Genomic DNA, 70,207 nt, shown 5'->3' with positions numbered 1-70,207 from the left:
TAACCAGAGGCTCACTCTGATAACAGCGACTGGCGCCCCACCTTGGCCTGGCACCCCTGCTCACCTGCTCCACCATCCCATCGCAGCTGATGCCCGCATATTCTGCGCTCTGCCGCCTGCTGCCAACGCCTGCCATGTTCTGCGCACGCCCCCTGGTGGTCAGCACACGTCATAGAGATCGGTTGTTTGGTTGTTCTGCCCTTAGGTCTATTTGCATATTAGCCTTTTATTATATAGGTCAAGCAGTTCTTTCTATGGAGCACACCCTGGCTTTTCTCCCCCCCGGTCCCCCCGCACTCCCTTCCCTCATCTCCTTTTCCTAGTCCCTTCCCCCAGGTATGTTTTTCTTGCTTCTCTCTTTCTCCTAAGCTCCAATGGCCTTTCTTTTGCCTCTGTAACTTGTTTTCTGAGCCAAATTTCTTCTACCTCTGTGACTTTCTAAATAAACTTTATCTTTTTTAAAAAAATAGATTTTATTGATTTTTTACAGAGAGGAAGGAAGAGGGATAGATAATCAGAAACATCGATGAGAGAGAAACATCGATCAGCTGCCTCTTGCACACCTCCTACTGGGGATGTGCCCGCAACCAAGTTACATGCCCTTGACCGGAATCGAACCTGGGACCTTTCAGTCCGCAGGCTGACGCTCTATCCACTGAGCCAAACCGGTTTTGGCTAAACTTTATCTTATAGTTTGAAAAAAAAACACACACATAGCCCTAACCGGTTTGGCTCAGTGGATAGAGCGTCGGCCTGCGGACTGAAAGGTCCCAAGTTCGATTCCGGTCAAGGGCATGTACCTTGGTTGCGGGCACATTCCCAGTAGGAGGTGTGCAGGAGGCAGCTGATCGATGTCTCTCTCTCATCGATGTTTCTAACTCTCTATCCCTCTCTCTTCCTCTCTGTAAAAAATCAATAAAATATATTTAAAAGAAAAAAAAAAAAAAACACACACACATACACAACATATACTATTTGCACTCCCATTAACAGTGTATAATATAGATCCTTTTTTTCATACTGTCCCAAACACTGGCATTTGATATTTTAATTTTATCAATCTAATGAAAAAAAGTGATTTGTAATGATTCTTTCATCATTAGTGTGTTTCAAGAATCTTTTTATAGCCATTTTTCTTCTCTTGAGAAGTACCTATTAAAAACTATTTTTTACCAAAATATTTGTCTTTTTCTTCTTGACTTTATATCAGTTCTTTTTTATTTTATTTTTATTGATTTCAGATAGGAAGGGAGAGATAGAAACATCAATGATGAGAATCTTTGATTGGCTGCCTCCTGAACACCCCCTACTGGGGATCGAGCCTGCAACCCGAGCATGTGCCCTTTACCTGAATTGAACCTGGGACCCTTCAGTGCTCTATCCATGGAGCCAAACTAGCTAGGGCTATCTCAGTTCTTTACAAAGTAATAACTGAACCCTTCAACCATTAAATATTGCAGTCTTTTCCTATTTTGTCATTTGTCTTTTAATCTTGCTTATGCTGACTTTTGCTGACCAACTTTCACTTTTAGGTAGTGAAAACTGTCAATATTTTCCTTTATAATTTCTAACTTCGGTTGTAAAGTTAAGGAAGGCTTTCTCGCCCTGACCAGGTAGCTCAATTGGTTAGAGTCTCATCACGATATACCAAGGTTGCAGATTCGATCCTCAGACAGGACAATACAAGAATCAATTAATGAATGCATAAATAAGTGGAACAACGAATTGATCTCTCTCTCTCCCTCAAATCAATAGGGCCAAGTGATACACTGTCGTGCTGTTGGATATGTTACTGCCCCATGCGTGCTTCCCCAGCTGATCTGCAGCCTTGTCCTCAGTGCTCCAGTGAAGATGGCGCTGGTTCAGAGAAGACAGGAACTGAACACCTCTGCAGGGAGAACTTAACTGTTTCTAGTCTAGGCCTCATGGCTCTGGGGTCCCTGCCTAGAGAATGGCTACCTCAAGACTCCCAAGTGCCACGTATGTGTGTTCATGACCACCCAGGCAGGGAACAGTAGTGAGCAGGCTGTGCCACAGGCAATGCACCAGGCCTGCCTCAGCTTCAGGCTGGACAAGCAAAAGCATGAGCAGTTTATGGAACAACACTCGGTGCAGCTGCAGAGCCTGATGTCCAGGGGCTGGGTTGCGAGCACCACCTGCCAAGCCCTGGGGTGTGTGTGACCACGTTCAGTCCTCTCCAGTGTGTCCAGGATCCCTACTTCTGATGAGAAGTCAAAGCTGAGCCAGGTGAGTCCAGGCCCCCAACTGGGGGGAGGTAGAGAAGCGAGTCCTGCATCCATCAGGAGGGGGGCTCTTTGCTCCTCAAGCAGGAAGAAACAGCCACTGCTGCTGGCTGCTCCATCCTCCTCCTCACAGGCCACAGCTCAAGGTTCCTGAGGGCCTCCAGGGTGTTATCCTGCATCTACTAGGGTTCAGGAATCTGGAGAAGGGGTTGCTAGTAAATTAAACTAGACTAGACAAAAAATATAAATTTGGAAGGCATTTTGGAGGGAGCCAGATGGAGCTTAGCTTTAGTAACTAAGTTCCTCAAATGTCCGCAGCGAGGGCTTTTTATTCAATTTTGCCCTATAGCAAAGCAGATATACATATCAAAAATAAAGTTTGGTAAACAGCAAGATTATCAGGCTGGGGAACTGCCCTCAGCTGTCTGAGAGCAGGCAATCATATATGCAGATCTTCAGGTTTGCTTTCAGCTATTCCAGAAGCAGGTAATATGATTCAGCCCTGCTGAAGCTTCAAGTTCCATCAACCTTTTGATGAACTTCTTGCATTTATTATGACATGCTGAAATTAGCCTCCATCAGGGCCCCTCATAGCTCATCCTCTGGACTCTCTTACCTTTAGTATTTGATGCATTCAGACCAAGGCCACCCTTTCCTAAAACTCAGGAGAAATCAGACTTCTTTGCTACCCAAAAATATTGACAGGAACTTCACCATCATCTGACCCTCCCTCCTGAGATACCTTTTACTTTCTCTGAGTGTCATAGTCTAAGTCAGGGGTAGTACCTTAGGATGGTGGGGTGGGTCACATGCAGCCACTGTGACCAGGTGCTGCAGGAAAGGAAAGTGACCCTGGGAGGGACAGACACAACAACATTGGACTTGAAGTCCCCTCAGAGCAAACTTGGTCCACTTTACAGTTTTGCTCAGAGCCAGCCCCTAATGCGACAGTCATTTACTCATTTCTTCACTCACTTTTTGAAAGTGTAGTGAGTGTTCTGTTCTGGCTGGAGTGGCTCAGTTGGTTGGGTGTTCATTGTCCCCTTCACTGAAGGGTTGCTAGTGTGATTCCTGGTTGGGGCACAAGCCCCAGTTTCAAGTGTAATCCCTAGTAGGGGGGCATGTAGGAGGCAACTAATAGATGTGAGAGGGAAACATCCATGTTTTTCTCTCTCTCCCTCCTTTCCTCTCTCTATAAATCAATAAAAATATTTTTCAAATGTAGTGAGTGTCCTGTAGCCAGGCCACATTCTAGGGACAAGAGCTAGAACTGTGAATAAAACAATGAGACCTTGCCCTTCTGGAGCTCACACCCCAGGGTCTACCTCTTCCATCTGAGGGGGAAGCCCAACTCTGCACCTGAAACCTTCAAGAATCACAAACCCTTGTGGGAGAGGATGAGAAGAAAATGGGGAGGAAATGTCTGCCCACAAGAACCAGTTTAGTGATGACAGCTAGTGCAAACTAGGGGTCAGAGAGATGCCCAGAAGACAGGGTCAGCCATGTATCCCCAGATCCCAGGTCTCCCAGCACCAGAAGAACTGGGTCAACTATCCCCGTTGAAACAGGAAAAGCAGTGTATTGGAACAGGAGGCCTGGCCTCTGGTCCCAACTCTACCATTAATTGGCCATAAGTCCCCAGCAAAGATAGGCTGTCCTCTTGCTGGCCTTCATTATCCTCAGGAGCAAAGAGGGAGCAGAGTGAGGACTGAGAGGCCATCTCCAGGACTCCAGAGCTCTCCCACGTGGCACACTCCCACTCCCACACTCACCACCTTTCCTTGAAAGGATCTCAAGCTGGTAGGCCATCATGAGTCTGCAACTTGGGAGGTGCCCTCAGTCCTATGTCAGCCTTGTCTTGTCCATTCTATCTGTAACCACAGCCAAAACAGAGCCACTGCCATCCTCTCTGGGTGGGAGGAACAGCCAGGGAGTGCCTTCTATAGGATGTCTGTGAGAAGGGGCTCCGGGATGGACCAGAATTCCCGCCTCACCAGAGCCAGCCCAATTCATAAAGACCCCACAGGGCTGGGCCAAGGTGAATGCTGCAGCCACACGGTCCTACCCCAGCTCCAAGAGGATAGTGGGATAGAAGCTGGACCCTGCCTCACTCGATCTGTGTGTGCAAGGCACTAGCTTTTACAATTATTTTGCTAACACTTCACAAAATTCAAGAGAATAAAAAATGATAACATAAAGCACCACAAAAGATAGACACAAATTGTGCCGTGTTCAACACAGCCAGGTCCGGTGAGCTGAGGGGCGGTGAAGGATTAAAGAAGACAAAGAGAATACAGCTGGGGCTAGGTGGATCTCTGACAAAGAGAGACCCAGCTTGCAAGCTGAAGCTTTATTTTAGTCAGAGCACACAAAGCAAAACAAGTGAAGTGGTCAACATGTTTACAATGTTCTTGTGAGTTTCACCTTGTTTTGGCAGCACTTGCTGCACCTCCCACAGCCTGTTAGCTACCTAGGAGAGTGGGAATTTTTGAGCATGCTTCCTCCTACTCAGAAGGCTAACCCCTATTTTGTAAAACTACTGTTCGGAATTCTCTGCTGTTTTTTTAGACAAACTCTTATTCGAAAAAAAAAAAACAACTTTGCTTTCTAGTCTGCTTGAATAATGAGGAAGATAAACTTAGCTGTCTGACCTTGTAGGCCAGAGACTAGATATGCCCATACTCACAATGCCATGCCAGGTGCATTTTTTAATTGGATAGAACTGTGTTGTTTTCAAGGCCAGCAGCAAGATAACCACTAAGCGCAAATAGTGCTGGCTCTTTAATTAGGAAAAACTGCTTTGTTTTAAATTGTTTTAGACTGTTTGCTCTGCAAAAAACAGGATGTAGTGAAATATGGGTTTAAATATGGTCAGACACAAAGGGTCAGGGCTGCTCTCTGATCTCCCTGAGTGGAGGGAGAGCAGTCGCAGCTGGCAATAAAGGCTCCCTAAATTTTAATTTGGTCTGGACTCCAGTGGTCTTTACTTGCGTTCTCGCCACAACAGAAGGAACTAGGGAGAACTATAAGGTCAAGCTTAATCATGCTAGGAGGGCTCTACTCTCCAAGCTGGGACTTGTTTGTGGCCCTGCCACAGGTCAGTCTGAGGCTTGACCCTATAGCCGCTCCCTACACAAATCTTCAAGCTTAAAAAAAAAAAATCAAGTAATCTCTAGTGTACTCAAGGATTCAAGCATGATGGGAAGGTAATTGGGCAAACTTTCATATTTGAAATGTTCTGCTTAAGATATAAAAAGGGGTTTTCTTTTTGTCTTGTAAGGTGAACTTCCAACTTTTATTTGAAATTCCATGTTGATTTTATTTCTCCTATGATTTATCTCCTCAAAGCTCGTTGGTGTTGTACATGCTAAGGATCAGTTCCTATGTAATGCAACACCTCTAACAATGCTAATAAAGTCCTATTTCCTTGTACTAAAAAATAAAAGTAAATCAATAAATTTTTAAAAAGGCCTTCTCCACCCCAAGATTATACACATAGTCTCTTATTTCTTCTTTTCATATTTTGTTTAATATTCAAATCTTTAAACTTTCTGAAATTTACTTTTGTGTTTAGTATGAAATAGGAGTTTAATCCCCCACACCCACACACCCACCCCCGAAATGGTTAGTCAATTAGCTAGACATTTAATGTGCCTCTCAGGCTCTTTATGAGGTAGGCCTCATCCTACCTCTCCAGTTTCATCTCCTACTTTTCTCCCAGGAATCCTATGCTCCCTTCTTATCAAGCTACATATCGTTCCTGGAAGGTAACATCCTGCCGGCTTCATTCCACCACCACTTGGGACATGTTAGTTCCTCTGCCCACACCACCCCTCCCAGCTACCTTTAAATCCAACTGTTTATCCTTCCAGAAAGTTCCTGGCACATGGTAGGTAGGATTAAATGTTTGTTGATTAAATGAGTAAATCAATCACTCCTACCCACTTTTAGCACAGAGTGGCCTCTGTGGGTGATGTGCAATGGAAGGATGTAAAATTGGGAAGTAAAGTACACAGGAGAAATCCACACTGCCATACCATACGACTTAATCTGTCAGCTTCCTGCTGTGGTTCTGCCTTGTCTTGCCAGCCCCGCCCAGCCCATACCACTCCATCCTCTTCTTTCCCCTTTCCAGCCCCAGACTAATGGTTTCATTTGGCTGCAGCCTCCTTTACTCCACTTCACTGCAGCATTGTTCTGTGTGACTGTGATTCCTGCCATAATTATAATTAGTTTCTATACCAACATCTGGAGTGCTACATAAATGTGTGTGCACACACATATGGGAGTGTGAGAGAGAGGGAGAGAGAGGGCAATTCTGCAGAATCCTCCTCCATTCAGAAGTCCGGCTATCTCTCCTGAATCTGGGGAAGAGTTTCAGCAGCCTCACTGGGTGAGGAGGGGATAGTTCTCCCTCCCCCAGCGGAGGTTGCAACAGTTTATTCTGAATACGGATAATAATCACTACCATTCACCAAGTCCTACTATGTACTGCCAGGCACTTTACATCCATTGTTTCATTTAATCTGTTGACCTTAAAAAAGACAAAGAGCCAGTTATTTTACCAGCAAAATGTATTTTTTCTGAAATAGCAGAGGAATTTCAACCGAGGACAGGCAAACTATGGCGGAATCATAGGCAAGTCCCAGCTGGGTTTGCTTTTATAGAGGAAAAGAGGAAGTTGGGAGGGGCTGTTTTGCACTTACGTTTAGCTGAGTGTGGCAACTTTCCTTTTTTTTTTTTTTTTTAAATATATTTTATTGATTTTTTACAGAGAGGAAAGGAGAGGGATAGAGTTAGAAACATCGATGAGAGAGAAACATCGATCAGCTGCCTCCTGCACACCTCCTACTGGGGATGTGCCCGCAACCAAGTTACGTGCCCTTGACCGGAATCAAACCTGGGACCTTTCAGTCCGCAGGCCGACGCTCTATCCACTGAGCCAAACCGGTTTTGGCGCAACTTTCCTTTTTTAAATATATGTTTTTATTGATTTCAGAGAGGAAGACAGAGATAGAAACATCGATGAGAGAGAATCACCAATAGGCTGCCTCCTGTATGCTCCCCACTGGACATCGAGCCCGTACTGGACATCGAGCCCAGGCATGTGCCCTTGAAGGAATCGAACCTGGGACCCTTCAGTCCACAGGCCGGCACTCTATCCGCTGAGCTAACTATCTAGGGTTACCACTATGTCATCTTAAGGAAGTCACTAAACCTCTTTGATATTCAATTTACCCCACTTTAAAATAAGGATGAAAATACCAATGTGCTGGGTTACTGTGGGGATTAAATGAGATACTTGAGATGAGGACTCATCAATGACTTTAAAAAGTATTTATTAGTCTGCTCTCCTATCTAAGGTCTGGAATGCACGAACTCTCAAGGATACTGCTCCTGTAACTATTTTCTCTTTCTACTGAATTTTCCATTTTTCTCACTATGCTGGATCAGCACATGACCCACTGTAATAGTGTATCTTCCAATTCACAGGGGAGAAAATCCCACCGTTGACTTAATTATTCCTCCAACTACCATCCATTTTGCTATAGCAGAATTCCTAAAAAGATTGTCTATATGCACTTTGTCTACTTCCTTACATCCAATTCTTTTCTCAATTCACTCTAATCATTTTTTGTGCATACCATTTTACCGATGTCTCTATTGATCATTAATGGCTGCCATTATGCCAAATCCATAGCAAGCCTCAGTCATCATCTTTTTTTTTTTTTTAATATGTGTTTTGATTGATTTCAGAGAGAGGAAGGGAGAGGGAGAGAGAGAGAATCATTGATCCGCTTCCTCCTGCACACCCCACACTGAGGATCAAACCTGCAACCCAGGCATGTGCCCTGACCGGGAATTGAACCATGACCTCCTGGTTCAAAGGTCGATGCCCAACCACTGAACCACACTGGCCTTTTTTTTTTTTTTTAATAAAATATGGAACCCTTCACAAATTTGCCTGTCATCCTTGCACAGGGGCCATGCTAATCTCTGTATTGTTCCAATTTTAGCAAATGTGCTGCCAAAGTGAGCACTTCAATCATCATCTTAAATGACCTCTCAGCAGCATTTATCTTGGTTGCTCATTCTCTCCTTAAAATGCTTCCTAAATTTAGCCCTAGCTCAATCCCCAGTAGGAGGCCTACAGAAGGAAGCCAATCAAAGATTCCCTCTCATCATTGATGTTACTATCTCTCTCTCCCTATCCCTTCCTCTCTGAAATCAATAAAAATATATATATTTTTAAAAATGCTTCCTTTACCTGGCTTCTGGATTTAACACTCTACTGAATTTTCTTTCATTTTATTGGATGTTCCTTCTGTGGATCCTCTTCCTGAATTCTAAACGTTGCAGGGTGCTCCAGAGCAGAATCCTTGGTCCTCATTTCTCTAATGTCTCACTCCCTAGGTAAGCTCTTCCAGTTTCAGGACCTTAAACATTTATACAGCCCTGACTTCACACCACTGTGCTCCAGACTCATATATCTAACAGCCTACTTGGCTCTTTTCTTTTGTGTCTTGTAGGCATTAAAAAAAATATTTTTTATTGATTTCAGAGAGGGAGAGGGAGAGAGAGACAGAGAGAGAGAAATATCAATTATGAGAATCATTGATTGGCTGCCTCCTGCACACCCTACACTGGGGATCCAGCCCACAACCTGGGCATGTGCCCTGATCAGGAATTGAACCGTGACCTCCTGGTTCACAGGTGTAGGCTCAACCACTGAGTCTGAAGCATGGTGGTCCCTCCTTTGGAAAACTGCTGTTTAAAACTGCTGTTTGAACTACTCTGTTATTTTTAGATAGTCTCTTATTCTATAAAATATAATTTTGTTTTTAGCTTGAATAATCTACACTAATAAAAGAGAAACATGCAAATTGCTGCACCTCCACTATACCCACCAGACAATCAGGAGTGAGTATGCAAATTAATCCAACAAAGATGGTGGTGGCCACAGAGCTTGAGTGAGCAGGAGGCTTGGGTTGCCCCGGCAATGGAGGAAGCCAAGCTTCCCACCTGCCATGGCCGGCGCTGGGCGCTGGCCTCTGCTCAAGGAGGGGCTGGGGCCTGGGTTTCCAGGGGCAACCCAAGCTACCAGCCAGCCCTGACCTCCGCTCAAGGCTACAAAGTTTCAATTATAGAAGATAAATAAATCCCAGATACCTACTTCCAGCAGGCCCTGGCCTCCACTCAAGGAGGCACTGAAAAAAAAAAAAAAAAAAGAAAAGGAAAAAAGGAGGGGCTGGGAGCCATCAGACCCTCACCCAGGTTGGCCAGGCACCCCAGCAAGGACCTTCCACCCTGAAGGGGCTTGGCCAGCCTACAAACAGCCCTCAGTCCTTCACCCAGGCTGGCCACACCACCATGGCGTGAGGGTCCCCGCTGGGGGGCTTGGCCAGCCTGCAAACAGCCATCAGCCCCAGAGGGGACCCCCACCCTGAAGGAGGTATGACCAGCTTAGCCCCTCACCAAGGCTGGCCACGCCCCCGAGCAGGGACCCTCACCCCATGGGGGTGTGGCCAGCCTGCAAACCACCACAGGCCCCTCACCCAGGCCACCCCACCCCCCAAGGGAACCCCCACCCTGATCCAGGACACCCTTCAGGGCAAACCAGCCAGACCCCACCTGTGCACCAGGCATCTATCTATACTAATAAAAGGGTAGTATGCTAATTAGACTGGGAGATCTTCCAGGGGACCTTCCGGACATTCTTCTGGACAAAGCCATGGTGGCGGGGCCGAGGTAGAGGCAGTTAGAGGCCAAGAGGGGAGGGCAGTTGTGGGTGATCAGGCCAGAATGGGATGGCAATTGTGAGTGATTAGGCTGGTGGGGGCAGTACCATTGGGGGTAAGCAGACCAGCAGGGGGGCCAGTTGGGGGCGAGCAGGACATCAGTGGGAGTTAGTTGGAGGTGATCAGGACAGCAGTTGGGGGTGAGCAGGCCAGTGGGGAGGGAAGGTAGGGGCGAGCAGGCCAGCAGGGGGGGCAGCTGGGGGCGAGCACACTGGCACTGAGGGCAGTTAGGGGAGATCAGGCTGGCGGGGGGTGCATTTGGGGGCAAGCAGGCCGGCGGCGGGGGGCAGTTGGGGGCGAACAGGCCGGCAGGGAGAGTGGTTAGGGGCAATCAGGCAGGCAGGTAAGCGGTTAGGAACCAGCAGTCCCGGATTGTGAGAGGGATGTCCAACTGCTGGTTTAGGCCCGATCCCTGTAAACTGTTAGTAGGCCATCCTTCAAGGGGTCCCAGATTGGAGAGGGTGCAGGCCAGGCTGAGGGACCCCCTCCCCGTGCACGAATTTCGTGCACCGGGCCACTAGTAGAAAAGATAAACTTAACTGTCTGACCTTGCAAGCTAGCCATCTAAAGTGGCTGATACACTGATAATGATAATAATTCCCATATTCTGCTAAGTGTTTGTTCATCCAAGGTTACAGGTGTCTATATATATATGATATGTACTCAAAGTTACAAGTTGTCTGTATAGATATGACAGGTGTTTGTTAGATATGACATATACTCAAGGTTACAAGATGTTTTACACAAAGAACTGGAAGGATATAAAAAGGAAATACAGCCCTGACGGGTTTGGCTCAGTGGATAGAGCGTTGGCCTGTGGATTCCAAGGGTCCCGGGTTCGATTCCCGTCAAGGGCATGTACCTTGGTTGCTGGCATATCCCCAATAGAGGGCATGCAGGAGGCAGCTGATTGATGTTTCTCTCTCATTGATGTTTCTAACTCTCTCTCCCTTTCCCTTCCTCTCTGTAAAAAAATCAGTAAAATATATTAAAAAAAAAAAAAAGAAAATACTTCCTCCTGTGTTTGTTCAGAATTTGACAGAGGTAATCTGCTCTGAACCTGCGCACGATAATGATGACTCCTAACTAATTGGCTGATTAAGGTGTCTTGTCCAGCTCGCTGATTTGTGATACAACAAGCCATGCCAGCTGGGTTATGTCTTCTCTTTTGATTGTAATGTATAAAACAAGGTGCAAAACTGCTATTCTCTTGAGTTTTATCTCAATGTGATGTTTCCCACAGGTTGGCTCATATAACTCACAAAAAAATCTTTACAGGTTTGAAAATTTCTTACATTGACACATATAAATGCAAGACACCTCTCAGCCTAAAAAGCAGGCTCTATTTCAAATTTCAAATCTGTAACTTAACAGCTGTGTGACTTCGGGCAAGCTATTTTACCTTGCTGAATCTGTCCAATCTGTAAAATAGACAGCGAATACTTCTCACAGGCTTTAAGTATTCTGGTAATATCAGTTATCCTCACCTGGATGATAATTACATTCCCCAAAATATTAGAGCTGCGAATTTAAGATTTGTATTTTTTGCCCTAACTGGTTTGGCTCAGTGGAAAGAGTGTCGGCCTGCGGATTGAAGGGTCCCGGGTTCGATTCCGGTCGGGGGCATGTGCCTTGGTTGCAGGCACATCCCCAGTGGGAGCTGTGCAGGAGGCAGCTGATGGATGTATCGATGTTTCTAACTCTCTACCCCTCTCTATTCCTCTCTGTAAAAAATCAATAAAATGTATTTTTTTTAAAGATTTGTACTTTTTTTTTTCCTTTGGTACGTATGCTATACTATATACTTCAATAAAGACTTACAAGAAGTAAAATTAAGAACATCAGCCATCCAGGGTTGTTATAAAGATTCGATAAAATCACGCTTATAGCCGAAACCGGTTTGGCTCAGTGGATAGAGCGTCGGCCTGCGGACTGAAGGGTCCCGGGTTCGATTCCGGTCAAGGGCACGTACCTTGGTTGCGGGCACATCCCCAGTGGGAGGTGTGCAGGAGGCAGCTGATCGATGTTTCTCTCTCATCGATGTTTCTAGCTCTCTATCCCTCTCCCTTCCTCTCTGTAAAAATATCAATAAAATATATTTAAAAAAAAAATCACGCTTATAAAGTCTAGCACAGTGCCTGGTACATAAATGCGTGGTTAGGGTCCACAGGCCAGCAGGAACCACGGACTCTCCAGCTCTTGGAGTCTGTTTGCCTGACCAAATACCGGGCTCCGCTTAGTACATTCTGGGAACCCGGCCAACCTGACTGTAAGGGAGAATGGAGCGAGAGTTAGATTAATGAATCAGGAAGGGACCTGACACCAGAAGAAAGCGGCACTTGGAACCCTCCTTCCTCTGGCAGGAGTTCGAGCGGCAGAGAGCGGAGTCGCCGCGGCGCGCGGTGCAACGTGGGCCAGAAGAGGCGCGGCCTGGTCCCGCCCCAGACCTCCCACGTGACCACAGAGCAGGTTTCCCTCCGCCGGCGCCTTCTCCAAACCCGCGTGGCCAATTGTATCTAAGCTTCGGCCAGTCCGACCATCCGCACCCAGAGGAGGAGATGGTGCGGCCTCCCAGCTCTCCACCCCCAAGTCCCTCCGCGGGGGGCTGGGGCGGGGTCCACCACGGTTAGAGAGGCCGAGTGCCCAGCCCTCGCCCCTCTTCTGGGAGGAGTTCGGTCAGACCAGGACCGGGTTCCTGCCTTCACCGTCAGGCGGACTTCCCTTGCAGCCCTCCAATCCCGGAAGCCGAGGCTCATTGGATCACTAGCTGGGCCCAGGACTGAGCCGGGATTATACCACCTTCTTCACGCTCAGCGCTGGCGGGAGGGTGAGTTTCTCCTGCTGAGGCCCCATCTTTCTTTCAGAGGAGTTGGCCTTGATCCTTCACTACGGAGGTGTCCGCCCCGGGGCAGAGTGGAGAGCGCAGGTTCTGGAGGGGGCCAGCCTTGGTTTCAGATGTGAACTCTTCCTCTTACTCGCTGTGATCTTGAGTAAGTTCTGTTTCTCTGGACCTCAATTTCCACAGCGGTAAAATGAGTTCCTACATTAGGAACTTAGGGAGAATTAAATGAGATAAAGCTTTTAAAGAGTTCGGCACACACACACAAAAAAGAGTTCGGCACATATTAGATGCTCAGTAAGTTTTAGTTGCCATCTTCCATTTTGTTTGTTTACTAACGCGATTTTTTTCCAGGAGATCTGGCCTTTCTATGAAATTGTAGACATGCTTCTCAAAAGTAGCAGGAGGGGTTACAGTTTGCTTGCTCCGGCACCTGCCTTGAGTTTGAGAAAGCCAGGGTGTGCTTTTTGGTTGCTTTGGAGCTCTGTTACAGTGAGACTCGAATCTGAACCTTCACCAGATGGGGCTGTTATTAACTCTTCCCTTCAGTTTGACCATACGCAGGGCTGCAGGACCTACCTTAGCAGAGTCTTTATGGTTCTGATCAGGCCTGTTATTTTCCCCAAGGTCTCAGGGTTTTTTGTACAGGAGTAATCTCAATAGCATTCTCTCTGGAGCCATTGGGATTTTATTGGGGGGTGAGGGGCAGAGATAGTAAAGTTCCTTGATATTTTCCAGAGGTGATTCTTTCCAGGTTACCCAAGAAGGGAAAGGAAGAAGGCAGTGACTTTCTCAGATACCCAGCTGTCAAGATCTCTCCCCTTTGCCTCTGTGTGTATATTTGTGTGTGTGTGTATATATGTATGTATAGGGCAGGCAGTCTAGGAGTGAGGGGTTCAGACAGATGACATGCTCTGACCTCAAGGAGTACCCAGGTTTGTGAGAAGAAACTTATATAAACATACAACTGCAGCTGTGTGCACTAACTGTCAGTACATGGAAGGAGCCAGAAGTTTAAAGTGCTAGCTGAAGGATGAGCAGCTATTAGACAGGTAAGATTGGGACTTGGGGAAGGAAAGTGTGCAGAGGCCTGGAATCAAGTAACTAGTGGCTCACTCTGTAAACTCAGAAACATGGAGTCTGAAATGAGGAGGAAAAATGAGGACTGTGGGAGCCAGGTTATGAAGGGTATACTAAGGAGTCTGGACTTTGTCCTGGGTAGGAGAGAGCTGCTGGAAGAATTTGAACCTGGGAGTCACATGGTCAGTTGAAGTGAGTGGATTGTGGGGAGAGGGGCCACACTGGAAGCAGAGAGATCCCTGGTTCAGGTAGGGGTGGTCAGAACTAGAGCAGTGGCAGCAGAGGTAACTATGGATAGACTGGAGAAAGATTTAGGAAATGTGTTTTTTAAAGGTTTTTTTTTTTTTTCACATCAAGAAGTATGTGAAGTGTTATTGTAGTTTTAGGTTTTACATTACAGTTGAGAGCAAATAATATCTTTCTTTATATAGACAAGTACTAACAGGTTTGTTTTTTTTAACCCAGACAAATAGACCAAATCTTGGTCACCGTTACATAGATAGTATATGCTGGCTTTTTAGAAGTACAGAAGAAGATATACTCTCTTCCCCGTCACCTATCAAAATCATAATCTGATCATACTAAAAAAATACTTCAAATGAACTGAAATACTTTATTTAGATGGCTTTTTAAAGATCCAGTGAATTAAATGAGATAAAGCTTTTAAAGAGTTTGGCATACATATTAGATGCTTAATAAGTTTTAGTTGCCATCTTCCATTTTGTTTGCTCACTAATGATTTTTGCAGGAGATCTGGCCTTTCTATGAAATTGTAGACATGCTTCTCAAAAGTAGCATGTTGTCTGGTTTGTTTTCTCACTAGGGCCCTGAGTCCCTGTTGAGAAAAAAATGTACAGAAAGATCATGGGTAAGGCTCTGTGTAAAGTGCTTTAGATATAGTATCTCTTCACAAGATGGGGCTGAGATTCAAACCCAGGTCTGTGGAACCCCAGACCTTGAATTGTTTCCTCTGTGCTCTGCTGCTGGATTTGACAAGTACAGTTTGGACATGTTGAGTCTCACATAGCTGTAGGACACACCTGTGGAGATGAACAGAGGGAGCTGAATATACAGAACTGGGGTGGGAAGAATGAGTACTTAAATTGATAGCTGAAGACATGAGCTCTACTAGGGAGTGAGAAGAGGATTGGGGACAGAATCTCGAGGGACACCAACATTTATGGGAGGCTGAGGAAAGGTCCCTAAATGGAACAGTCATCCAAATACTGCTTCCTCTTTTTCCTGTGTTTTCTAGTTCCCCACATCCAGCCAGCAACTGTAGAGCCCTCTTTTGAGAAGGGAAGACTGAACCCCAGTGTGAAAGAACGTAAGTTCCGATAAAACCTGATTCCCGATGCTACCCTCTTCCACATCTCCTCATGCATACACAGCTTCTCTCTCTCTTACATTTAGAACAGCTCCCAGTATAACATGAGGGTTTCTGAGTGCTGCCGGGGTCCGGTGAGGCAATTCCTAACAAGTTCAGAGCCTATTAATGCAGGGCTAGGCTGGAAAGCTGTTGCCTCAGGCGGAAGATGAGGAAGTCAAGAACTGGAAGAGGATGACTTCCTGTCCTAGAGAAAAACATCTGTCTTCTGCTGGGGCCCCTCCATTTACTTCTTTGTAGCTCTTGTTCTTTGCAGATCTTTGTTAGGTCTTCCTACCTCCATGATCTCCCCCCACTGCACTCCCAAGCCTCAGACCTTTTGGTTTTCAGTTTCACCAACAAAAGAAAGGGAGAAACAAGCATCAAGTTTCTTCTTCCTTTTACCCTTAAGCATGGTTTTTGTTCAAGCTCTCAGCCCAGTTGTAATTTCCTAGCCCTCCTAGGAAATCTTAGAGAGGCCAATAGGTCACTTGTTTGGGGATCAAGCCCAGGAAATCAGCCACAGACTCTGATGTTAAATGGAAAGCTAGTTCCTCCTGTGAACTCCAGACATACTTGCCTGACCCCTGGAAAGTTTGGTAACAGAGAATTGCTCTCAGCAGTCTTTGGTTTGCTTCCCAGATGGACCATTTTTGTTTTAGCAGAAAGAAGTGTTCTCCATAACTGGTTGTGCTAGACGGACTGTAAAATTCTTCCTGAGTCAGAAGTATTAGGAAAGACAATTTTGGTGTGTAGGTTGTACACACAACTTCCCTTATTACCTGCTTTATCATAATCTTTTTTTTAAAAAATGTTTTTATTGCCCTTGCTGGTTTAGCTCAGTGGATAGAGCATCAGCCTGTGGACTGAAGGGTCCCACGTTTGATTCCGTCAAGGGCACATGCCGAGGTTGTGGGCTCAATCCCCAGTAGGGGATGTGCAGGAGGCAGCCAATCAATGATTCTCATCATTGATGTTTCTATCTCTCCCTCTCCCTTCCTCTCTGAAATCAATAAAAATATAGTTTAAAATGACCACTTAAATTGACACATTTCAATTTAAAATATTGTAAACAAGAATCTTAAAAGTTAACTGATATAAGCTTATACAAAGAAGAAATTTTACACTCATAGAGAAGTGCCTATATTTTAATTTTTTTGCTTGCTTTTTTAAAATTTTATTTTTATTGATTTCAGAGAGGAAGGGAGAAAGAGAGATAGAAACATCAATGATGAGAGAGAATCATTTATTGGCTGCTTCCTGCACGCCCCATACTGGGGATTGAGCCCGCATCCTAGGCATGTGCCCCTTGACCAGAATCGAACCTGGGACCCTTCAGTCCGCAGGCCGACGCTCTTCCCAATGAGTCAAACTGGCTAGGGCAGAAGTGCCTATATATATATTTTTTTTTAATATATTTTATTGATATTTTCACAGAGAGGAAGGGAGAGGGATAGAGAGCCAGAAACATCGACGAGAGAGAAACATCGATCAGCCGCCTCCCGCACACCTCCCACTGGGGATGTGCCCGCAACCAAGGCACATGCCCTTGACCGGAACCGAACCTGGGACCTTTCAGTCCGCAGGCCGACGCTCTATCCACCGAGCCAAACCAGTTAGGGCTATATTTTAAAAAAATGTTTTTATTAATTTCAGAGAGAGGAAAGGAGAGGGAAACAGAGATAGAAACATCAATGATGAGAGAGAATCATTGATTTGCTGCCTCCTGCATGCCCCCTACAAGCCTGCAACCTGGGCATGTGCCCTGACCAAGAACTGAACTGGTGACCTCTTGGTTCATGGGTCGACACTCAACCTCCAAGCCACACCAACTGGGCAACGATAATATTCTTGATGTCCTAAAAGGTATTGCTGACAATGAAATCAATCCTGAGAGAGTGATACTTACAGTACTGATGAGATCAAATGAAAAGCTTTCTACCTTACTTACTTTGGGGGTGAGCATTCTTTCTCCTTTCCCTTTCACTTGGATAACTCCTGTTCATTAAGACTTGACTCAGCCAAAACCGGTTTGGCTCGTTGGATAGAGCCTCAGCCTGCGGACTGAAAGGTCCCAGGTTCGATTCCGGTCAAGGGCATGTAACTTGGTTGCGGGCACATCCCCAGTGGGAGGTGTGCAGGAGGCAGCTGGTCGATGTTTCTCTCTCATCGATGTTTCTGACTATCACTCTTCCTTCCTCTCTGTAAAAAATCAATAAAAATATATTTAAAGAAAAAAAAAAAAAAAAAAAGACTTGACTCAGCACCTCCAAGAAGCCATCCTAGCCAGCGTACTCTTTTTTTTTTTTTTTTTTATAGCACTTGTGCAGATTTTGGTCATATTTCTTATATATTGCACCCATATTGTGTGCCCTCCCCCCCTCCTCCACCAGACCATAAGCTCCAAGAGGGCAGGGACTCTATTTGAATATCTGAGTCTAGCACAAGGCCTAGAATATCCATCATTTGCTGACTGAATGAGTATTCATTCTAGAGCCATTTGGAAACTTCTGATTTTCATAGCTCTTCAAAGGGGTTGCTCCAATCACCCACCTGCTTTTGTTCAGTTGGAAATTTTTTTAAAAATATATTTTATTGACTTTTTAGAGAAGAAGGGAGAGGGATAGAGAGGTAGAAACATCGATCAGCTGCCCTCTGCACACCTCTCACTGGGGATGTGCCCGCAACCAAGGCACATGCCCTTGACCGGAATCGAACCCGGGACCCTTCAATCCACAGGCTGATGCTCTATCCACTGAGCCAAATGGGTTAGGGCTGGAAATTTTCTTGCATCTGAAATTTTTTGCTGTCTGCTGCACTGAAATCCTGTGTCTAATTCACCTTACTGGAAAGACTCTTCCCCTTGACTCCAGGGAAAATCCAACTCATTCTTAAAAGCCAATGTAAATATTCCCTGGTTTTTGCTCTACAGAAGTCACTTGCTTTCTGTAGCACATTGTACATACATTGTCTACTGTCAACACATATATTTTATAGCTCTGTGTTTACCTGCCTTTTTCCATTAGTTCTTGAATCCTTGGCTCTGCCAAATTAGCTGTTAATATGGGGCAAATAACTTGATCTCTCTATGCCTGTTTTTTCATCTACAAAATATACTTCCCTTGTAAGAGCCACTGAGGCCTAGCAGCATGGTGTATCAGACCTCTGTGAGAGGAACTCAGAGAGTCTCTGTAGTTCTGACAAACTCCTGGGGAATGTTCATTTCATCTTCAGAGAAGTAACCCTTTCGTGAGCCTATTCTGTCACTCTGTCTCACATTGACTCATAATGGCCTTTGCCTGTCTTACTGGCTTGAGACCTTATGTAGTCAAGGCTAGGCACTTCTGGGGAGCCACCCTGCCTTTGTTTTTAGGTATTAGAGCTCTTTAACACAGACCTTTAGCCGGTGAAAGGAAGGGCAGCCAGTCTGGTGGTCTGGTTAATGTTTGTCCAGGAGCTACTGACTTTGGTTGCTTCTGGGCATATACACAACCACAAGTTTGTTCTCATCACCTCTGGGCCTCCTTTGTCACCCATGATTGACAGGAGTCTTGAAGCCCAAGCAGCACTGATCCCCACATCATTCTCTTCCCATTTCTGTTTCAGGAGGCAATGGCAGCTTCCTGTCTCCTCCTGCACACTGGGCAGAAGATGCCCCTGATTGGACTGGGCACCTGGAAGAGCAATCCTGGCCAGGTGAGGGATGGGGGATAGGGCTTCTTGTACCACTGCTAGGGAAAAGGCAGTATTTGGGAGAGAGTCCCTGCATTTTCCCTAGCAGCCCCATCCCTGTACTCCACTTAAAGTGGGATGAGCCTGGAGGGAAGTGGGAAAAACAAGGGAAGAAGGGCCTGGTGACATGTCCTTAGCCTACCCAGCTGACTCAGAGGAGGGGCTGAGAGGGTCAGCAGGGCAAAGGTCATAGGAAAGAACCCTTTCCCTAACTGGATCGACACTGAATCCTTTGGCAGATGTGGGACCCCTCTGATCTGGCCCATTGCTGACCCCTAATATGTCATCACCCTGTGCTGTGGTCTGATCATCACTGGGCTCATTGAGGGCTGGGCCTCTCTCATTCCAGAGGTAGTCACACAGAAGGTATTAGTCAGGGTTTGAAGAATAACTAGGTCAAGACCAAGGGTTAACCAACTTTTTTTGTTAATCCTCACTCAAGGACATATATATTTTTTAAATATATTTTATTGATTTCAGAGAGGGAGAGAGAGCTAGAAACATCAATGATGAGAGAGAATCACCAATCGGCTGCCTCCTGCATGCCCATACACTGGGGATTGAGCCCACAACCCGGGCATGGCTCTTGGCCGGAATCGAACGTGGGACTTTTCAGTCTGCAGGCTGACGCTCTATCCACTGAAACAAACCTGCTAGGGCCCGAGGATATTTTTCCATTGATTTTCAGAGAGAAGGTGGAAGGGAGGGGAAGAGATAGAGAAAAACATCAATGTGAGAGAGACACATCAATTGGTTTCCTCCTACATGCAACCCAACCAAGGCTGGGGAGCCAAACTGGCTAGGGTGCAAACTTTTTCATTATATATATATATTGATTTCAGAGAGTCAGGGAGAGGGAGAGAAGGAGAGAGAGATACAAACTTCAATGTATCACAAATCAGCTGCCTCCTGCATGCCCCACACTAGGGACTGAGCCTTCAACCTGGGCATGTGCCCTGACCGGGAATTGAACCGTCACCTCCTGGTTCATAGGTTGATGCTCAAACACTGATTCTCGCTGGCCAGGGCAAACTTTTTCTTTTCTTTTTTTTTTTTTTTAAATATATTTTATTGATATTTCACAGAGAGGAAGGGAGAGGGATAGAGAGCTAGAAACATCGATGAGAGAGAAACATCGATCAGCTGCCTCCTGCACATCTCCCACTGGGGATGTGCCCGCAACCAAGGTACATGCCCTTGACCGGAATCGAACCCGGGACCTTTCAGTCTGCAGGCCGACGCTCTATCCACTGAGCCAAACCGGTTTCGGCGCAAACTTGATGAACCAGATGGTTAATAATTTAGATTTTACTGGACAGATTGCAAGATGGAGGTGATTATGTACTTATGTAACCATTTAAAAATATAAAAATAGTTCATAGCTCAGGGCTAACAAAAAACAAAAGGCAGCTATGAGCTGGAGTTTATTGATCCCTGATGTAAACCCTTCCAGCCTGGGGGGCCTGGGAATGGAGACCCACTTTCCTAGGATAGATAGCTAGAAATTCAGCATCCACCTAGTGTTGGGCATCTCCCCAGCACTATGCCATTGTTCCTTGGGCATCTGAGTCCAAGTTTGGAGAGGTTTGGGGATTAAGCTTGCGGGGGGGGGGGGGGGGGTTTAGGCAGCGAGAACAGCCTCTTCTCTCTGGGATTTTGGCTAGTGTTTGTGGTGTGGTTGGATGACTCTGCCTTTTTCCCCTTTGATTTCCTTCCTACAGCTGCCTAGGACTGTGGAGCTGGGGTCTTTGTGCTCCAGGCAAGCACTGACATGGCAGGACAAGTCCAGCAGCTAGATGAAGGCAAGGGGTGGAGGTCAGAGACAGTGCCAACAAGGAGGCGGGCAGAATGAAGCAGCAGGGGTTGGGACAGAGGTTGGGGAATACGTCTGGGTAGTAAGAGCTGCACCTAGATGGGGATCTTGAATGCCATCTGGTTCTGCTTCTTATGCCATGTTTCTAGTCAAGTTTTTAGCAAATTAACTGGACCTGGCCTCCTACTTGATACCTGCTTTTTTCTCTTCTGGCAGAAGGCTCTGGGCCTAGCTTCCATCTCTATTTCCTTAATTTTCTCCCCCCTCACCTCTTTTGCTTGCCTGATCCCCCAGAGCATGCTTGGTTATATGGCTCCCTGAGGGTCTCTCACAATGGCCTTGGCCTAGGCATATTTATCTGTGTATCATGTTTCCCTAACCAGCTCCTCAGGGTAGGGAACCTGGCTCCATGACCTATACTTCTGCCCTCAGTCAATGTATTCGTCTTCTGAGCATGTAGCTGGGAACACGTTGTTAGTTTTTTTGCTGGGCACTGCTGAGATTGTTGGGTAGAAAGGAGCCTTGGAGGTTAGTGGGATGGGGACAAAGGGTTTGAGGTTTCTGGTCCCTTCCCCTAGACTAGAACCATCTTCCATCGTCTCTCCCCCACTGCATGGATGACTGCAGTGGTATGTTCCTGCCCGCTCCCGCCACCAGTGACCCTCCGAAGGGCAGCTTCTGGCCCAAACCAGCAGAGCTGAATCCCTCTGCTTCTCTCACCTGGCAGGTAAAAGCAGCTGTTAAGCATGCCCTGAGTGTAGGCTACCGCCACATTGATTGTGCTGCTATCTACGGCAATGAGACTGAAATTGGGGAGGCCTTGAAGGAGACTGTGGGGCCCGGCAAGGTGAGGACTGGGTCTATCAAGGGATGGGATGAGAGATCTAAGAGGTGGGGGTTAGGGGGTGGATTGGGGCCTGGCTGGAGGGGTCTGGCATCAGCTCCCTTCTAATTCCTCTCCCAGAGGTGAGGGTGGGTAAGACTGGGTGCCCATTGGCTCTTCTCATTATGGGCCCTGCCCACTGCACCAGGCGATGTCTCGGGAGGAGCTATTTGTGACTTCCAAGCTGTGGAACACTAAGCACCACCCTGAGGATGTGGAACCTGCCCTCCGGAAGACACTGGCTGACCTCCAGCTGGAGTATTTGGACCTGTACCTGATACACTGGCCTTATGCCTTTGAGTAAGCTTTGCCAGTGTCTTTATCCAGGGAATTAGAGGTTGGGGGAGTCAGTCATGTTAGTAACTTACCGTAAGTCACAGTAGCAGAGCAGGATAGGAACACTATCTGTGTGGCAAGCTGAGGAACTTGGCATGGGAACTCAGCCCTTTCTGCTACAGCAGCCAGGAATTTAGCTACAGAAAAAGGAGTGCAGCTTCACGTGGGTTCTATCTTAGGGTTTGCATGAGTGGTTCTGCTCCTGTATTCGTTCAGGTAAGCTACTAACTCCTGCTGAACTAGGCCCAGGTTGAAGTAAATAATAAGTTCTAGCCGAGGGTGTGAGAGGAGCCTACCATCTGCTCTGTGCCCTGTGCCAGAAGAAGGCTCCAAGAGCATGTAACTCTTTGAGGAGGAAGGCAATAAGGAAGCCTTCCCAGAGAAGAGGAGATACAATCTGCCCCTGGGAAGAAGAAGAGGGGAAATGGCCATTCCATATAGAGTAAACACCTGGGTCATGATCTGGAAGAGCGTAAAGCCATGCTTGTTTCTCAGTCTTGGACCTTTCCCCTTTCTGGGCTTGGAGTATGGGACATAGAGTGGCTGGGTGGGCAGGTAAGGCAGAAGCCTGGCATTTGTGCCCACTCTTGAGAGGCTGTCTTTCACTCAGGCGGGGAGATGACCCTTTCCCTAAGAATGCTGATGGGACTGTCCGCTATGACTTCATTGACTACAAGGAGACCTGGAAGGCTCTGGAGGCACTAGTGGCTAAGGGGCTGGTGCGGGCGCTGGGCCTGTCCAACTTCAGCAGTCGGCAGATTGATGATGTTCTCAGTGTGGCCTCTGTGCGCCCAGCTGTCCTGCAGGTGAGCACAGCATAGTAGGTCAGTTGTTTGGGGGTGAGGTGTATGTGCAAGAGCATGAGTGAGCAGATGATGGCTCTACTTCATGAAGATGGCTAGCAAGTTGTCAGAAATGTTGGTGTAGAATTCCTCTACATAGAGAAGGACATTGAAGTGTGGGACAAGAATGAAATAGACAGTGGAGAACAGTGATAAAAGAGGACTGAAGGGCCCGGTGGTTGAGCGTCGACCTATGAACCAGGAGGTCACGGTTCAATTCCCGGCCAGGGCAAATGCCCGGGTTGTGGGCTCCATCCTCAGTGTGGGACGTGCAGGAGGCAGCCGGTCCATGACTCTCTCTCATTATGGATGTTTCTCTCTCTCTCTCCCTCTCTCCCTTCCTCTCTCTGAAATCAATAAAAACATATGTATTAAAAAAAATAAAAGTACTGAAGGGAAGTAGGGGGGTCAGCAGTGCAGGTTGGTCTGGATGGCACAGCTAGGCAAGCTGGATGTCGCCACCCCATGGTGATGGGTTATTTCTTGGCTCAGGTGGAATGCCACCCATATCTGGCTCAGCATGACCTGATTGCTCACTGCCAAGCACGCGGCCTGGAGGTGACTGCTTACAGCCCTCTGGGCTCCTCTGATCGTGCTTGGCGTGATCCTAATGAGCCCATCCTGCTTGAGGAGCCAGTGGTCCTGGCACTGGCTGAAAAGTATGGCCGGTCTCCAGCCCAGATCTTGCTCAGGTGAGGGCAATCTTGGGGAAAGAAGGTCGGGTCAGAAAAAGGGCTCTTGGGTTGGGAGGTAAGGATTTAGGGGTTCCTTATCCAAGTGCCTGAGTGAGGCTAAGACTCTTGCCATGTGATCTGGGAGAGGCCACTCTGAATCATGTTCCCCATTCCAGGGGGCGCTCAGGAGCTTAAAGAAAAGGCTGCATGGAAGACAAAACAATGCTTATGAGTACTGACTCCTCTTTCTCATCTACCTTAATCCCCCACCGTAGGTGGCAGGTCCAACGAAAAGTGATCTCCATCCCTAAGAGTATCACGCCTTCCCGTATCCTTGAAAACATCCAGGTACTTGGTGATGGGTCCTGTCTTTAGGCCATTGGGACACAATCTGGCTCCAACTCTGCCAGGCTAAGAAGGCAGTGTTCTGGAACCCCGACTTTCACTTACAAAGCTGGCTTTCCTGACCTCTACTACCCATCCCCAGGTTTTTGACTTCACCTTTAGTCCAGAAGAGATGAAGCAGCTGGATTCCCTGAATAAAAATTGGCGATACATCGTGCCCATGCTTACAGTGAGTATGTTTCACACCCCCAGAGTCGGTGAATGTTAGATCTGGAGCAGGATTCTGACCCAAGCCTGGCCTCAATATTGCTGATCAGAGAGAGGAAGAATGGTGTTGGTAGGATTACTGCCCTGGACACAATAGGCTCTTTTTATTCAGCTTGGGAGGAAATAGTGGCTCAGGGATAAGAAGTATAACAAGTGAGTCCCAGTCTTGCTTTTCTATATCTTGTAAGCTAGATGTTATTTAACTTCTCCAAGCCTAAGCTTCCTATTTTTAAAATGATTCTAGTTCCTGACACATAGAACAATCTTAGTAAATGATATAAATGAGGGGAGCCTAGAAGGCATTCTCGGCCTTCTTAGATGGGTTGAAGTTGGGTTGCAGCCTATTGCACATAAGTAAATAAATAGTTCCTTCCCAGCTGAGACTGCAAACTTTATGTACCAGGCTATGGGTTTAGTGGGAATGCTGTTGACACTGTGGCATTCTATGAGGCTGGGGTCTTGTTATTGCCATTTGACATCATGCTGTACACAAGTGAGGTTCAGGAAGTTTTGGGAAAAGATGCCCTGCGTCTTTGAAATATTAACTCCTAATAGGGTCATATGTCTGTCTCTTTTCCAGGTGGATGGGAAGAGGGTCCCAAGAGACGCAGGACACCCTCTGTACCCCTTTAATGACCCGTACTGAAATCATAGCTTCCTTTCCATCTCTCCAGCTGTGAGGTACTGCCACCCCCAGAAAGATTTAATAAAGCCATTGAAACATCTACACTGCTTATTGTGTTGTTTGGCTGGTAGGACCTGGGATGGAACCGTTTCCCTTGGGGATACTGGGTACTACCTGCCCAGAGCCCAAACTCCCTTATTCTTCATTCTGGAGGAATCAAAATGGAGCTGAATTCAATTTGTGCTTTTCTGAACTGGTCCGCCATCTACAGGCAGCTCTGAGCACTGCATGCTGCCACCCCATGGCCCCCAGCTTTCTTACTGAGAATCCATAAAATTGGTCACCTCAGTATTGGTAACAAGGCAGTGAGAGTTCTGTGCATTGTTGAGCCTGAGTCTTGAGTTCCCACCCCATTCCCTACCTTGGTCAGTGCCCAGGCTTAGGAATATAAAGAGCCAACTTAATAGCTTGCAAAATCATGGAAAGGGGACACGGGCTTTTTCTGTCACACAGGACAATCTGTGTGCATAGGCTATCAAAGAGGGCAGAGTCAGCCCCAAAGCTTGTCACTCTGCACCTAAGGTCCTATTTTACATACTTAATAGTCCCATTAAAGGGCACTGAAATTTTTTGGAGGGTTTTGTGAAAATCCCTGTAGCCCTAGCTGGTTTGGCTCAGTGCATAGAGCCTTGGCCTGTGGATGAAGGGTCCCGGGTTCGATTCCAGTCAAGGGCATGTATCTTAGTTGCAGACTTGATTCCCAGTTGGGGGCATGCAGGAGGCAGCTGATTGATGTTTCTCTCTTATCAATGTTTCTATCTCTCTCCCCCTCTTTCTAAAATAAGTAAAAATATATTTAAAGTCCTAGCTGGTGCCCTAACTGGTTTGGCTCAGTGGATAGGGCATCGGCCTGCGGACTGAAAGGTCCCAGGTTCCATTCCGGTCAAGGGCATGTACCTTGGTGGCAGGCACATCCCCAGTAGGAGGGGTGCAAGAGGCAGCTGATTGATGTTTCTCTCCCATCAATGTTTCTAACTCTCTATCCCTCTCCCTTCCTCTCTGTAAAAAATCAATAAAATGTATATAAAAATAAATAAATAAATAAAAATAAAGTCCTAGCTGGTTTTGCTCAGTGGATAGAGCATCGGCCTGTGGACTGAAAGGTCCCAGATTCCATTCCGGTCAAGGGCACATGCCTGCTTTGTGCACTTGATCCCCAGTAGGGGGTGTGCAGGAGAATCATTGATGTTTCTCTCTCTCCCTTCCTCTCTGAAATCAATAAAAATATAATTAAAATATATATATTAAAAAGAAAAGAAAATCTCTATAAACTCCAGTCACAAAACTCATTTTGGTTTTCCAGTCAAAACACTGCTCTTCACTGAATAAATAATTATTGGGTACTTATGTGGGTTAGGCACAATGCTAGACCCTGGGGGTATAGATATAACCAAGACACATAGGTCCCTGTAGTCTACTTCAGAAAAGACTTTAAAGTAATTGCATAATTAGTTTAATTACAGTTGGAAGAAGTGCTGCACAAAAATACAGTGAGAAGCCTGTTTTTATCAACTGAGATCTGAAGGATGATAGGGATTAATTAGTTAAATGAGGTGAGAGTAGGAATAGTGTTCTGTGCAAATTGGGTAGCTTGAGGGAAAGGCCTTGAAACTGGAAGAAGTGGGAAAACCTAAAGAAGGCTTGTGTGAAAGAAACTGAAGGTGAGCAAAGGTAGAATGACACAAAGTAATGCTGGAATTAGGCAGAGGCTGGTGACTGAGGGCCTAGGAGAGTGGGTTAAGATGTGTTTGGGTTTTTTTAATCCTGAATGCTGCGGGAAGCCATGGAAGAGTTTTGAGGGAATAACATGGCGTGATTTATGTCTTAGAAACAACCCTGGTGCAGTGGATAAGTAAATGGAGGGAGGCGTGTTGGAAGTTAGTCTTTTGTCTCTGGCCCTTTCTACCTAGAATATTGTACTCCTTGGCCCATTCTACGGGCTAACGCCTATTACTTAAATGTTCAGTTTAGCTGTCACTTCTCTAGGACATCTTTCCTGACCTCACCCTACCCAGATGGCTTACTGTGTGATACCATGGCTCCCTCACACTTTCATGATCTACGTTTCCATGGTTATGAGGTAAACTATGATGTGTGTTAGTTTGTTGGGCTGCTGGAACAGTGCCACACAATGGGTGGCTTAAACAACAGAAATTTATTTTCATACAGTTCTGGAAGCTAGAAGTGGAAGATAAGTTATTAGCTGACTTGGTTCCTTCTGAGGGACATGAGGGAAGGAAATGTTCTAGGCCTCTCTCTATTTCACTTGTAGATGGCCATCTTCTCCCTGTCTTTACATTGTCTTCTCTGTGTATGCATATGGTAAGAACACCAGTCATTGGAATAGGGCCCACTCCAAAATACAGTCACATTCTGAGGACTAGCATATAAATTGAGGGCGGAGGACAATTCAGCTCTTATAAGGAAGCAAGAAGTTATAACGTGATGCCAGACTGGTATGGGTCAGTGGTTGAGGGTCGACCCAGGAACCAAGAGGTCGCCAGTTTGATTCCTGGTCAGGGCACATGCCTGGGTTGCAGGCTTGATCACCAGTATGGGGCGTGCAGGAGGCAGTCGATCAATGATTCTCTCAGTGATGTTTCTATCTCTACCCCTCTCCCTTCCTGTCTCTAAAAATCAATTAAAAAATATTTTTAATGAAGTTACAGGAAATTATTCATTCGTCCTGGCTGGTGCTGCTCTGTGGTTAGATTGTTCGCCCATGCACTGAAGCAGGGGTCCTCAAACTTTTTAAACGGGGGGCCAGTTCACTGTCCCTCAGACCGTTGGAGGGCCGGACTATAGTTTAAAAAAAAAAACTGTGAACAAATTCCTATGCGCACTGCGGGCCTGGGACGAGTTGGCTGCTAAGCAGGACAGGCAGTGGCACCCTGTGGGCCAGATAAATGTCCTCGGCGGGCCGCATGTGGCCCGTGGGCCGTAGTTTGAGGATGCCTGTGAAGGGCCTCAGCTTTCCATTCCGGTCAAGGGCATGCACCTGAGTTGCAGGTTCAATTGCAGTCCTGGTCAGGGCACGTGCAGCATGCGACCAATGTGTCTCCCTCATATTGATGTTTTTCTCTCTCTCTTTCTTCCCCTTCCTCCCTCCCTTCCACTCTTTCTAAAAAGAAATGAAAAAATATCCTCAGATGAGGATTTTTAAAAATTCACTAATAAACTGACTACTTAAAAATGGTTCTTGATTCAGATATCTCATCCTGATTAACAGCATTGTTCTATAGACATCTTTGACTAATCATTGGACTGTGCAGTGCACATTCACTACAAAGTGAAATTGCAGATCTTAAAAAAAGATGCAGTACTTTATGAAGCAATTAAAATGTGATGTTGGGGAACTTACTCACTTCACCAAAGCCATTGCAAAGTGAGGATCTGAAAGTTAAACTTAAGAAAATGGAAGAGAACAATGCTAGACTTCAAAGGAAGGTGTTTGGAATATCCAAGTATTAAGGAAGGTCTTTGGGAAAACTAAGAGTATTTTTGCAAAAAGGATTTTTATATGATTATTGTTTTTGAATAAAAGACCACAGGCTCAGAATTTTAAAATGAGACCTGTCTTTATAAGACCACATTCCAGAATGAAGAGAGTGCTCACCAGCCAGAGGCTAGCACCACCACATTCCAGTTCATAACATCAAAATTCTTTATACACAAGTGCAATCTAAGACCGCTTTCAGAAACTGTTTTGTAGTCTGGAAAGGAGGAGGGGGTGTCTCACACTCAAGTAGGAAAAGGGAAACCTGACATTCTTCAAGAGAGAGACTGTGAAGCTGTAGTCAAAGACTGACAAATTTTAAAAAGGGTACTTGAAAATGAGGACTGATAACATATAGTACATTTGAAAGAAGTCACAGTATTTGTTCGGGAAAAGATGATCTATGAAGGACTCCTGTTTCCCTCTGAAACAATGACAAGCAATGCTCTATATTTTTAAAATCAAAATATAGTTAACATACAATATTATAGTAGTTACAGGTGTACAACAGTGATTTGACATTTATGTACCTTATGAAGTGATCACTGCAATAAATCTAATAACCATTTGTTACCAAAGTTATTACAATACTAGAGGCCCAGTGCACTCGGGGGGTCCCTCAGCCCGACCTGCACCCTCTCACAATCCGGGACCCCTTGGGTAGGGTCCCTAGGCCTGGCCTGAGATCAGGGCCTATCAGGGCTTACCTTCCCCCGGCTACAGGCAGCTGGCCCCACCCCTGCTGCTGCCACTTCTTGCCATCTGTGCAGTACTTCCCACCCCACCCCCACTCCCCGCCACAGGTGGCCTCCCTCAGCAGGCAACAGGCTGGGTTTCGATGGCTTGGCTGGCCTGGGCCTCCCTCTTTCTTTGCTGGGGGGCCTGCAAGGGGCCATCTGCCTACCTGATCACCCCTAACCACTTGCCTGCCTACCTGATCATCCCTAACTGCTGGTCTACCTGATCACCCCTAACCACTCTGCCTGCCTGCCTGCCTGATTGCCCCTAACCACTTGCTTGGGGGCAGGGCCAGCCCAGTGAAGGGCCATGATGATCTGGTCTCTGGTTTTTTACTTTTATGTAGACAGGTTTCAAAAGGGAATGGGTATAGCCCTAGCCAGTTTGGCTCAGTGGATAGAGCATCAGCCTGCAGACTGAAGGTTCCCAGGTTCAATTCCAGCCAAGGGCACATGCGGGGGTTGTGGGCTCGATCCCTAGTGGGTGGGGGGGGGTGTGCAGGAGGCAGCCCATCAATGATTCTCTCTCATCATTGATGTTTCTATCTCTCCCTCTACCTTCCTCTCTGAAATCAATAAAAAATATTTTTTTTTAAAAAAAAGGGAATGGGGGTTGGATAGAGCGTCGGCCTGCGGACTGAAGGGTCCCGGGTTCGATTCCGGTCAAGGGCATGTACCTTGGTTGCGGGCACATCCCCAGTGGGAGATGTGCGGGAGGCAGCTGATCGATGTTTCTAGCTATCTATCTATCCCTCTCCCTTCCTCTCTGTAAAATATCAATAAAATATGTTTAAAAAATAAAAAAATAAAAAAAGGGAATGGGTGTAAATGTATTTGTTCAACCCATACATTTAACTGGAAATCCTCTCTAAATCTTGCTAAATATAATTTTAATTTTCCTCCCAAGATAAAGTCCCATTTATCCTCATTACTTACAATGAAATATTGGTTTCTATTTTATCTTTAAAATTGATCTTAGAGAGAGGAAGGGAAGGAGAGAGAGAGACATCGATCAGTTGCCTCCCACATACATGTGCCCTGATGGGGGATGGAACCTGGTATGTTCCCTGACCAGGAATTGAATCCACCACCTTTGGTATTTGGGACAATGCTCCAATCAACTGAGCCACGTTAGCCAGGGCTATGGCTTTTATTTTAAATAGATAATCTTTGAAAATTTTCCAGTTCTAATTATGATTACACTATTATTGCTTTAATCATTCATTCAATAAGTTCACTTTGAACAAGTAGTATGCGTCAACCACTATTGTATGCATTGTGGATTTAGCTGTAAACAAAACAGAAAAGGTTGCATGGAGCCTACATACTTAGAAGGGTGAGAGATTTTTAAAAAAACCCACAAGTGCCGAAACCGGTTTGGCTCAGTGGATAGAGCGTTGGCCTGCGGACTGAAGGGTCCCGGGTTCGATTCCGGTCAAGGGCATGTACACTGGTTGCGGGCACATCCCCAGTGCGGGGTGTGCAGGAGGCAGCTGATCGATGTTTCTCTCTCATCGATGTTTCTGGCTCTCTATCCCTCTCCCTTCCTCTCTGTGAAATATCAATAAAATATGTTTAAAAAAAAACAAACAAAAAAAAACCCCCCACAAGTAAGTTAACTTTAGATTTTGATAAGTATAATGGGAGAAATAAACAAAGGGAAGCTAATATTGATTAGGTGGGTAGGGAGGCCTGATTTCAATCAAAATTAGCTTCCCTTTGTTTGAAATGAGGCCTAACAGATGAATTCGAGGCTATCACTCAAAATATTGGGAGAAGACCTTTCTAGGTAGTGAGGCAGCAAGTGCAAAGACCCCTGGAAATGACCCTTGGGCATTCTGAGCAACAGAAAGGAGACCAGCATGGTAAGAATATTGTGGACAAAAAGGAGCCACATGCTAACCTGATGAGGTAAGGCCTGCATGGTGGCCTTGCAAACTCAGAGACCTAAAGTAACCATAAAGGATGGTCTGAAATTAAACTTTTTAACTAAGAGCAGAAGGTAGTCATGTCCTAGGCTAGAATCTTCCCTGAAAAAAATGTCAATCTTTTCCTTAACCTGTCCGTTGTCCTGTGTAATGTCAGTGTAACTCCCCTTTTTCTAGACCCCTCAGGGCACAATCAGTGCACCCAGGGCAGAGACCATAAATCCTTTTCATTGTTATTGTTACCATGTTAATTGTTGACTGTTAGCTATCCTGTACCCACCTATGTAAAAGATGTGTCTATCATTTTACTTTTTTTTTTTTTTTTCAAATATATTTTATTGATATTTTACAGAGAGGAAGGGAGAGGGATAGAGAGCTAGAAACATCGATGAGAGAGAAACATCGATCAGCTGCCTCCCGCACACCTCCCACTGGGGATGTGCCCGCAACCAAGGTACGTGCCCTTGACCAGAACCGAACCCGGGACCCCTCAGTCCGCAGGCCGACGCTCTATCCACTGAGCCAAACCGGTTTTGGCCATTTTACTTTTTATCCAATCCCAGGTTTCCCTGCTTTGCTTTCCCCTACCTCCCAAATCTACCACCAATGCATTTGATGTAATCCAATTATGTATTCTCTTTTATTTTATTTTATTTTTAAAATATATTTTATTAATTTTTTACTGAGAGGAAGGGAGAGGGCCAGAGAGTTAGAAACATCAATCAGCTGCCTCCTGATTGCCCCTAACCACTTGCTTGGGGGCAGGGCCAGCCCAGCGAAGGGCCATGATGATCTGGTCTCTGGTTGTTTTTTATTTTTATGTAGACAGGTTTCAAAAGGGAATGGGTATAGCCCTAGCCAGTTTGGAGATGTGCCCGCAACCAAGGTACATGCCCTTGACTGGAATCAAACCTGGGACCCTTCAGTCCGCAGGCTGACGCTCTATCCACTGAGCCAAACGGGTCAGGGCCAATTATGTATTCTCTTTTAATTGTAATGTCTAAAATAAGGTGCAAACCTATGATTCTCTGGAGTGTTATCTCAATGCCTTGAGATTTTGCTTCCTGGCAATTTTTAACAGTTTGGTCAAATAAACTCACAAGAATTCTCTATAGCCGAAACCGGTTTGGATCAGTGGATACAGCGTCGGCTTGTGGACTGAAGGGTCCCAGGTTCGATTCCGGTCAAGGGCATGTACCTTGGTTGCGGGCACATCCCTGGTCGGGGATGTGCAGGAGGCAGCTGATGGATGTTTCTCTCTCATCGATGTTTCTGACTCTCTATCCCTCTCCCTTCCTCTCTGTAAAAAATCAATAAAATATATTTAAAAAAATTATTCAAAAAAGAATTCTCTATAGGTTTGAATGACTCGGTTAAGGAAGAGAGTAGTGTGAGATGAATTTGGAGAGGTGAATGGAGCCAGATCATGTAGGACCTGTAGGCAATGATAAGGAAAGTGACATTCAGTAATTTGATCTACATTTAAAAAACACTTTTCTGGAGAGGGTTAAGCAAAGACCAAAGGCTATAGTAGTACAGGCAAGATAATGGTGGCTAACCTTGGATCAGAGTGGTGGTAGTAAAGACTTAGAGAAGTGAATAGATTTAAAATCAATATTAAAATATTTTTCATTAAAAAAATATTTTTCATAAGACTGAGTTCCTCAAAGGCAGAGACCATGTCTTTTGTCCTTAGGACCAAGTACAAAGCTTTGCACATTATAATTGCTGTGAATATTAGTTTAATGGTCACACAAGTTACTGGACTTTGTTTTTTAGGCCCTGGCCCTGGCTTCCAAGGACTCTGGAGAGATTTCTCTCCCCCTTTCCCCAACCCTACCCCCTCCAGTCACCATGTTATCAGACTGTGGTAGCATGATCCAGGCACATATTTTTTTATTTATTTTTTATTTATTTTTTATTTTTTGACGTTGTAGTTTTTTTTTTTTTTCAAATTTTTATTAAGGTATTATATGTGTACATATCTTACCATTGCCCCCTCCACCCCACTCCCATACATGCCCTCACCCCCCAATGTTTTGCATCCGTTGGTTACTCTTATATGCATGCATACAAGTCCTTCAGTTGATCTCTTATTTCCCCCATCTCTCCCTAACCTTACTGCTGTAATTAGACAGTCTGTTTGATGCTTTACTGCCTCTGTAACTATCTTTTTGTTCATCAGTTTATAATGTTTTTCATTATCCCCAAATGAGTGAGAACATGTGATATTTTTCTTTCATTGACTGGCTTATTTCACTTAACATAATGTTCTCTAATTCCATCCAGGTGCCTACAAATGGTAGTAATTCCTTCTTTTTTATGGCAGCATAGTATTCCATTGTGTAGATGTACCATAGTTTTCTGATCCAGTCATCTGCTGACGGGCATCTAGGCTGTTTCCAAATCTTAGCTATTGTAAATTGTGCAGCTATGAACATAGGGGTGCATATATCCTTTCTGATCGGTGTTTCTGGCTTTTTAGGATATATTCCTAGGAGTGGGATTACTGGGTCAAATGGGAGTTCCATTTTCAGTTTTTTGAGGAAACTCCATACTGTTCTCCACAGTGGCTGCACCAGTCTGCATTCCCACCAGCAGTGCACGAGGGTTCCTTTTTCTCCGCATCCTCGCCAACACTTGTCGTTTGTCGATTTGTTGATGATAGCCATTCTGATAGGTGTGAGATGGTATCGCATTGTCGTTTTGATTTGCATCTCTTGGATAATTAGTGACTTTGAGCATGTTTTCATGTGTCTCTTAGCCTTCCTTCTGTCTTCTTTCGAAAAGATTCTATTTAGGTCCGTTGCCCATTTTTATTGGATCATTTATCTTCCTTTTATTAAGTTGTATAAGCTGCCTGTAGATGTTGGAAATTAAACCTTTATCAGTGATACCATTTGCAAATATGTTCTCCCATACAGCGGGGTTTCTTGTTGTTTTGTTGATGGTTTCTTTTGCTGTGCAAAAGCTTTTTATTTTGATGTAGTCCCATTTGTTTATTTTCTCTTTGGCTTCCATTGCCCTAGGGGCAGTATCACTGAAAAAGTTCTTTTGGCATATGTCTGAGATTTTGCTGCCTGTGGATTCCTCTAGTATTTTTATGGTTTCCCGTCTTATATTTAAGTCCTGTATCCATTTTGAGTTTATTTTTGTGTATGGTGTAAGTTGGTGAACTAGTTTCATTTTTTTGCATGTATCTGTCCAATTTTCCCAACACCATTTATTGAAGAGACTGTCTTGACTCCATTGTATGCTCATGCCTCCTTTGTCAAATATTAATTGCGCATATTGGTTTGGGTCGATATCTGGATTCTCTATTCTATTCCATTGATCTATATGTCTGTTCAAATTTGTTAATTTTTTTAGAGATGAAGGGAGAAGGATAGAGAGAGATAGAAACATCAATGATGAGATAGAATCATCAATTGGCTGCCTCCTGCACATCCCCTAATGGGGATTGAACCTGAAACCCAGGCATGTGCCCTGACTAGGAATCCAACAGTGACCTCCTGGTTCATGGTTCCATGCTCAAGCACTGAGTCACATCTGCCAGGCCAGGCACATAATTCTTCCAATATCCTTAAGGGGTGGATACTAATGTGTCCTCATTTTACATTTAATCTTTAAAAAATTTTTTAAATTGATTTCAGAGAGGAAGAGAGAGAGAGAGAGAGAGAGAGAGAGAGAGAGAGAGAGAGAAACATCAATGATGAGAGAGAATCATTGATCAGCTGCCTCCTGCACACCCTGCACTGAGGATCGAGCCCACAATCCAGGCATGTGCCCTGACGAGAATCGAACCTTGACCTCCTGCTTCAAAGGCCCACACTCAACCACTGAGCCACACCAGCCAGCCAGGCACATTTAATCTTTTAAAAATTTTTTTAAAAATATATTTTATTGATTTTTTACAGAGAGGAAGGGAGAGGGATAGAAAGTTAGAAACATCGATGAGAGAGAAACATCGATCAGCTGCCTCCTGCACACTCCCTACTGGGTATGTGCCTGCAACCAAGGTACATGCCCTTGACTGGAATCGAACCTGGGACCCTTGAGTCCACAGGCCGACGCTAGCCACTGAGCCAAACCAGTTAGGGCTAAAAAAATTTTTTTATTGTATTTTAGAGAGAGAGGAAGGGAGAGGAAAAGAGCATTCATGTGAAAGCAGAATATCCATGGGTTGCTTCCTACATGCCTCCAACCTTGTGATCCAGCCTGCAACCTGGGCATGTGCCTTGATCTGGAATAGAACCGGTAAACCAGTAATCTTTTGGTGCAAGGAAGGAAGCCCAACTCCAACCAACCACAACGGCCAAGGCTAATTTTGTAAAATTTTTCTTCTTTTTTTTTGTGTGTGTGTGTGTTTTTTTTTCTTTTTATTATTTGGGGGGCTATTTTTTTTTTGTTTTGTTTTTCTTTTTAAATGGCTTTTAGAGAGAGAGAGAGAGAGAGAGGCCATCGGCTGGCTGCCCCCTGCACACGCCCTGACCAGGGACTGGACCCTCAACCCAGGTATGTACCCTGACAGGGAATGGATCCCACCACCTTCTGGTGTACCTGACGGTGTTCCAACCAACTGACTCACACCGGCCTGGGCTACATTTAATCTTAAAAGGTTACATAACTTGGCTCAGTCCACCCAACTAATAACGGAAGAGCCCATGTCTCGTTGCCACAGGAACAGACATTTTCAATCCAGCTCTATACCCCCAAAGATTTCAATCTGCCTGAGCCATGGCAGACTGAAATAAGAATACCCACCAGGAATCTTTACCAGTGTGCCTGAACCTGGACGTAAATAAAATCCTATTCTGTAGGCAAGGCTAAGGTGGATGATGCGCCAGGTGTGGGTAAGTGCAGCCATTTCAGTTTGCCAGTTATCTTTCCACTCAGTTGCAGAAAATGAAGCGCACTGCTTTCCAGAACCGACTTGGCTTGCAACTTTCTGAGCAAGTCCCACCTTTCCTGAACTGTGTTTTCGATTTCTACCAAATGGAGTTGTTAACACCGATCTGACTAGTAGTGTTAAGATTACGTATATATGACTGCTAATCGCTTTAAGTGTCTAAGCACAGTACCCTGGCTTATAGTAGGCAAACAAATCTTAGCGATGAGCGGAGGGGAAAGAGCTGGGACCACTAAGCTAGTTAGATTTGGAGGGTAGGGCCTAAGCTGATGGCGTCAGCCTATTGGGCCAGCCGGAGGGGGCGGGCACGGAGGGTGGGGCCAGCCGTGTACCACTGCAGAACAGAGCTTTGAATCAAGCGCGGTAGTTTCTGCGGTAGCCAATCCTAGAATAGCATTTCCTTCGGTCAGTTGTTGCTGAGGCTCACAGCCACGCGTCTCACGCCGAAATCAGTTTTAGCCGTTGCTACTGTACCGGTGCTCGGCTCTTGCGTGTCCATCCGTTACGACTGCGAGGATAAAGTCTCAGACACCTCCCGCATTATCCGGGCCGGAAACAGACCCTCCGCTCTTCATTCCAAATATGCCGAGCAGCACCAGCTTCCCTTTCTGTGGAAGCCGCTGGCTACCGCCCACTCAGGAGTTGTAGTACCAAGATTCCAGTTCTTATGCGACTTGCTAGAGAAGCTGGAAGTTGCTTTTTGGGGCGAAAACAGGTCAGGGAGGAAAGGTACACCGAGAGTCAGAAGCGAGGATGGGGGTGTCCTTGGGCTAGACTGGGCTGGATTCTGGTCCTTTAAACTAGAGGGGGAGGATCCGGAAGTGGATGGGCGGGGCGAAGGGCCCTGATATATGAGAGGGCCCAGCCGCGCGGGGTCTCCAATCTGCCATTTTCTGTCCCTGTGTGAATATTTGGCGTCCCAAATTCGCTGTTTTCTCACAGGCTGTATTTCGTCCGCTGGACCACCGCCTCAGGGGAACGATGGACGCAGAGTCCACAGCCACTGCCGCCATCTCTGCGGAGCTGGCTTCTGCCGACAAGTAAGCAGGACCACGGAAAGCTTGAGGCATTGGCCAGTTCGCGGGGCGTGGGGGGGGCAGGCAGGCTGGGGCTCACCGGGAGGGGAGACCAGTGGGTTGGAGGGCTTGCCTCCCAGTGAACAACCATCGCTGTTTGGGGAGGCCTGGACGCTGGAGAAGTCCACCTCTTGCATTAAAGTCTCGCGCATTAGCAGTTACGCCGGTTGGTTGGCGCCCCCTGCCCCGCTTTTCGCGGCCGCCATCTTGCCGGGGGCAGCGGCGTCTGTCTGCTTCGCCAGCCCCTCTCCTTCCTCCCCCGGCCCGGGGCTATCGGCGGGGAGGCGGGGCCCAGCGCACCCTTGTGCCTTCTCGGAGCTACAGCCTACTGCCTCCGCACTCCTGGCGCGCGCCTCCAGTAGGATCCTCAAACAACCTGAGAAAATAACCAATAGAGATTTGGCGCCAAAAAAAAAAAGAAAGAAAGAAAAGCCCTGCAGGAGAAGCTGGACCGGTGGGGCCGGTGGGCGGGGCTTCAGGGGCGGGATCTTGCGCCCGTGTTCGCCGGCCTCCGCCAGCGCTGGAGCAGGGGGCGGGGCCCTGAGGAGGCGGGAAAACTTCCATTGTTTGGGGCTGTGCGGCCGGAGCCTACGATTTCCGCAGTGGGGCACCGTGAAGCTGGTTCCCCGCGGTCTCATGGCTCACCTCGTGCCCTCCTACCTTCAGCTAGCCGGTTCTGGGGCCTGTGGTGGAGAGCATCGTGGTTCTTTGGACTGTGGGAGTGTTAGCGAGAGACGCTGTTTCTGGGGCTTCTTCGGGATGTGAAGCATCTTCACCTAGAGCTGCCTGGAGCTTTGCTCACTGGCAGCGGTGTTTGGTTGGTAGGTGAATGAGCAGTAATATGCACAGAATGACGAGGGAATGATAGAAGATACGATTGTTTCGAAAGTGGCACAATGCCACTCAGACTGAGATATTTCTTGAATAGTGAAAAAGTGTTTTTAATGGTATTTATTTCAGACAGGGAGAGAGAGAAACATCAATGATGAGAGAGAACCATTGGTCAGGGAATCGAACGCTCAATAGTGAAAACATTACATTAAAGAAAACAAGTGCTCTTTCCCATCTAGTACGTCTAAATTCGCAATCTTTCCTTTTTCTCAGGGGCTTTGTTATTTTTTCTTTGTGCACTGTACAGGGAGAGGTTGCTGTGAGGTTTTTATGAATTTCTGTAGCCTTACACTTTGACTGTGTTAGTACACTTAGAGTTACCAGAGGTTTACTTATCTCTACCTATACTACCTATCACTTTTTGGGTCTTTGAATGTTTATATTTGACCCACATGAGTATACTATGAAGTAGTTCTCCTGAAGGTGAGAAAAGTCAAGATCAGAATGCAGAAATTAATAAGTGGTAGAGTCTGCATTAAACCCAAGTTCCTTGTGTGTGTGTTTATAGCAAAGGTAGAGATTTATTGAAGAACAAGTACAGGCTCCCACGTGGGGAGGGGGAAAGAGTCCCTTAAACCCAAGTCATTACCTACCCAAAAGCTTATCTGAGAGGAAATTGCATGAAAACCTAATTAGCTAGTCAGAGAACAATAAAAGGCCGCATTTGGAAGTTAAGTCTTGGTTGAAACTTTTCAGAGGTCAAGCCCCTAAGGCGCTGAAGGGGGAGTGTAAAGAAAATGCCTTCTGAGTTTAGACTTGAATAAGAATGCACATTGTAATTCCAGCCTAACCATTGAAAGGATAAGAATATAACTTCCAAACCACTAGAGAGGAAAGGTGGAATGAGAAATAAACCTCAATTCAGGGTTGATTTTATTTTTTTGGATACCAGCTTCATTGCTTAAGCAGTGATGTTGGGCCACAGTTTTGTCTTTAAAGAGCTTGTCTTCTGTAAAGAGCTTCAATTTGGCTTTTCTTCCTCTTGCCATTTAAACAAACATGGCTAATGGTAATAGTTGTCTAAATGCTAAATCAGTCCTCATTATAGTTATCTTTTTAATTAGTTTTTACGGCTTTAATGTTAGAAAATATAAAGCATATAAGGGTTTATACTGTAGTGGTGGGAAGAAATGAGAAAGTTTAGAAAAAGAAGTCTTATATGGAGGCATTGAATTTTGGCTTCCCAATCATAATTCCTGAGCTGCTTATCCATTGCTTTAGAAGATGACAAAAAAAAAAAGCTAGTTAAGCTCAATAATAAAGTTCTGGCATTTACATGCTAATTGGCAAAATCACTTGCCCTAATCCTACCATAGGGATTCAGAATTGGTCCTTTATTTTTTAAATTGATTTTAGAGAGGAGTGGGGGAGAAGGGAAGAATGAGCAAGAAATATCCATGGCACCTACAACCTGGGTATGTGCTTTACCAGGAATCAACTTCAAGCAACTTAGCCACATCATCCAGGACCATTCCTTATTTTTTTTTTTTAATTGTTTGAAGCATTACAAATAGTAGTACATATGTCTCTCCCCCCCCCCCCCCAATTCCTTATTTTAACAAATAACTGATTTAGGTGCCAGACCTTGTGCTTGGTGCTAGGCTACAGCTAGGATAAAATTACACACGGTTTCTTTCCTTAGAATTAAATCCTGTGTTCTGGGGAATACAGAAAGTCAATAGGAAGTTGGAATACAGTATGAATTGTGATGGGGAAGGGTCATGTAAGTGCCTTCTCTGTAAAATATGAGTATTGCTACCTGCTGCAGGGTGTTTTTTGTTATTCCTCACCTGAGGATATTATTTCCATTGATTTTTCAGAGAGTGGAAAGGAGGGGGAAGAGGAGAGAGAGATAAGCATGTGAGACACAGTCATCTGTTGCACAACTGCCATACCTGGGGCTGGGGATGGAGCCTGCAACCCAGGCGTGTTCCCTAACCGGAATTGAACCATGACCTCCTGGTTCATAGGCCGATGCTCAACCACTGAACCACATTGTCTGGGCTTTTGTTTGTTTCTCTTAAGGAGCCTGAACATGTTTTCAAATGTTTGAGCTGTTCATGTTTTCTGTGAATGTGTTTGTATTCTTTAATCTTGGGCTTTTTTTCCATGTTGATTGCTGAGATTCTGTGTATAGATGCTAAGTAGGCCTTTTTTAAAAAAAAGTTTTTATTTAAATTTTTTTTTTTTTTTTTTTTTTTTTTTTTTTTTAGAGAGAGAGATAGAAACATCAGTCAGCTGCCCATGCACGATCAGCTGCCTATTGGGATAAAGCCAGAAACCCAGGGCATGTGTGCTGACCAGGAATTGAACCAGTGGCCTCTAGGTGCATGAATTGTTGCACAACCACTGAGCCACAACTGTGCTAAGTTGACCTTTTGTAAAATTAACTAGGTGGAATAGAATTAATCTTTCATGGTTTCTGAGTTTAAAAAGGCCTTCTCCAGATGTGTTACATTACAAAGTATTTCAACCATAATTTTCTCTAGTACTTTTCTGGATTTTTATTTTACATGATGATTTTTCAAGAGAATCAGAAATCAGATTTCTATGTGATATCTTCATAGTTTTAAATGTAGAACTATTATGATAAACATAAAAAATAACAGTGGATAACCTGTCTCTGACCTGGATAGGACATGCACCTCTCTCTCTCTCTCTCTCTCTCTCTCTCTCTCTCTCTCTCTCTCTCTCTCTCTCTCTAATAATAATAGGCTAATATGCAAAGTGTCCCCTCGGGAGTTCAACTGCTCGCTATGATGTGTGCTGACCACCATGGGGGGGCATGGAATGAAGGAAGGCCCCAGCCGACCCTGATCGCCAGCCAGGCCTAGGGACCCTACCCATACATGAATTTCATGCACCGAGCCTCTAGTTAGTTTATAATTTTTGTTCAAATTCAGTGATTCTTAAGAGTGTGGGTCTAAAACCAAGCAGTATAGCATCATCTGGGAAGTTGTTAGAAATGCAAATCCTGGGCCTCATAGTAGACCTGCTGAATCAGAAAGTCTGGCTGGGTGGCCCAGTTAGTTGGATTATATAGTTCATTACACTAAAAGGTTGTGGGTTTGATTCTTGGTCAGGGACCATACATACCTAGATTGTGGGTGTCCTGGGTCTGGGTATGTACTGGAGGCAACAGATCAATGTTTCTCTCTGTCCTCCCTCTCTCCCTTCCCCTCTCTCACAAAAAAAAAAAAAAAGAAGAATTAAAAAAAATATTTATTAGGATGTTTAACAAATGAATGTTCTGGGAAACTGCTTCTTCCTTTATTTAAAAGAACAACAACTTATCTTTAGTGAGCAGTTTTGTAGAATGTGAGGTTTGCCAAGAATGCATATATCACATTATAACAGAAATACTGCATTCTCTTTCATCTGATTGTAAACTTGAAGCTAATATGTGACTGTCTTGTTTATAGTATGCCTCATACCTAGCAAATAAATGTTTAAGAGATTTGAATGAGTAGGATTAAATTTGTTATTTGATAGGCCTCGGCAGCTCAGTGGTTGAGCGTCAACATATGAACCAGGAGGTCACCATTCAATTCCCAGTTGGGGCACGTGCCCAGGTTGCGGGCTTGATACCCAATGTGGGGTGTGCAGGAGGCAGCAGATCAATAATTCTCTCATGGTTGATATTTTTCTATCTCACCCTTTCTGAACTAAAAAGTCCTACCTAATAAAAGAGTAATACGCAAATTGACGATCAGGCTGGACTGAGGAATTCTCCGCCCCCATGCACGAATTTTTTGCACCAGGCCTCTAGTACATATATAAAATCAATAAGAATATATTAAAATAAAAAAGATTTTATTATCATGCTGGGCTTTTAGAGAAAGAGGGAGAAAAACATCATTAAGCTGTCTCCTGCATGCCCCCCCTCCTGTGGGAGGATCTAGCCTGTAACTCGGGCATGTGCCCTGAGCAAGAATCAAACTAGTAACCTGGTCATTGAGGGCGGGGCAGTCAATTAGCACATTCCCGCCTTATTGGTTGTTGGCCCTGCTATGAGGGTCAATTAGCATATCCTCTCTTTATTAGATAGGATTGTTTTCAGAGAAGAAGGGAGAAGCGGAGAGAGATAGAAACATTGATGATGATAGAGAATCATTGATTGGTTGCCTCCTGCATGCCTCCTACTGGGGTTTGAGCCTGAAACCCAGGCATGTGCCCTTGACCGGAATCGAACCTGGTTCTATCCACTGAGCAAAACCAGCTAGGGCTCTACATAATTACTTTCCCCCCCTTATTTTTTCATTACAGAATTGAAGATGATGCTCCTGCTCCTTCTACCTCTGCAGATAAAGTGGAGAGGTAAGATTATTTACCTGGTACAGTTAGGTTTGTATCTAATTAGATTCATTGTTTTTGTTTTTTTTGTGTTTTTTTGCAACTTACACATACTTTATTTACTGGTTTGAAAGCTTTCATAATGGTATGAATGATGTTTTACATAGTTGATCTCAACTTTGTTCACACTGACGTCAGTGAGTTGTATTTGGGTTTTTATGCTCTAGGCCAGGCGTCCTCAAACTAATATCCACATGCGGCCCACCGAGGACATTTATCCGGCCCGCCTGGTGCCGCTGCCTGTCCTGCTTAGCAGCCAACTCATCCCGGGCCCGCAGTGTGCATAGGAATTTGTTCATAGTTTTTTTTTTTTTTAAACTATAGTCCGGCCCTCCAACAGTCTGAGGGACAGTGAACTGGCCCCCTGTTTAAAAAGTTTGAGGACCCCTGCTCTAGGCTCTGCTCAGTTGCTGCTGTTGCTATTTGTTTCGGGATCTAGGGTGGATACTCTCATATAAAATCCTATTTTTAATTCCTCTCTGGCTGTTCTTTCCTGGATTCTTAGTTTTACGTAATTATACCTACAATAGAACCAGTGCCTAAAGACACCAAGATACTCCAACATCACATGAGAGGAAGGAAGAGGAGAGAGAGAATCATCAATGATGAGAGAGAATTATTGATTAGTTACCTCCTGCATGCCCCCTACTGGGGATGGAGCCCACAACTGGGGCATGTGCCCTTGACAGGAATCGAACCCGGGACCTTCCAGTCTGCATGCTGACATTCTATCCACGGAGCCAAACCAGCAAGGGCCATATGTGCATCTTCTAATTCTTCTAGTTAACAAGAGATGTCCAAGGCTAGCCACAATATATACTAATGAACCATATAATGCTGAGTAGGTACACAGGGAATGTTCTTGACATCTAAAATTTCTAGGAGCTTAAAAGGGCTTCCCCTTCCTGGGCCAGGTTTAGGTGTGGCAGCCATGGGGAGGAGTCAGTTTCATTATGTTTAATAGGTAACAAATAAGACTGAATGAATATTAAGGTACTAGGTACTTGTACGTCGTCATTTCGTGGTTACTACGTCGCCATCTCCCATTTATTTATATAAAAAAAAATTCATTTTGACGTATGTACATACGTGATTTATATTTTTTATTATCTTTTTACCACAAGTAAAGGTCAGGAATTGTTATCTTTCTTTTACATTTATTTTACTGTTTCACTTCGTTACTCCTGTGTATATTCTCCATGTGAGTTATGTAGGTGCTTATGTAGGTGGGTTCTGACTTACGGTGAAAATCGAGTTACATCACGCCCTAGGAACGGGTCTCCGATGTAACCTGAGGGCCTACTGTATTTGTAAATCAGAATATGGTGTCCAGATGATGTCTTTTTTTCCATTTGAATAAAATACTAGAATTGAAAGTTTAGTTATGCTTCTTATTCCTTATACATCATGACTAACAAATGTTAACCTATGCTTTTTTAAAAATATTTCTGCTGATACAGATTTCTTCGTTATAAGGTTCCCATTTTCAATTTTATTGTTATTGTAGTTTAAATTTTTAAATTTTATATTGAGCCCACATCTACTTCATTATAACTTCCCCATCTTGATGTGACCATGATTCTTAAGCAGAGGTAATAACTAGAAAGCTTATCCAAAAGGTAGATGCCTGAGTTACATCCCTGGAAATTTTATTTGTTTAGTTTCAGAAAGAATTCAGGTTTCTGTGTTGGGAAAGCTTCCTATTAATTCTTAAGTTCACTTAGGTTGAGAATCACTGTTTCAAATTTTATTTAATCCTCCTATAGAAAATTTGCATGTGTTTTTTTTATTGCTTTATTACCATATATTAATGCAGTAAAGAGGGGACAGAAGCTCACAAACATTCTACAGTTTCACAAAACACATTGTAGGAACGGAGTGACCAAGGACCAATAGTATTGTAGGGTCTTGGTGGATGCATTCGTGGGGGAGGAGGTCTCATTCCAGGAGAAGACATGTCTGTTGGTGTCCCTTAAGCAGAGGGGAATGGAGGGGGGGAAGCCCCAGCCTAATTGATGGGCCCATGGGTGGTCTCATACCAGGTAGAGTAGCCATAATGCCTGGAGGGGGTTGTTGCCCAGCCCACAAGTGTGTGGGTAGTCCCCTCAACCCGTGGCTACTGAGTTGGGGCTCCAGCAATGCTGGCAGTGGCTGCAATAGCTGTGACAATACCATATCCCTGTGGAGTCGTTACCTGCTTGGAGGGTCCCTCAATCACTTTGACAGGGCCTGCTAGTTCAAAAATTGGACCGTTAGTTAGCTGGAAGCACAGCAGCCAAGCCAACTCCAGGGCCTCCTGCAATGCCAGTATCTTTTGGGGGAGGCTTTCCTCCACAATCATGGAAACCAAGTTTATTTGTTGGTAGTGAGTAGATAAACCTTTAAGAGGAAATATTCTAGTCGAATTCTGAGAATGTTGCCTCAGAATCTTACCAGAATGTTGTTTTTTTTCCCGTTTAAAGAAAACTTTTAAGATAACTTTTGCTTTTGTAGTGATAAACATGAGTTAGCTTAGCCTTGCAGAGTCGTTCACAGGCTTAAAGAAATTGTTATGGTTTAAATGTAGGGGGTTTTCGAGAAATATTGACTTTAAAAGTATTTAACACATGAAAAAAATTTTTTTCTGGCAGTTTGGATGTGGATAGTGAAGCTAAGAAGCTATTGGGCTTAGGACAGAAGCATCTGGTGATGGGGGATATTCCAGCAGCTGTCAATGCTTTCCAGGAAGCAGCTAGTCTTTTGTAAGTACTGTGTTTTTACTAAAATATGATCCTATGTTTCTAATAAACTTGAGTCATAAGTTGTTTTATGAGAAAAATCAAGTGTAAGAGTTAAAAAATACTATTTTTCATGTACAAGTTCTATAACTATAAAACCTATATATAACTGAGCAATTGTAGCCTTTGATTTTTCTAAGGTAATCTGTTTTCTAGTCACTGCTAATTAGGGTGACCAACTTGTCCTGGTTAATTCCAGGAGTTTTCCATTTTTAGCATTGGAAATTCTGTATCTGGAGAAACTCAATCCCAAGTAAACCATGATGGATGGCCACCCTACCATTAATGTTGTTATTAGCACAGGATTTTTCATACTCTTATCACTTAGTTATCTGTTCTGTTAGGAAGTTGGTAATTACCAGCAGGTGATCATATCTATAATAATAGTCTATAATAATAAAAGGGTAATATGCTAATTAGACCGGACATCCTTCCTGACGAAGCCGAGGTGGGAGGGAAGCTGGTGCCTGCAGCTAGGGGAAGGAAGGCTTACTCTTGCACGAATTTTCCTGGATCGGGCCTCAAGTATATCTACTAAGTATCTTGGGGAAACAGGTTAGCTTTAGTGCTTCAAGATGGATTGATTTTAACCAAAGGCCTTAATGCACTTCTATTCCCTGAGAAAGTTAAATCTTCATTCAAGCATTAGCCTTTCAACGTATGACTTGGTTTGAGCTAGTTCCTTCTAAGATGCCATTACCAGTAGCAATTGAAGTCTGTCAGCTTTCTTTTTTTTTTTTTTTTTTTCCACTGAGGCTTCTTTTTTTTTTTTTAAATATATTTTATTGATTTTTTTACAGAGAGGAAGGAAGAAGGATAGATAGTCAGAAACATCGATGAGAGAGAAACATCGACCAGCTGCCTCTTGCACACCTCCTACTGGGGATGTGCCCGCAACCAAGTTACATGCCCTTGACCGGAATCGAACCCGGGACCTTTCAGTTCGCAGGCCGACGCTCTATCCACTGAGCCAAACCGGTTTTGGCTCTGTCAGCTTTCTTTATTAGCTTATTGTTAACACTAGTGGCCCGGTGAACGGATTCATGCACATTGAAAGAAAATTAATTAGAAGAAATATTTTAATACCGCTATTCACCCTTTATAATAGAAGTGTCAACCAAATTCACGATCGACAATGGCAGATCAAAACATACACCTGTGAGTGGTGCCAGCAAGAGCTTTATATGTATTGCGCATGCGCTAGTCAACTTAGCCTTTTATAGATATAGAATAAACTTGCTTAATTAGACCTTTCTTTTTTCCCCAATTTTTTTTATTTCAAGAAAAACTATTTTAAATATGATAGTGTTACATGCAAGAAACATTAATATATCAAGAATAAAAGGATTTTAAGTATAATAATATTACCAAAACTGAACTAACATAGTATGATATCACAAAAGTTGTAGGAAATACTAAAAATCTGCAAATAACAGGATTACTTCTATTCTGGTATAGTCCCCCCACCCCCTCTGGCTCTATTTTTGTTCATCAGTTTATGTTGTTCATTATATTCCACAAATGAGTGAGATCATATGATATTTATCTTTTTCCAACTTGTTTATTTTGCTTGCTGTGATGCTTTATTTTTTTTTTAAGAATTTTTCCTTTAAAGTCCAGTTCTTTTTTTAAAATATATTTTTATTGATTTCAGAGAGGATGGGAGAGGGAGAGAGAGATAGAAACATCCATGATGAGAGAATCATTGATTGGCTGCCTTTTGCACACCCCACACTGGGGATCGAGCCTGCAACCTGGGCATGATATGCCTCTTCCAGGAATTGAGCTGGTGACCTCTTGGTTCCTGGGTCGACACTCAACTGCTGAGCCACACCCGGCTGGCCTTAGCATGATGCTTTTAAAGTCTATTTTGTCAAATATGAGTATTGCTACTCCAGCTTTTTTTTTTTCATTTGCATGGAAAATTTTTCCTCATCCTTTCACTTAGATATCCTGTGTGTCTTTTGGTTTGAGGTGGATCTCTTGTAGATAGCATATAGTTGGGTCATGTTTTTGTATCCATTCAGCCACCCTACACCTTTTGATTGGAGCATTTAATCCATTTACCTTTAGGGTTATTATTGATAGTTACTTATTTATTGCCATTTTAATTCTGTATGGCTACGTTTCTCTCTGTTTCTTATCAGCAATTCCTTAAGCATTTCTTATAATGCCAGCTTGCAGGTGATGAACTTGTGAAGATTTTTTTTTGCCTGGGAAGCTCTTTATTTGGCCATCTATTTTGAATGCTAGCCTTGCTAGATATAGTAATCTTGGTCTCAGATCCTTGCCAGGAGTACTTCATGCCTTTTCCTTCTGGCCTGTAGAGTTTCTGATGAGAAATCAGGTGTCAGCCTTATGGGAGCTCCTTTGTAGGTAACAGTTTTCTTTTCTCTTGTTGCTGTCTTTAAGATTCTCTTTGGTTTTTTTTTTTTTTTTTAATTTTTGGCATTTTAATTATGATGTGTCTGGGCATGGGTCTGTTTGGATTCTTTTTTTTAAATTAAATTCTTTTTTTTTTTTTTTAATATTTTATTGCTTTTTTACAGAGAGGAAGGGAGAGGGATAGAGAGTTAGAAACATCGATGAGAGAGAAACATCGATCAGCTGCCTCCTGCACACCTCCTACTGGAGATGTGCCCGCAACCAAGGTACATGCCCTTGACCGGAATCGAACCTGGGACCTTTCAGTCCGCAGGCCGACGCTCTATCCACTGAGCCAAACCGGTCAGGGCTCTGTTTGGATTCTTGTTTGGGGTTCTCTGTGCCTTCTGAACTAATGTGACTGTCTTTTACCAGGTTAGGGAAGTTTTCTACCATTATTTCTTCAAACACCTTCTCTATTCATTTCTATTTTAATATTGTTACATTTCACATTGTCCAACAGCTTCCTTAAGCTGTCATCCTTTATTTTATTTATTTATTTATTTTTTCATCCTGTATTTTAATTGTTTTTTCTTTTTGGTTCTCTAATTGAGTGACATTTACAACTCTGTCTTCTAATTCACTGATCGAGCCTCAGCTTCCCCTAATCTGCTGTGTATTCCTTCCAATGTGTTCTTTATTTGTGGTATGTCATTCTTTATCTCAGACTGACCTTTTTTCATACTGTTGAACATTTTTAACATCATCATTCTGAACTCTGTTTCAAATAAATTTCTTATCTCTGCTTCATTTATCTCTTCTGGAGAATTCATTCGCTGGTTCTTTCATTTGTTTTCCTCATTTTGGTTGTCTGTTGGGATTTGTGACTATATTTTAGGTAGATCCTCTCTACCTCTCAATCTCTAGTGCAGGACAGTGTTAAAGGCTGTTTCTGACTAATTGGATCAGACTAAGACTCAAAGCCTTCAGAGACAGCCTCTATCTACAGACTGATAGGATTCTGACTTCACTTGTCCCCAGGCAGTCATCCTCAGACGATTTTTCAAGTTTTCAACAGGGTGAGGCAGTTGCTTCTGCCTGGAGGCTAATTAGTAATTTTAATCTGTTAAGTAGCCTCAGGGCAAGGTGTTTTCCTATAGGGTGTGTGGACTGTCTTCCCCTTAGGCAAGGCAGATGTCTATGTGGGCAAGATGTTACCTGCTGTGTGAGGAAATGAATCAGCCCAGAAAACTTGGGGTGTCTGCCTTCTGAGCTTCATCCCCCAAGTCCCCAGTCCTGGATTCTGCTCTCAGGGGTCCAGTCCACTTCACCATTCCTCTGCTGGAGCACAAGGTGGGTGGCTCCACAGGGAATTTTTGTGTATTGACCCTTTAATAGGGTTCCTGAACTTTCAGCCACCACTCCCTGGCAGACAGCAACCCACTGCTTTTCACAGCTTGATGTTACGTGGGTACCTTCCTCAGTTTGGTGCTCTGTGCTGGGGAGCCCAGCTTAGGGATTAGATCCCATAGTTCTCAGTGGCACCCCACCACAGCTGAGCTATCTCTCCGGGACTTCAGTTGCCGTCTGTATGTGCCCTGCCAGCCCTTTCGCACTGCCGCCCCTCCTACCAGTCCCTCTCTGGTCTCCACCTTCGGTCCTTGGGTATCAGGGTTCTCTCCTGTGAGTTTTCCATTGATTATTCCGGAAGCCTTTCTTCATTTCAGTTGTAATTCAAGCTTGTTCCTGGGAGCATGTCTGTGCAGCATCCTCCTACTCTCTTTCTTCTTCTTCAGTTAGACCTGCTTTCTGATGTAGCTAAACTTTTTTCCAGCCCAGTGAAGCACCCTAACTTCTCTTTCAGGTAATTGTCAGCAGCACAGCAGTAAATATCAACACAAAGCAGATTATTATTGTAGTTCATGCAGGGAGAACAAAGGGTAAAATATTTAACTGCAGCAGTGTTTGACTATATTCTGCACAGTGAGAAAACCTGGAGTCATTTTCAAGTTCCACCATTTCTTACTTCTTTTCAGTGGGGTCAAGTTTCTAAACTTTCTAAATCTCTGTTTTCTGACTAATGAATAGAAAATAGGACTCTACCGAATCTCCTATCTACCTACTTTAGGACTTCTGTAAGGATCAAATGAGATGAGGCCCGGGCAAATGCTTCTCAGACATTTGGTTAAAGTGTGAAATATTTGCACCTGGCCATAAAGCAAGTCGTGTTCCTGGGCTGAAGAAACTCCAAGGATGCTAGTCACATGATATCATTACCTGGCACCCACAGTGACCATTTCTGGGCTTGGGGGCCGCATTTTGCGCCATTGGGTCTTGGCAACGTTGACTGCAATTTGGTGTGGTGTTGCTCCAGGGTGATGGAGACGCCTGTGTCACACTTGGGGGAAGCCAAGTATTGGTTTGTTGGCGCCAGGTCCGGGTGCCATTTCTTTGTAAATGGCCACTGTGCTTCATGGCTGCCCCTGTGTTGAGCGTCTGCCCCCTGGTGGTCATTGCGGGTCATAGTGACCAGTCGGATGGTTGGAGGGACACTTAGCATATTAACCTTTTATATATATCGATTATATCCAGTTGAGTTGAAGAAACCTTCCTTATAAAATAAATGCTTATCATGAAGCAGACTACCCTTAAACTTGACTTTCTTCACAATACTTCCTCATTAGGTTTTTTTCTTCTTTTTTTCCTGCTTAGTTTCTTTAGTTATTCTCATAGACTCTCAATGCTGGTAGTTGGCCTTACTTTGCATGGCTTCTGCCAATCCTTTACTATATGAAAGTGGTTTCTTGACATAAAGTACATCCTCCTTCCCGTTTATCATACTTGAGTGATTCTTCTTCCAGCTTGCCTGTCTAGATAATAGCTAAAATTTATCTATAAATCTGTATTTCTAAGCCTTATTTTAAATGCTTTTATATACATTAACTCAGTTCCTGCAGTAGCTCTTTGAGCATTCTTTTTTTTTTTTTTTAATATATTTTATTGATTTTTCACATAGAGGAAGGGAGAGGGAGAGAGAGTCAGAAACATCGATGAGAGAGAAAGACCAATCTGCTGCCTCCTGCACACCCCCCCACCGGGGACGTGTCTGCAACCAAGGTACATGCCCCTGACCAGAATAGAATGCGGGACCCTTGAGTCCGCAGGCCGACGCTCTATCCACTGAGCCAAACCAGTCAGGGCTCTTTGAGCATTCTTAACATTTCTATTTTACAGATGAGAAAACTATGGCACTGTGAGATTAACTTCCCAGACATTCTCCCAGAGGAAAAATGTTCTTAACTATATCATGATACTTTTCCATGAGCCTTACTCATCCTTTAGGTCCCACTGACTAGTAATTAGTCCTCTAACTAACTACTTTGGCCCATTTTGACACCGATCTTATAGCAGAAGAAATCCTTATTGATGTAGTTTAGCTCTTAGATTATATGTGATAACTGGAGCAAATTGATGTCATTTAGAATATGTAATTTATATAGATGAAGAACGAGCAACATTAATTTTATGCACTGTTTGTTAGGTCAAGGTCCCTTTGACCTTGACTGGAAAGAAAGAGAGGGAAGTACTGGTTTCCTATAAGAATGTGTCACTGGAAGAATGTCATAACTAAAGAACTAGAAATGAATGTTTGAGAGTAGGTGTTAATTCAGATCTTTGATGTTTATTCTCTTTATAGAGGTAAAAAGTATGGAGAGACAGCTAATGAATGTGGAGAAGCTTTCTTTTTCTATGGGAAATCTCTTCTGGAGTTGGCAAGGTATGTCTTTGAAGCCACAATTTATAAGTAGAATGTTTTGTATCACCACAATGGTCTATTTAAACACTTTAGTTTCTTTGTTTGCTAAGGTTGTTTACTAGCTTGAGATTTCACATGAACTAAGTGATACTAATTTTACTAAGAAATAGGAAATTAGGCGCCGCATGAAATATATATTTTTTAATATATATTTTATTCATTTTAGAGAGGAAGGGAGAGGGAGAGAGAGATAGAAACATCAATGATAAGAGAGAATCATTGATTGGCTGCCTCCTGCACTCCCCCTACTGGGGATGGAGCCCGGAACCCAGGCATGTGCCCTTGGCTGGGATTGAACCTGGGACCCTTCAGTCCGCAGGCCGACGCTCTATCTATTGAGCCAAACCAGCTAGGACCGCATGAAATATTGATGGAAGTTTTGAAAGGCACTTCATGCAAAGAGTAAAATTATACTCAAGATTTGCCTTTGGGTTCAGAAAACACTAGCAAATGAATATGTCTAACAAATAAAACTTAAAAGTAGTCTTAATTGTTATAAAGGTGTTGTGTGGTTTCCACCAGAAATTATTCACCAGGATAAAATATATTGAGGGCACATGAAACTAGCAAATTATCTGTGATCTATTTAATAGCAGTTTTAGTAAGTTTTCTAGTTTTGTAGAGCGTTCTGGTGATTTGTCATAAAAATCTTGCAAGAATGTTCTTTCCATTTAAGGAAATGTCAGTGGGTGTGAAGCTTGGGAAATATGGCCCTATTATAAGGGAAATATATAGGAGTCACCAGTACTTTTCGGTAGCTGGATAAAGGGTATACTTACTTACTTCACTGTTCTCCCAGCCTTAATGTATAGAAGTTTTGTAGGAACACCTACTTTATATTCTCTGCATTTGCTTACTCTTCTGTTGCTTTTATAATACAGGACTACAATTTCGGTCTTTCATAAATTGTTATGTTCTAGTCATCATACCTTTAGTACTTTTTCCTTTTCTCCTAGAATGGAGAATGGTGTTTTGGGAAATGCCCTGGAAGGTGTGCATGTGGAAGAGGAGGAAGGAGAAAAAACAGAAGAAGAATCTCTGGTAGAAAATAATGATAACATAGATGGTATGTGGAGTTGCATGTGGCATTCAAGAGATGCAACATATATTTCTTGTGTACAAGTGTCGGAGATAGGCTCTTCCTATCCTGGATCATCTATAAGATGCCTGGGTGATAACCTGCCTCGGGTGGAGACTTCAGTGGAAGTAGCTGATTACAGAAAGTGACTAGGTGTTTGTTTGTTTTTTAAGAGGATAACTTATTTTTAAAAAACTCTGTGCCACTTGGTTATTTTAATAGCAGTGCTTTCAGAGCTCTTTTATATTTTTTGTGTGTCAGAAATTTAAATGTTAATTTCTAAGCTGAGTTTGGCCAATCAGATGGAGGTCTATAATGTTTAGAGGAGAATGTAAAGCTTGGCATCTCCACCTAATTGATATTCAGAATGCTCAAGTAAGCTAATTTAGGGAGCTTGGGTTTCTTTGCACTGCTAGACTGGACTTTACCTTTGCTTTTCTTAAAGGGGCAGATAATTTGTAGGCCATCTGCTAAAACTTGAGCCAGGCTGTTTGAAGGGTTTAAAGGGAATGTGTTTTTAGTTTCCATTTATGCCTTTATCATTAAACTCGAAGACATGTTTATGCTTCATGTTCTTTAACCATGTAGAGGAAGCAAGGGAAGAGTTGAGAGAACAGGTTTATGACGCCATGGGAGAAAAAGAAGCAAAAAAACCGGAAGACAAGTCTCTGGTAAAGCCTGAAATTGATAAAGAACAGGAGACTGAAATGGAAAAGGGTGAAAGAGAAGATATGGATATAAGTGAGCCTGCAGAGTTACTACAGGAAAAAGTTGAATCAACTCCAGATCACTTAACTGAAACCACTGAAAAGGCAAAAGGAGTAGCAGCATCAGAAGGACTGATTGAAGCTGAGGTCATTGCTGAGAAGCCAGAAAACGAAACACCTGATGTTGAGGAAGGAAAATCAGTTTCTGTAACTGAAATCCAAGAAGAGTACAGCGAAAAAGGAGGTCAGGAGAAACAGGAAGAAGTAATTGTGAACCTAGAGGAGAAGCCAAAAGAAGCTTCAGAAGAGCAGCCCACTTTGACTCTAGAAAAGCAGGCCACTGCAGTGGAGGTAGAAGCAGAGCCTATAGATTCAACAGTCAAGCCGGTAGATGTGGGTGGGGATGAGCCAAAGGAGCAGGTAGCTGCCTCTAAAAATGATCCAGGAAAAGCTGTTCCTGAGCAGTTGGTAGGGCAAGAAATGCCTCCTGCTAAAGAGTCACCAGAGTTGACAACAGAGGCTGCAAAAGATGGATCACAAGTTTCTGAGAAGCCTGGGCAGGAGGCCAAAGTTCTCTCTAAGGATGGTACAGTGAGGGGACTGTCAGCTGCAGGAGATCAGACTCCTCCTGAACCAGAGACTAATGCAGAAGGATTAACAGAAAGAAAAGCTGGCTCAGTACTAGAAGAGGGCAGGGCAGAGTTGGTTCCTAACCAGGAGGAGACTAAGCTGTCTCTGGAAGAATCTGGGGCAGCTGGAAATGGGTTTGAGACCAAGGTAGCCCAGGGGGGTACTGCGAAATCCCCTGAAGACAAAGTTAAGATAACTGCTAATGAAGAAACACAAGAGAGAGAAGAACAGATGAAAGAGGGTGAAGGTAACCGGGATATGCAAGACCTGCAGTGGGTGGAGTACATTCTGGATTTGACTCACTAATCATGGGTAAAAGTCAGCCTTCCATTCAGGATTTTCCGTCTGCCTTTGGATTAGGAAAGGGCTAAATGAAAATGGGGGTAGTTTAAAAAGGTTGTGATAAGTTGAGCAAGTTAAATCAAAAGCAAGACTTCTTTAGCTGGCTTATAAACTAACGCTTTTACTAACTGCAAAATAGGCCGCCTTTGATTTCTGAGACTTGGCTAGCTATTAGTAACTTGTACCATACTAGCCAGTAAAGCTGGATGGGGGTGGGGTCAGTAAGGAAATAGTGGGCAAGGCTGGCAGAGAATGCTGAATGGATGTTCACTTGCATGCCTCTGAATTGTTTTACTTGCTGTTCACATGGTTCCTTTTTTCTGCTTTAGGAAGCAGGAGTAGAGCAGTAGAATCCACTGACTGGTACACTTAAGCAGGCATGCCATTTAAATTCAAGTTCACTCTTGAAGGCTATATTACCAGAGTGAAAGAATTCTGGTAACCCTCTTTAATTTTAGTCTTCAGGATTATTTGAAGGCTATTCACATTACTTAGAATTAGACCCTTCCAAAAGATTACAAGAACTTCATTGGCCTTCTTGCTACTTTCTCCCCTCATGCTTGCTTTGGTTGCCCATCTGAAATTTTTGTTACTTAAACATTATTAAGTGGGTGCTTTCTTTATATAGTATTATTTAGTCTACTTTTGATTCAACTTAACAAACATGTATAAGCCTCTAATTAGTAATTATATAATTGGCACATCTGAATTAAGTTGTACTATGATTTGAGGATTCTACTGTCTATAAGGTTCAGCTAACGTTGGTATTAATAACCACAAATGTATACCAATTAATCATATAATTGACAGACTAAGATTTTTAAAGACCCATTATCAATATTTGTAGCTTATTCTGATAAACTTGTACCTATGTGCAGGTCCTTGCACTCCAGCCAGCACAAGCATGGTAATCAGAAGTGAATTTGGCTCTAAATGGTAGCACCATTGGCCTGTTCATGGGCTTTAGAAGTTCTTTAAGAAAAAGCACAGAACTGAATTTCTCAATTTTTAAAAACTCCCGTGTCTTGATCTTTAATGGTAGTGAGCAAGAATAGTAAAAAGCTCTGCTGGCTCTTAAAGTTGGATTTTGAGTTATAAGCTACAGTAGAGATGTCATATTTCTCCACAGTTTGTTCAAAAACTATTCAGTTGGATCATAAGTAACGTGTTGTTAAGAGCTCTCCCATACATACATATCTCTTATTCTAAAATAATGCTATGTAATAAGTATTCAGTTGTAGTGATGAGGAAATTGAGGCTTAGGGTTACATTAATTGATTAGGGTCAAACAGTGTAAGTCATAGTACTGGAATCCAACCCTAGATCTGACTTGCATGTATTGTTCTTTCCAAGCAGCCTCACTCTGAGGAAAGTAACTTTTATCTTCTCCCTTAACCACCTCTTATCAGAAATTTATGTAACAACACTATTGCAGAAATCTTGTGGTTTTCTCTTAAGACTCCATTTCTCTTAAGCTGTGCATATCCCTAGTAAAGAATATTGGTCTTGTGTTACTTCTAATGTCATGCTAGATATGATTGGTAAGTTAATAGAATTTTAATATTGGAGCTATAAAGCTTGGCCACACTCACATGGACTATACTGGTCAATCTGTAGTGATTATTTTATCCTGTGAGAATGCTAGAATAGCTCAAGAATCAGATTGCCTTTACTTTGCCTTTAGCTACAAGATCAGAAAAATGGTATAAAATAGTGTCTCCCTTTTCTCAGAAAGATGATAGGCATACCACAAGATTCCATTTTCAGAGAATCTTGGCAAATATGTTAACAGCTCTCCGAAACCGGTTTGGCTCAGTGGATAGAGCGTCGGCCTGCGGACTGAAGGGTCCCAGGTTCAATTCCGGTTGGGGGCATGTACCTTGGTTGCAGGCACATCCCCGGTGTGGGGTGTGCAGGAGGCAGCTGATCGATGTTTCTCTCTCATCGATGTTTCTGGCTCTCTATCCCTCTCTCTTCCTCTCTGTAAAAAAATCAATAAAAATAGCCGAAACCGGTTTGGTTCGGTGGATAGAGCGTCGGCCTGCGGACTGAAAGGTCCCAGGTTCGATTCCGGTCAAGGGCATGTACCTTGGTTGCGGGCACATCCCCTGTGGGAGGTGTGCAGGAGGCAGCTGATCGATGTTTCTCTCTCATCGATGTTTCTAGCTCTCTATCCCTCTCCCTTCCTCTCTGTGAAATATCAATAAAATATATTTTTTAAAAAATCAATAAAAATATATTTAAAAAAATATGTTAACAGCTCTCTGATGGACATCAGGGCATTTCTATTAATACCTGGGTATTGGTTACCAGGTTAGAAAGTGTCTTAAAGTAATGGCTTTCTTTATTAACCTAGCTTCCTCTCCATCATTCCATGAAGGTAGTGCAGATTCCTTGAGAAAAACCAGTATTTTTCTCACTGTTGTAAGAATTGTAATTTAAAAATTTAATATAAAACTTGAAAAAATTAAGATATATTATACCAAATTAGATGTCACCTTCTAACATTCTGGTATGAGTAGGAACAGATACCAGATCATTAAGAACAGATAGAAGAACAAATATTTTATCAATTTTTTCCTGCAAATTAAGAAGATAAAGTCTGTTAAGAGGCTACATTGATACTTACAACCTGTCATTACATAATCTATTAGAAGACAGACTTCATTGTCAAGTCAATAAAACCACTCATCTAGCCCTGGCCAGTTTGGGTCAGTGGATAGGGCATCGCCCTGCGGACTGGGGGGTCCCGGGTTTGGTTCTGGTCAGGGCATGTACCTTGGTTGTGGGCACATCCCAGGTGGGGGGTGTGCGGGAGGCAGCTGATTGATATTTCTCTCTCATCGATGTTCCTAGCTCTCTATCCCTCTCCCTTCCTCTCTGTAAAAAATCAATAAAATATATATTTAAAAAAAAAACAAAACACTCATCTAGTTTAACATGAGGGAACTAAGTACACAAACCACTTGGAAATTTGGTATGGAAATATGGAAAAATATGCTGTATGGTGATGGGTATTTGTATTTCAGAAGCACTAAATTAGCCCTGACCAGGTAGCTCAGAGTATCATCCCGATATGCTGAGGTTGCAGGTTCAATTCCTGGTTAGGACACATAAGAATCAGCAAATGGCCGAAACCGGTTTGGCTCACTGGATAGAGCGTCGGCCTGCGGACTGAAAGGTCCCGGGTTCGATTCCGGTCAAGGGCACGTACCTTGGTTGCGGGCACATCCCCAGTAGGAGGTGTGCAGGAGGCAGCTGATCGCTGTTTCTCTCTCATCGATGTTTCTAGCTCTCTATTCCTCTCCTCTCTCTTCCTCTCTGTAAAAAATTAATAAAATATATTTTTTAAAAAAAAGAATCAGCAAATGAATAGATAAATAAGTAGAACAAAAAATCAGTGTTTCCCTTCCTCTCGAAAATCAGTTCATTTCTATATTTTCACTAGAGGCTCAATGCATGAAATTTGTGCAAGAGTAGGCCTTCCTTCCCCCGGTGCCGGACCAGCTTCCCTCTGGCACCCAGGACCCAGGCTTCCCTCACAGCCCTGTCCAGAATGACTTCCAGTCTAATTAGCATATTACCTTTTTATTATTATAGATTCTCACAGTAGGTTGTTGGAGACAATGTTTGAGCTCCTTTACTGGTGTTAACACTATTAGTAAAAGATATAAGAGGTGGTAGCACATTATACACAATTTAGGAATTGTTTGTTACCCCAAAAAGCCCATTTTAATCACGTGGCATTCTGAACTTTACATGCTGTGTAGAGCTAATTATTAGCAGTCCTTACAGGTTATTGACCTATGAGTGTATGTCATTGAGGTAAAATATGGTGTCGATACGGCTGCAGATTTTAACATGTTGGCTGGAGTAAAATAACTGGTTATAGTACTTTTCACTCAAATTCTGTACATGGCGGGTGGGGGGGCAATGGTAAGATATGTACACATATAATACCTTAATAAAAAAAAAAACACCTTAAAAAAAAAATTCTGTACGTGCTAAAGCTGGCTGGAGTCTGTGGCATGCTCATTGGTGAGAGTTGGTAAAGGCTATGCTTTTCTCTACACAGCTCCATTGTGGAAAAGCTAGTCTGTTCAGTATTCTTGCTCTTAATGAACTAGAGAATTTAACTTTTGGTACTTTCTCAGCTTTTTAGTAGTATTATCTAAAAAGGAACTTAAAGATGCCAGGAACACTGGCCAAAGATGCCTCCAAACTGCTTCTGGCTGAGTAGATGGGAACTTGTTGCCATTGAACAAGAGGCTGTAGCTAATCTGTCTTCATCTGGATGATCTAAATCAGGGGTGGGGAACCTTTTCTCTTTTTTTCTGCCAAGGGCCATTATAACATCATTTGCTTAATATAATTCACTTAATATAAATTTATGTTGCTATGGAAAAAAAGCTAATTTATTGAGTTTCTAGTCCTGCCTGCAGTTTCCTTGCCAAGGCCAGACCAAGTGATTTCTGAGGCCTTATACGGGCTCACAGGCCGGACCTTCCTCACCCCTGATCTAGATCAACTTTTAGAAAATAAACACTTAGCATTTGATTGTTGAAGGTCTGAACTGTAGACACTATAAGATAAGACTTGAATTAGATTGTAATCACTGGCCTTACTTATATCAGCCAGTTCAAATGTTGGCTGGTTTGGCTTAGCATTTGGCCTGTCCTACCCCAGAATATAGGTTATTTCACAGATGGCTTATTGGAATCTCTGACTAGTCAAAAGATACTGTAGTATTCTCAATACTGAGGAATTTTTGCTTGCAGAAACTGAGGGCTCAGAAGAAGAGGATAAAGAAAATGACAAGGCTGAAGAAACACCAAATGATTCAGTTCTTGAAAACAAGGTAATCATTTGCTCAATATATTTTGCTTCCTTATTGTAGGGGTGTAGTTTTACTAGTTAGTGTATGTGTGACTATTCATGTCTAGGCATCCCTTTGATTCCATGGGGTCCTGTCTATGAAGACAGGGTCCAGTATCTCATTGTTAAGACCCACACGGTCGGTTTTAGGGAAAAGTCTGAATTTCGAATCCTATGTCAGGTTTTTATTAAGCCATACTAAATTATATATTTAGGTTTGTAGTCTAAAATGCTTATCTTTGTGCTTCTGCCTAATACCAATTATTTGGATATCCTTTAGTCACTTCAAGAAAATGAAGAGGAGGAGATTGGGAACCTTGAGCTTGCCTGGGATATGCTGGATTTAGCAAAGATCATTTTTAAAAGGTAAAACTCGTGGTCCTTCTAGGCTCAGGTTGGGAGGTTGGTGGTTGAAAATAGAACCCAGTTATGGTTGGACAAATGCTGTTACGGTTTCTGATCATATTTCCTTGTTTTAGGCAAGAAACAAAAGAAGCTCAGCTTTATGCTGCACAGGCACATCTTAAACTTGGAGAAGTTAGTGTTGAATCTGGTAATACATCTTCCATTTTACTCTTCCCCTAATGTACTCCCACCCAGTCTTTTTCAAATTCCTTTAAATTGAGCTTGATCATAAAGTATGGGCAGTTGGCTTTAAAAGAACAGTAGGTTTGGGTTCCCTCTAGTCCCTAGAACAGTGACTAGTCTTTCCTAAAAGTCACTCTAACTAAAAGTCTTAGTCATTTTGATGTTTTTTATAATCAAGGGTCATGAAATGTAAATTAGGGGAGCATTCTCCCAGAATGTTCTAAAATTTAGAAGTACTATAGTTTTAAATGCTGTTTGTTTGCTTGCTATTGTTCTTCTCTTGATTAGAGAATTATGTCCAAGCTGTGGAGGAATTCCAGGCTTGCCTAAACCTGCAGGAGCAGTACCTGGAAGCCCATGACCGTCTCCTTGCAGAGACCCACTACCAGTTGGGCTTGGCCTATGGGTACAACTCTCAGTACGATGAGGCAGTGGCACAGTTCGGCAAATCTATTGAAGTCATTGAGAAGAGAATGGGTGAGTGAGCATCAGCTTGTTTTCACAATGATTTTGATGGCTCCAGTAATTGACAAGGTAAAAATAAATCTTTTTGTGGTAATTTACTTATCACTTCAACCTTTGTAGCTGTACTAGATGAGCAGATGAAGGACGCTGAAGGATCACGTACTGAATATGAGAAAGAAATTGAGGAGCTGAAGGAACTGCTACCTGAAATTAGAGAGAAGATAGAAGATGCAAAGGAATCCCAGCATAGTGGGAATGTAGCTGAATTGGCTCTGAAAGCAACTCTGGTTGGTTTGGTTTCCTTTTCAAGTTTTGATAATACCTGTATATACAAAAAGCCAGCGACCAGAACTACTGGTCGCTATGACACCCACTGTAGCCAGTGAACTGGCCGGATCAGGGGGTGGGGCCAGCTGGCCAACCTCCTGTGGCCTTTCCCCCCAGCTGTACCCCCACTTTTGCAGGCCCCCCCCCCACCATCCCGCCTCTGATTGCCCCTCACCCCAATAGGGGGCAGGGCTGGCTGAACAACCTCCTGCAGCCCCTCTTCTGGCCGGCCCCGCCCCCAATGGGCCCTCACCACCTGATCGGGGCAGGGGCAGCGAGCCAATCACCCACGGGCCCTCCCCCCAGCCGGCCTGGTTCTGATGGGGCAGGCCGGCCAACCTCCAGCTGTCTCCCCCTCCCAACAGGCCAGACCCCACCTGTGCACGAATTCGAGCACTGGGCTGCATTGGGCCTCTAGTGTTCAATATTGTTGAAGGCATTGTGGTATTAGTGTCTGTTGGCTAGGAATCTTAGGTATAACATGGTTTCTAGGGAGTTGGAAGTCAGAGGGAACGTGAGAATTTGTCTATATATTCCTATCAGATAGTATAATGCTTAAGACAATACACTGTGGAACCAGATTGCGTTTGACTCCTATCTTTGCTATTTACTATACATGACAATGAGTGTTTACTTTTCTTTGCCTTAGATGTCTCATGTGTAAAATGGGGATGAAAATAGTACCTGTAAAGATATTTCTCATGGTGTAAGACAGATAGTGTTTGTTGAATAACTGTAAACCGTTGTGTCCGTCTCTGAGAATTCCTGTGTGTAGATTAGTGCGGTGTGAGGCTTTAACACCAGATCGCCTGGCTCTGCCTTTCAGTGCTGGGGTGTCAGGATGATGATAGGATACGGAGGATTTGGTTTAATTTCTTTAGTTACGCCTCACCTGAGGATATTCTTTTCCCCATTCATTTTTTTTTTAAAATATATTTTATTGATTTTTTTACAGAGAGGAAGGGAGAGGGAGAGAGAGTCAGAAACATCGATGAGAGAGAAACATCGATCAGCTGCCTCCTGCACACCCCCTACTGGGGACATGCCCGCAACCAAGGTACATGCCCTTGACCAGAATCGAACCTGGGACCCTTGAGTCCGCAGGCCGACGCTCTATCCACTGAGCCAAACTGGCCAGGGCTCCCCATTCATTTTTTTTAAATATTCTATTTCAGAGAGGAAGGGAGAGAGATAGAAACAGCAGTGATGAGAGAGAATCTTTGATCTGCTGCACACCCCACACTGGGGATCGAACTGTGACCTTCTGGTTCATAGGTTGACACTCAATCACTGAGCCACACCGGCTGGGCTTCCCATTCATTTTTAGAGAGAGATGAACATTGATGTGAGAGAGATACATTGATCTGTTGCCTCTTGCCCACTCCCCTGCAACCCAGGTATATGCCCTTGGCTGGGAATCAAAACCCTGTGACTTCTGTTTGGGATCTTTGCACACGGCAAGGAGAGGGGTGTTAAAGAAGTGTCCTTTTGCTGAAACCGGTTTGGCTCAGTGGATAGAGTGTCGGCCTGCGGACTGAGGGGTCCCGGGTTCGATTCCGGTCAAGGGCATGTACCTTGGTTGCGGGCACATCCCCAGTGAGAGGTGTGCAGGAGGCAGCTGATCGATGTTTCTCTCTCATCGATGTTTCTAGCTCTCTATCCCTCTCCCTTCCTCTCTGTAAAATATGAATAAAATATTTTTTTTTTTAAAAAAAAGAAGTGTCCTTTTAAAAACATTAAACAGTTTGTTGAAGACTTCAGGTCATAACAGATTTACATTTTCTTAGTAAACCTTGATGGCTTTGAATTTTGTAGACAACGGAAGAATGGGGGGAGTTCTTTTTCTCATTATAGGTAGTCATGAAATTTGCTTTAATGGTTAGCATGTGTATTAAAAGGAATCAGTGTTTCAAACCGGCCAGGGCTTGGTTTAATTTCAACACTCTGCCTATCTACCCCAGGTTGGGTCTGGCAGGTAACAGGCATAGGAAGAGGGGGTACACAATGTAGCTGCTATATGGAGGCCACTATTATTTGAGGTCTTAATCATTTGCTTTGATGGTGGGTACCTGTTGTAGGACTGTGGGTGGCCCGATGGCTTCTATCCTGGGACCCACTGCAGTTTGTCATCTTCACAGGTAGAGAGCGCTACTTCAGGTTTCACTCCTAGTGTAGGAGGCTCTTCAGTCTCCATGGTGAGTATTCAGGTTTGTTGGTTTTTTGTTTTGCTTTGTCTTTTTAATATTAGACCTCACTCTTTGTCTCATGTAGCTATTCATTGCTAACCAAGGCTTCCTTTTTGCCAGATTGCCAGTAGAAAGTCAACAGATGGTGCTTCCTCATCAAATTGTGTGACTGATATTTCCCACCTTGTCAGAAAGAAGGTAAATTTACATGTGATCATTTCTTTTTTTCTCCATATACACAAGGAATACCTTTCCTGGTGCAAAGATATTTGCAAAGGGTGATAAGGATTTGCAAGTAAAGATAGTTTTCATCCCTATCCAGGTAGCTCAGTTGGTTAGAGTGTCATCCCACTATGCCAGGGTTGCTAATTCAGTCCCCAGTCAGGGCACTTACAAGAATCAACCAAAGGATGAATAAATAAGTCAATACAAATCGATGTATCTCTCTTCCTCTCCCTCTCTCTAAATAAAGTCAGTTTTTAAAAAGATATTTTTCCCTTGCGTACCCCTTAAAGCAAAACTCACCAGGCCCAAGGACTCATCAGGAAAGCTGTTGAGGAGGATTGGTCAGATTGGCTCCTGTTAGGAAGCTCGCAGGTTTTCTTTCAAGTCATTTAGTAGCAGACCTTCTGATGAACTCCTATGAGTCTGCCTTTTGCCTTTGGTTGCAATAGTTTTCTCTTGTGAGGAAGTCTAACTCCTTTATTTCCTGATTCAAATTTAGTATATTAAACTTGTGGTTTGGTTACTGTTCAGATCTACTACTCACACCCACCCCACCCTTCCATTAGAGAAGCTGAATTGGAATGTTGGGACAGACCAATTTATTCTGCTTTGCTTCCTGTGGGTTGAGAAAGACCCTAAGAGCTATGACTCCTGTTTGGGATCTTTGCACACGGAAAGGAGAGGGGTGTTAAAGAAATGTCCTTTTAAAAACATAAAACACGTTTGTTGAAGACTTCACAATTATATCTTTAGCGGAAACCAGAGGAAGAGAGTCCCCGGAAAGATGATTCAAAGAAAGCCAAACAAGAGCCGGAGGTGAATGGAGGCAGTGGGGATGCAGTCTCCAGTGGAAATGAAGTTTCTGAAAACATGGAGGAGGAGGTGGGCAGTTAAAGCAGGGCTTGGACTCTTGCCTCATTTCCCCTTGTTCTCAGGGCCCGGGGAAACGAGTCCTCCCAAGTGCATGTTCCCCACCTTGAGCCTGTTTGGATTGCTTGAGTGTCACCTTCATAAAAACAATGAGGTTATTCAGGAAACAGTTTGGTATGGACTATAGGACATCTCACTGGCCAATGGAACCTATATACACACCACTATGAATGTATGCGAAGGCTTAATTGTCAAGACCTTGGGTCATTTCTGCTTGCTCCTTTCCATGTAATGTATGAACATTGGCTCTGTCAGCCCTATTTTACAGAGTGTTTAAGAAGTTGGATTTATTCTTTGGTCATTGCCCTTTTAGTGGGGGAGTAAGGTAGAGTCTAGGGGACTTGTTTTGACTGAGGCCTAGTCAGTTGTATAAGATGGAATGGCTTGAACAAGAGTCACTTATGCCCAGGCTCCCTGTTTATCTTCCAGGCTGAGAATCAGGCTGACAGTCGGGCAGCAATGGAGGGCACAGTGGAGGCTGCAGCTACAGTTGAAAGCACTGCATGTTAAGAGGGAAAAGAGCCTTCCTCCCAAGGGAAAGTGTTTTTGTATATAATGTATTTTTTCACTTTTGGGGGATTTTGTATAACTTCAATAAAGATTGTATGCAAAGGTTGAGGCTTTGATGGCTTTTTTCTTACATACTTAACTGAATCTGTGCCTTGAAGCACATTGGTTTTATATAGTGACTAAAAGTACTTTATGCCCCCCCCCCTTTCTGTTGAATGTTCTAATCCAAATTTCTATCTATTTAATGTAGATGTGATCAAATCAAGGGTGGCTGCTGGCCCAATGGTGCTATATTTTTTCCATTTTAAATACTTGACAGAACGCAGCTATCTTGCAAACTTTTCAGTGGTGCTGTCCCTGGATGGGGGCTACAAAAACAAGACTTGGTGACAATCTTACTCTTCGGTGCTGATACTGTGTGATGGGCTCTGTGAGCTGATAACAGCCTCTAAGCCAGGCCTTGGGTAGTACCTGGTACCTGTCTTTTATTCCCCTACTCCAACAAGGGCCATAATCTTGTCCTGGGGGAAAAACTTTGATGAAAACTTGGGGGCATGGCTCTTGAGGAAAACTGTTATGCTGTTTGTAGAGAATTGAGCTTTCTGGACTGAAAATGGCTAAGGGACTGACCATGATGGACACTTTGGGTGTGGTTGGAAGAATCTGGGGAAGCTGGCTGGTTGAGTTATATTATTTTCTGTACAGAAAGGTTGAACTATATCAACATTTGGAATTGTTACTCATCTGCAGTTTTGACTTACCAAATAAAGATGATGGAAAAAAAAATCACTCCTGGTCTGGACTTGTGTTTAAAGATCTTAGAGTGGGATTCTGGGCTTCCTGGACCATTTCTGGGTTGAAAGGCAGTAACTCTGCTTGGGGATCTAGCACTAAAGCCATTCCATTTAGGTCCTCAGTGATGTCCAAGGCACAGTGCTAGTGTGAGACTGGCAGAGCTGCATTTGACTCTGACCCTGACTCTTAGTTTAAGAACCTGCTTTGCACTGGGCACTATTTGGCTCCAGATTACAAACAGGGCCTGCTCTCCGTTACCTAAGAGGATTTAATAATCTGACCACCTACCAGGCCACTTGACTGCAGGGGATGTACAGTAGGTTACAACCTGCTGTTTGGATGCTTAATGTTGGAGGCAGAGGGAACTCTGCCGACTCCCAAGTAAACCCCATTTTTCAGAGTTTTTATTTTGTTCTCTAAGTAATAAAATGGTTGGAGAGTTTCTCTGGGCTGATGATAGTAACCTGTGGCTGCAGAATTCATCCATGCACCTCTATCCTGAAGATGCCTTTCTATTGCAAGTCCTGAAGCTTGTGGGTGTGGGGGCACAGTCATGATGTACTTTACTCCCAGGATTTTGATCTTTGGTTGACACTGAGGTCTGGGCCAGGTCCATTATCAAATTTCAGCTAGATTTCTCACATGACATACCCTACTTGGGAGGAATATTGGGTTTGGGCCATGCCCACGACCCTGTAAATATATATGGCTACAAGATCTGTTGAGAGCCTGCAATGCTTCCTGGGGGATGTCCTGCAAAAGTTGGATTTGAAGTGTGCCAATAAAGCTGATTTTTAGCAAAACAGCTGTGATTAAAGAGTGCTCCTTTAGTCACCTTTCAAAGAACTTCCTATATACCAGGTGATATTGCAAATACCTGACAATATTTAATCCTCTCATCTGTTTTACAAAGGGAAAACAGGTAAAGAAAGGCCAAATAGTTTTAGCCTTGAGGTGGTAAAGCTATGGTTGGAGCTCGAATTTTGTGCTCATCTGCTTTTTGCTTCCCTCAGAACAGCAGTAAAGCTGCAGATCTGGGAATAGGCCTCAATTAGGACCTATTTCTGTACATGTTAAGCTATTCATACCCACATTCTGGACTCAGAAAGCCCGTGGGGATGGGTCTAAGCTGGTGGGGCCCAAACCTTCATCTCTACCCTTGACTGGGCTGTCAAGGGGCTCTTCTGCAGGAGGAGGGGGGTCAACAAAGCCAGCTGTTGGTGCAAGGGAGTTGGCTTCCAGTGAAGCTGAGCTGGGCACCTGTAGAATGGAGAAGACAGATCTTAGCAGGTTTATGTAGAGGTTAGCACAGGTTCTGGAGTTGGACTGGACTACCTTAGAGTCTCAACTAACTGAACCAAGTTAACCCCACTGTGCTCTGATTTCCTTATCTGTTTACATACTACTTACCTATTGGATGTGTGAGGGTCACAAGCCACAGAAAGCATTTGGCACATAGTGGTCAACAAAGGCTGGCTGTTACCACACCAACCACACCCACGGTGTCCTAGCTCTAGTTGAGCCCTCACCAGCGGTGGATACTGGTACTCGTGGGCACTGGCTGGATTGATCTCTGCCAGTGTTTGGACATCTGCATCTCTTGCATTCACCAGCCGCAGAAAGAGCTCAGCCTGACCTACCTGTGGAGAGGTGAAATGATACTGTATCCATACCTTCCAGTTGACCCAGTCTCTATTTTCCACACTCACCTGGGGAATTCCATTCAGCTGCCCAGGGCTAAGGCTGGGATCCCGAGGAAGGACCCGAAGTGGGAGACGCCAGCGACCACTTAGTACCCTCTGATCCCGGTCAAAGAGCACCAGTGAGGCCCAGGCCTTTGGTTGTGGTGCCCTAGCCCCTGCCAGCCCCTGCCAGGCTTGTAACTCACAGAGCAGGGATAGTGATGGTGAGGGTGGTAGTCTAAAACAATGAAATGAAAAAGGTGTCAGAAGCCAGAACTGGTTCTACTGCCTTCCTAGAACTTGGCCTTCAGAGCCAGTAGCCCTGTACACAAATGAGAAAATTTATGGCAAGGGCACCAAAGTCATAATTCCCACCTACTGACCTGGGTACAGGCTGCCTGCTGGCAAGGATGGCACAGTTGCCCATGGGCCCAGGAGCTGGAGGAGGGGGCAAACAAAGGGCTGGGGGCAAAGCTGTGGTCCCTCCTGTATCCTGTCCATCTCGGGCCAAGACAGTCATTAGTTGCACCCAAATCCAAGAAGCCTCAAGGCCCCGCAGGAAGTCATAGAAAATGACCAGGCCAGCCCTGGGAACACAGGTCTCAGTGAGCCTCCACACACACTCCTCTCACCACATCCCTCCACCCGCCTCATCAGTTCCCCATCACTAGCTGGACCGTAACTAGCAGTGGTGACCAAGTCACAGAGATGTCAAAGGAGGGAACAGAACAGGCCTCACCCAGGGTCGTAGGGAGCAGGGCCCAGAACATCAGTTGTGGGCAGGACAAAGTGTGGATCCAGGCCCAGGGTCCTGGTCATGGCTCCAGGAAGCTGTGGCTGTGGGGAAGAGTTGAGTACTCTAGAAAGCTTCCTGGGTATTTATGCTTCCCCAACTACACAGAGCAGAGCTGCCCCCACCCAACCCCTGGGTCCTCACAGTCTTTTCTGTGCCACCCAAGAATAGGACGCCTGTGGAATGTGGAAGCGGTGGCAGCGGGGGAGCCACTGGTGGTGGGAGGCATGGGGGATCTTCCCTTCTCAGGCGTAGGCTGGGATTGGCCACAAGTTGTGGCTCTCTGGACCCTAGGTGCAGAGGAAGAGTAGGGAGTTCCTGAGCAACAAGTAACTGGACTGAGACACCCCTGCCTGAGAGCCAACACCCCCCCCCCACACACACACACACCTGGAGATGCACATGGACACAGACAGATGGGGCACAAACACACTTCATTCCCCATGCATAACCTGACACCTTCCTCTAAGCCTAGGGTGGGACTGGGATGCTCACTGACCCCAGGGTGCCCAGCCTGCACCCCTCTGCATCTGCAAAGCCAGAATTTCTGCTTCCAGACGCCGGTTTTCCGTCTCCACTGCTAGAAGTTTCCCAGATGTGGAACCTGCCCGCCTTCCTGTGATGAACAAGTCTGACCTGTCACTTTTGACCTCTGGTGACCAGCTTAATCCAGTTCTGAGCAGCTCTTAGCCCCTTAGGACTCCCTGGAGAGGGTGGACTTCTTAGCTAACATCCTAGTCACTTTTTTTAATATATATATTTTATTGATTTTTTACAGAGAGGGATAGAGAGTTAGAAACATCGATGACAGAGAAACATCGATCAGCTGCCTCCTGCACACCCCCTACTGGGGATGTGCCCGCAACCAAGGTACATGCCCTTGACCGGAATCGAACCTGCGACCCTTGAGTCCGCAGCCCGACGCTCTATCCACTGAGCCAAACCGGTTAGGGCTATCTCAGAACTTTTGCTTAGGGGGTTCCCATGCCAAATAGTCCCTCCCTCACCGCCCTTTTCTCCTTCCAAGACTAAGACCACCGCTTCCTCGAGACCCTCCTGGCTGGCCCCTCCTGTTCACCCCTGTGGGTACGTGACCGTCGAAGCTCCAGAGCATATGTCTCCACTTGCAGCTGCCATATCTGGCCCAGAACGCCGGGGTCCCGACCCCCACCTCGAATATAGGCCTCACGCAGGGCCCTAGTGAGTAGGGGACAAGAAGGCAACACCGTCTTTTCAAGACCGCTCAGTGCTTCGCCCAATGCCCGTCCCCGGGCCAGGACCTCACCCAATCTCAGCAGCCAGAGTCCCTGGGTTGGACTGGAGCACCGGCCAACAGAGTTCTGCCCCTTGCAAGGAGTTCAGCCCGGTCCTGGAGTTGGGGGCGACCCACGGGGAGACGTTGTTAATGATCCTCACCTGCGGCCGATCGCCCTATCCCGAACTCACACGGGCTTTCTTCCCCCTGCTTCCGAACCTACATCTTGTCCGCATTGCCCCCTCCTCCTCCCCTCCCCCTCCCCCCTCCCCCCTCCCCCCGACTTCCCAAACCCCGGCCTGCTAGCTGACCCGTGCGGCGCTCAGGGCTCCTGCGCGCCGATCTCACCCGGGCTCAGACTGTAGCTGCCGAACGCGCGTTCCTAGCTCCTCCAGAGCTCCCCTGGTTCTCCCGGCCTCCGCCCGGAGTTCTACAAGCTCCCGCTCCAGGCCTAATAGGCGTGATATACCGCCCCGGTTGCGAGCCAAACCTTGGAGGCGCCGATTCAGTTCTAAGGGACCGAGTGAAATGGGTTCAAGAACCTCAGACAAAGGGGCCAGTACTTCGTCCCCCTCCCTGCAAACCCTTTCCCCTCACCTTCACCGCGTAGCTCCAGGGCCAGGCTCTGTGCCTCTGTCTCTGCCGCGCGCATTGTGTGAGTCCGTTGCAGGGCCCGCAGCCGTTCGCTGGGGCTCCCAGCAGCCGCGGAGTTGGGGCCCTGGGTGGGGGCGTTCTCCACGGACTGCCTGGGAATTGCTGTTATCCAGGGTTGCATTTCCTCCAAGTACAGCCGCAGCCCCTGCACCTAGAGATAACAGTAACCCGCGACCGCCATGTAGGGGTAATCTGACCCTTGACCCATAGGTTTGGGGAGGATGCTCAGTTTTGAGCCCGTGGGTAGCGCCCAGTGTACCTCTTCTGTTAGCTTCCTTAAAGCTGATTTGCTGGCTTCCTGCTCTGGGAAGCCCTGGTGTTCTTGTGACACAACCTGGATACAGTATGTGGGATGAGGAATCCTGAGGGTCAGGGTGGCTTGAATACCCAGCCATGGCCATGGAGGAGGCCCTTACCATGGGACCTTGTGGTTCCGAGGCTTTTGAGGGCTGTGCTCCAAGTGTCACCTCCCGTGTCAAACGGCCAATGCAGAAGCGCTGAGTGTGAGTGGCCAACAGGGCCCAGGAGCGGAAAACCATGTCACAGGATCCACAGGGCAGGAGCCCTGGCTCCCCAGAGTGGGAGGCCATGGGATGGAACCCCTTTCCTGATACCAAGCCAAGACCTGCAGAAGACAGGACAGAGAGCAGGGGAAAGGGAGAAGAGGATGAAACAGAAAGAGCACAGAGGAAAGGCCAGGTTTATTGGGTCCACAGTATCAAGTTTGTTTGGGGAGGAGCCTTAGCTCCCTGGGCAGCAACGACAGGCCTAGGCAGGTCTGGAGTATGGGTGTGGAAGGCTTGGTCATCTTTGGGAGGAGGCCCTGGCTTGAAAAAATGTCACAAAGTCTGTTCCACCTCATTGCATGAGATGAGACAGGCAAGTCTCTAATACTATATATTGGTTTTTCTGC

At 44.6% G+C, this 70,207-nt stretch overlaps 3 protein-coding genes across 11 annotated transcripts; 2 read left to right on the top strand and 1 right to left on the bottom strand.

Annotated features, from left to right (window-relative positions):
* Positions 1-12,481: 12,481 nt before the first annotated feature.
* Positions 12,482-24,944, top strand: AKR1A1 (aldo-keto reductase family 1 member A1). 8 transcript variants are annotated; one of them, XM_080656243.1, is made up of 11 exons: positions 12,495-12,603; positions 12,907-13,032; positions 15,217-15,288; positions 18,934-19,023; positions 21,600-21,719; positions 21,904-22,055; positions 22,702-22,897; positions 23,426-23,625; positions 23,883-23,955; positions 24,095-24,181; positions 24,800-24,944. In XM_080656243.1, the coding sequence occupies exons 4-11, from the start codon at positions 18,940-18,942 to the stop codon at positions 24,863-24,865; spliced, it is 978 nt and encodes a 325-aa protein (XP_080512369.1). In that variant the 5' UTR covers positions 12,495-12,603; positions 12,907-13,032; positions 15,217-15,288; positions 18,934-18,939; the 3' UTR covers positions 24,866-24,944. The 8 variants fall into 8 exon arrangements, 5 of the variants coding, with proteins under 5 accessions (XP_080512366.1, XP_080512369.1, XP_080512367.1 ...); XR_013959936.1 differs by lacking the exon at positions 12,907-13,032 and adding an exon at positions 12,771-12,869 and having other exon boundaries at positions 12,499-12,603; positions 23,883-23,935; XM_080656242.1 differs by lacking the exon at positions 12,907-13,032 and adding an exon at positions 12,771-12,869 and having other exon boundaries at positions 12,499-12,603.
* An 11,853-nt stretch (positions 24,945-36,797) lies between these two features.
* On the top strand, positions 36,798-64,893 carry NASP (nuclear autoantigenic sperm protein). Of its 2 annotated transcripts, XM_080655015.1 has the most exons (15): positions 36,798-37,014; positions 42,208-42,258; positions 44,925-45,035; positions 51,133-51,213; positions 52,209-52,318; positions 52,919-53,914; positions 58,788-58,867; positions 59,165-59,250; positions 59,364-59,437; positions 59,761-59,949; positions 60,058-60,224; positions 62,403-62,459; positions 62,571-62,648; positions 63,429-63,557; positions 64,035-64,892. In XM_080655015.1, the coding sequence occupies exons 1-15, from the start codon at positions 36,956-36,958 to the stop codon at positions 64,113-64,115; spliced, it is 2,349 nt and encodes a 782-aa protein (XP_080511141.1). In that variant the 5' UTR covers positions 36,798-36,955; the 3' UTR covers positions 64,116-64,892. The 2 variants fall into 2 exon arrangements, with proteins under 2 accessions (XP_080511141.1, XP_080511142.1); XM_080655016.1 differs by lacking the exon at positions 52,919-53,914 and having other exon boundaries at positions 64,035-64,893.
* A 1,118-nt stretch (positions 64,894-66,011) lies between these two features.
* On the bottom strand, positions 66,012-69,884 carry CCDC17 (coiled-coil domain containing 17; the record flags this gene model as incomplete). The annotated part of the gene is given in 13 exon segments (XM_080657108.1): positions 66,012-66,170; positions 66,440-66,550; positions 66,620-66,830; positions 66,976-67,179; positions 67,332-67,429; positions 67,530-67,675; positions 67,885-68,001; positions 68,464-68,582; positions 68,671-68,754; positions 68,989-69,151; positions 69,238-69,445; positions 69,554-69,646; positions 69,648-69,884. Coding segments are annotated over 13 exon segments (1,950 nt in total).
* Between the last annotated feature and the right edge of the window lie 323 nt (positions 69,885-70,207).

Source organism: Plecotus auritus (genome assembly GCF_963455305.1).
Source record: "Plecotus auritus genome assembly, chromosome: 2".
NCBI lineage: Eukaryota > Metazoa > Chordata > Mammalia > Chiroptera > Vespertilionidae > Plecotus > Plecotus auritus.
The sequence above is the reverse complement of the archived record's forward strand: the minus strand, read 5'-3'. Positions and strand labels throughout refer to the sequence as shown.

Excerpts from the sequence above, each read along its gene's own strand:
- NASP (XM_080655015.1), top strand. The coding sequence starts at position 36,956 with ATGGACGCAGAGTCCACAGCCACTGCCGCCATCTCTGCGGAGCTGGCT. Across the intron at positions 62,649-63,428 it reads CCCACCTTGTCAGAAAGAAG|CGGAAACCAGAGGAAGAGAG; the intron begins GTAAATTTACAT and ends TTATATCTTTAG. Across the intron at positions 63,558-64,034 it reads CTGAAAACATGGAGGAGGAG|GCTGAGAATCAGGCTGACAG; the intron begins GTGGGCAGTTAA and ends TTTATCTTCCAG.
- AKR1A1 (XM_080656240.1), top strand. The coding sequence starts at position 18,940 with ATGGCAGCTTCCTGTCTCCTCCTGCACACTGGGCAGAAGATGCCCCTG. Across the intron at positions 19,024-21,599 it reads GGAAGAGCAATCCTGGCCAG|GTAAAAGCAGCTGTTAAGCA; the intron begins GTGAGGGATGGG and ends CTCACCTGGCAG. Across the intron at positions 21,720-21,903 it reads AGACTGTGGGGCCCGGCAAG|GCGATGTCTCGGGAGGAGCT; the intron begins GTGAGGACTGGG and ends CCACTGCACCAG.